The sequence below is a fragment of the Ictalurus furcatus genome, chromosome 4 (genome assembly GCF_023375685.1).
Source record: "Ictalurus furcatus strain D&B chromosome 4, Billie_1.0, whole genome shotgun sequence".
In the NCBI taxonomy this organism is placed as follows: domain Eukaryota; kingdom Metazoa; phylum Chordata; class Actinopteri; order Siluriformes; family Ictaluridae; genus Ictalurus; species Ictalurus furcatus.
Window position 1 is genome coordinate 17,506,024 of NC_071258.1, and position 72,089 is coordinate 17,578,112.

At 38.9% G+C, this 72,089-nt stretch overlaps 1 protein-coding gene across 3 annotated transcripts; it reads left to right on the forward strand.

The window, feature by feature from the left end:
* Window positions 1-2,696: 2,696 nt before the first annotated feature.
* On the forward strand, window positions 2,697-57,777 carry blm (BLM RecQ like helicase). Of its 3 annotated transcripts, XM_053623217.1 has the most exons (21): window positions 2,697-3,709; window positions 17,200-17,260; window positions 17,381-17,645; window positions 17,739-17,912; window positions 21,361-21,481; window positions 21,606-22,318; window positions 30,532-30,708; window positions 30,982-31,100; window positions 31,194-31,307; window positions 31,547-31,645; window positions 31,904-32,052; window positions 33,172-33,278; window positions 33,382-33,542; window positions 35,351-35,546; window positions 42,336-42,526; window positions 42,775-42,919; window positions 42,997-43,196; window positions 43,503-43,698; window positions 47,681-47,803; window positions 53,925-54,093; window positions 54,383-57,777. In XM_053623217.1, exons 1-21 carry the CDS (start codon window positions 3,615-3,617, stop codon window positions 54,543-54,545), a joined length of 3,738 nt encoding a protein of 1,245 aa, XP_053479192.1. In that variant the 5' UTR covers window positions 2,697-3,614; the 3' UTR covers window positions 54,546-57,777. The 3 variants fall into 3 exon arrangements, with proteins under 3 accessions (XP_053479192.1, XP_053479191.1, XP_053479193.1); XM_053623216.1 differs by having other exon boundaries at window positions 17,381-17,912; XM_053623218.1 differs by having other exon boundaries at window positions 17,381-17,912; window positions 21,606-22,123.
* Window positions 57,778-72,089: the final 14,312 nt, after the last annotated feature.

A 72,089-nucleotide genomic window follows, 5' to 3' on the forward strand; every position in this document is an offset into this window, starting at 1 on the left:
GACACCAAATTTAACACACCTGCTCCCCATTCACACCTGAGACCTTGTAACACTAACAAGTCACATGACACCGGTGAGGGAAAATGGCTAATTGGGCCCAATTTGGACATTTTCACTTAGGGGTGTACTCACTTTTGTTGCCAGCGGTTTAGACATTAATGACTGTGTGTTGAATTATTTTGAGGGGACAGCAAATTTACACTGTTATACAAGCCGTACACTCACTACTTTACATTGTAGCAAAGTGTCATTTCTTCAGTGTTGTGACATGAAAAGGTATAATCAAATATTTACAAAAATGTGAGGGGTGTACTCACTTTTGTGAGATACTGTAATTTCACTCAGCATTTGGAATGTCTGCCAATCAGCTTTATCTAACTTCCACCTTAGTGTTCTCACTTCGCTATCCTGGTGTATATCTACTCCAATCCTGGTTATTAGTGGATAATGATCACTACCTACTGTCGACTGGTCTAAAACCTCCCATGTGCTGATTCCTGCAATTTCAGTTGATATTACTGTCAGATCAATAGCACTTTCTGTGTTATGTGAACTACTATACCGTGTGCCCTTCCTGTCATTAACACATACCAAATTTTTATAGTCTATATAAATTCCTCTGTTACTGATCCATTTATATCTGTATTCTCACTCCCCCATATTGTGCTGTGTGCATTAAAATCCACACACCATACTATTTTCCCTTGTGTCAACCCACATACTGCATTCAGTGTATCAGTGCTCAGACTATTACAGGGATTATAAAAGTTGACTATCCTTATACTGTCTTTTCCTGTCCATATTTTGACTACCACAGATTCATGTTCTTTCCCTTTATTGATTAGCTTATACCTCATAATTTCTTACAAAAGTTGCTACCCCTCCGCCTTTACCCATTTCCCTATCATTTCTGATTGTAGTATATCCATAAATTACAAAGTCTAACTGTGGTTTCAACCATGTCTCTTGCACACATATTATATGCAGTTTATCTAATAAATCAGTCACAAACTTTTTGAATTCTTGTCCACTAGCTACAAGACTCCTGGCATTCCACTGCAATATAACTAGGATCATGAAAAACCGACAGCCCATGACTGAGAGTTAAGAGATTCCTGCAGTTAGCATTTCTTCCACTAAGTCACAGCTGAGTCCTTTAATACCAAAGTATTTTTTCAGTTGATTTAACTACTATTTTGATCTTTTCAGTCTTTCTCTCTGTCTGTGCTGAGTAATTTATAAACTCAACCATAAACAATACAAACTCATAATTAACATATCTTTCTTTACCACAATCTTTTCACAGCTCCCGCAAGGTCTTAACTTTATTTTCTGGTTTATAGCCCTTCCTTTCACTGGACATTTTCTTTACTGCTTCTGCATACATTATTCCTTGCAATGTCTTCACTTGTTGCACCTCCACTGCCTTCTTGCTGGCTTCACAGCCACGGTAAGCTGAGCTTTGCTCTCCTCCACAGGTGCAGCATTTGAGCTTTACTCTTTCTCCACACTTCCCGTACTCATGTTCGCCTGCACACCTACCACATCTCTGTTTGCCCTTACATATTGCTGCTACATGGCCATATTTCTGCCATTTAAAGCATCTCAGTGGTTCATCAATATACTTGACCTCATAGCTCGTTTATCCTATGTCCACCTTACTTGGCAGTCTTGATTCATCAAACATCACAGCCAGGCTGTCGCATTTCTCCCTATTTCTAGTTGTTTTAAGACGTTTTACTTCTAGTACTTTTGCCCCTGAAACATTGTCTTTTATTTGTTCCTCTGTAACACCTGTAGGTATTCCTGAAATGACTCCTCGAACCCATTTTTTATACCCAATCAACGAACAAATAACTCTCTTACCACCTATTTTATTCAGTTGCATTCCTTTCCCTTGCTGGACTTTATTTCTACAAATAATCAATAGTGATCCACTTCTCAATATTTTAGCACTTTTAAACACACCCAGCAGATTGTCTATCTATTTTGTTAGCTGAACCGGATTCCACTCACCAAACATTGTCCCTTCTTGAGATAATTTTATGATCACTTTGTGTTCCTCTTCCTGTTTTGTTGCTAAGCTAACACTTTGCTCGCTATCTGTTTCCTCTGTGTTAGACGTTCCCTTTTCCTTTTTTTCCGTTTTCTCGATCGTACTATGTTCCATACCACTGAAATAGAAATACACTGGGATGGCCAATCATAGCGCAACTGGTGATAAGGAGGCGAGATCTCGGGCCGCCATCTTGCTCAGTGCTACATGGATATATCCTTTATACTAAGATATCGAGATATTGAGAGATATCCTTAAGTACAAATTTAGCCAAGACCACATTGAATTATTTTTCAATGCGGTACGATGTTGTGGTAAGCAAATTATTATAATTTCATATATTCCAAGTTTATTTGTTTAACGTTGAATTTGGAACTTAGATTTATAATTTCAGTTGTTATTTTAACATTTGATCTTTGATTTAAGTTGCCATACTGATAAATGTTATATATACATGTACATACACAAAGGAAGATATCTGCAGTATAATAACGTAAGTATAGCCATAAGATACTGAAACTGTAATGATAAGTTTCATTGATAACAATAAACATTTACAAAGGAGTGACACTGTTATAAGAGGTGGTATAGTCTAATTTATTAACTGTACATGAAAATATCCTGAATTTAAGTTTTATAATTCATTGGTGATAATTGGTTATGTACATCATACATAATGATTTTCAAATTTAAAAGTGTAGAAAAATACAGATATATATTTAACATACATATGAACCTATAACCTGCATCATAATTTCTAGGAGGCTGGTGTAACAATCCCACTGCTGCACATTTCAAAGCCACATTTAAACGTCTGATCACAAGATGTGGGGCCCTAGCCGCAGGATCATCAGGGAATTGCACATCCTTTGGTTCTACACTATTTCAGTGTTCCATACACTCCTATCTCTCCCGCCATCCTCTTCGAACCTCATCTCACTTCCTGATTCGTCACTTCCTGATTCGTCACTTCCTGATTAGTCACTTCCTGATTCGTCACTTCCTGATTCGTCACTTCCTTCTGCCATCTCCTGCCCAGTCACAGTCCAGCTGTTGCCAAACGGCTTCGCGCCTTCCTCCAACCCGATTTCGAACGTAGCCAAGGGTTTGCATTTTTGTGGCGCTCAAGTGTGACGTCCTGCGACGTTTTCGCGCATGCGCAGCAGATTGAATTGCGCTGTAAACCTTAAAATCGGACAGGGATTGCGGATAACCACGCTCAAATGGGAATATATGTTTAACGAATGTTCGCAATGAATAATAATTCACGTATTAATTCTGTCAGTCTTTTCGGTATAGAATATTACATTAATGGTCGCGAGTGATTCTTATTTTTGCATCAGTGGAAAAAGTTTTAACGGTAGCCTGTTACGTAGCCAGTTAGCAAACACGAATGCAAAAATTGCATTTGGATTAGCTATTTAGCTAGCTTCTGCAAATGTCAAGTGTAGTATGATATGATTATCTGCATCTCTTCTTTATTTAATTCGTATTTTCTGTTATAGTTACCGTGTAACATCATTGTTTTTTACACGCAAGTTTCATCGCTGCCCGCGCTATGCCTACACTTCCTCAGAACAATTTAAAAGAACAGCTCGAGCGGCACAGCAGCGTAGCTGCACGAAGCAAGTCTCTGGCCAAAGCAAAGTCTGGGTAAGTTTACTGGGGATAAGCCGGGTGCACACTATGCGATTTTTAATAGTTCTTTGCGACTATTGCTTGTCAGACTGTACAAACTCGAGCCATGTCACACAGTAGAATCTCAGTTGTCATTCATGTCAACTTAATGACAGTCAAGACGCGAAAAACGGACGACTCCTACGGTGTAGGGAAGCCACACTACAGGACTGTGCCTAAAATCTTCGGAGACTGCCATAATTTAATCAGAGGAAAAGTTTGATCGCAACGGCCATTAATCGGCTGTCATAGAATATGTCAAACTAGCGATCAAAGACTACAGATTTTGGCCTAGGATTATAGGAATCTTTTAGGGTTCTCAAAATTTGTCTCAGACGACCAAATCGTGGCCAATATCGTACAGTATAAACTCGGCTATAGTTGCTGCCCTGTAAACTTGTCTTAACCTTATTTTGGTATGCTTTTCACTGTGTGGCCTGTGCGTAGATGCCAAGGTATTCACCCACTGCCCACTTTATTGGGAACGTTCATGCAGTTATCTAATCAGCCAATCATGTGACAGCTGCTCAATGCAAAAAATAAAATAAAGATACAGCTCAAGAGCTTCAGTTAATGTTCACATACAACAATCGAATGAACAAAAGTGTGATTGTGGCATGGGTGCTGTTACCAGAAGGGCTGGTTGGAGTATTTCAGAAACTGCTGATCTCCTAGGAATTTCACACACAACAGTCTCTAGACTTTTCACAGAATGATACAAAAACATTGAGTGAGTGATAGTTCTGTGGTTGGAAATGTTTTGTTGATAAGGGAGTTCAGAGGGAAATGGCCAGATTAGTTTGAGCTGCCAGGAAGGATATAGTAACTTGTATAATCACTCCGTGGTGTGCAGAATATGGGGTGCCGTTTGTAAAATAAATTGTGTAATAAAAACTGGTCCAATTTAGTCAGACTTAAATTTTGCAAGATTTACATAAGTATACATTGTACCATTTTTATTATAATTTTATCACTTCAACACAAAATCTAAATGTTTTATCTAAATCTTCTATTTAAATCTAAATGTTAAATCTAAATGTAAATCTTAAATGTTTTTTGTAACTCTCCAATATAAAAATAAATATAAATGTTGTATTTAAATGTTAAATCAAATGTTTAATATAACCCTAAATAAAAATGTAAAATGCAAATGTTAAATATATATATATATATATATATATATATATATGTGTGTGTGTGTGTGTGTGTATGTGTATATATATATATATATATATATATATATATATATATATATATATATATATATATATATATATAATATGTGTGTGTATATATGTATGTATGTATGTATGTATATGTAATAAAAAATAAATCTATATGTTAATATAAATGTTGAACCAAACATTTAGAGAGCATGCAAATTTATACCATCCCTGGGCTGTCTTGACTGATGATGCTAAACCATTGCAACAGGCTGTAGAGAACCTCATTCAGAAGTGATCATCCCTATCTCAATCCTAGCCCAATTCTTTTCAAAGACTTTGTCATCAACAATTTTTTATTAGAAATAGTTTGAAATAATCTTAAAGCATGAGTATCATGATTGTTCTCCCTTCAAAGCACCCTCCAAAATGATAATCCCGATTATTTTGATCAATATTGAGATCTTGATTATTTATCATGATTATTAATTGATTTTAGTGACAACATATTTTTATTGCACTTTCACATTCATTAAGTTTTCTCATGCCACGATATAACACACAAGTAGGCATGAGAAAACTTGAGCTGGTCAATTATGAAAGAATTTAGGAACATAGGTGAGCCATGACAAATTAATTTACCTTCTGATGAACTAAATGCAATATTTTCAGTTAATTTTACAGGCTGTATGCAAAAAAAACAACCGTTAACCTGTTCCACCTTGTAAACAAATACAATAAACATCAATGTTCAGTGTTTGAAGTCTGCTCCTCTTAAATATATTTAAACCTCCACTATTAGACATTTTCCACTGTCATGGTTTATATTGTGTGTGTATATATCTGAATAATCTCATATAGGATGTGATTGGGTGAGTTCATTTACCCATCAGATGGGAAGCGCTTTAGTTTAATGGTGTTCATTACTGAAGCTCTGATCAGGATTTTTACAGCCGATAACGATCCAGATACCAATCTTTTTTTTTTTTAAACTTTAACCCTTTTTTAACTAACTTCCTTCTACTTAATTCTGATAAAACAGAAATACTTTTATTAGGCCCACGTGTAGCTAGAAGTAATCTTTCTGATCACATGGTTACTCTGGATGGTCTTTCTGTTTCATCATGTGCAGCAGTTAAAGACCTTGGAGTGATTATTGACTCCAGCCTATCATTTGATGCTCATGTAGATAATATTACTAGGATAGCCTTCTTTCATCTCAGAAATATTTCTAAAATAAGAAACATATTGTCACTACATGATGCAGAAATACTAGTTCATGCATTCGTCACCTCTAGATTAGATTACTGTAATGCCTTACTGTCTGGATGTTCCAGTAGGAATATAAATAAGCTCCAGTTAGTCCAGAATGCAGCTGCTAGAGTCCTAACTAGAACTAGAAGGTACGACCATATCACACCGATATTATCAATACTGCATTGGCTCCCAGTAAAATCTCGCATTAACTATAAAATACTTTTATTAACCTATAAAGCACTAAATGGTCTCGCGCCACAATATCTAAGCGACCTTTTGGTTTTATATAATCCGCCACGCCTACTTAGATCAAAAGATGCAGGCTATTTGACGGTACCTCGAATAGTGAAGGCTACAGCAGGGGGAAGAGCTTTCTCTTATAGAGCCCCACAGTTATGGAACAGTCTTCCTATTAGTGTTCGGGACTCAGACACAGTCTCAGTGTTTAAGTCTAGGCTTAAAACGTATTTGTTTACTCAAGCCTACCCTGACTAGATTCTGTTCTACTACTTCGCAGTCATAATAATCTTTTTTCTCCCTCCCTCCTTTCGCCGAGCCCCACATGAATTTATGGAGATACTAGAGATCCAGATCCTTTCTGCCTCTGGATGGAGCTCAAATCTTCTCTAATTCCAGACTGCTGGGACTACGGCTGCTCCTAAGGCCATACAGACTTCATATAAATCCATAATGAACTTTTTCGCGCTGTCTGTTGTTACCCAGATGAGGATGGGTTCCCTTCTGGGTCGGGTTCCTCTCAAGGTTTCTTCCTCTTAAAACATCTTAGGGAGTTTTTCCTTGCCACCGTCGCCACTCAGTGGCTTGCTCAGTTGGGATAAATTTGCACCTTTAATATCTGTATACCATGTTGATATTTCTGTAAAGCTGCTTTGAGACAATGTCTATTGTAAAAAGCGCTATACAAATAAAATAAAATTGAAATTGAAACCCCTTTCGCCCCGACACTAGCGGGCATTCCGCCGGCGGAATGGAAAATGACTTATCGGACATTTTCAATTAGTATAAACAAATGAATTATTGTATCACCGCAGTTCTGGTACAAGATTAGTCAGGACACTTGTGGCTTTCTGTGTGTACAGTTTTATGTCTGTATGCTTAACTGCTGGTGAGCAGGGGGATGGGAAAGGGGCGGAGTTTGAGCTCCCTGCTGGGCAAAGAATTCACACCTCTCCACGAAAACATTGAGACAGAGATAAATCGGAGAGCACGATTAAAGCTTTTTTGATAGTAAAACACCGTATACAACTGCCACAATAAAATGATAACATTTAAACTGAAGATCGGACTTGTATAAATGTTTAATACCTTACATTACCTACATAGACGAAAATCCAGTTCGCTCGCGGTTTTATAAATCATGCACATTTCCATCAGTATAAAGTCCATCAGCTTTATTGAAGAAAACAAATGCAAAGTTCCATATTTAGTCACAAATGTCCTCTTCAAAATGCATTGTGTTTCGTTATCCCACCCCTCTGGATTTTAGTAATTAGTCATAAACTAAACTGAGACACCATCTAAAAAAAGCTAATCTGCTTTGGCTATGCTGAACAACCCGCCTCCTAAATTTTAATCGGGCAGTCTAACTTGATTGACACCTACTTGGACCAATTGTAGATACTTCTAGCTTTCAAACAAGCCCAAACCCGACATGATTGACCACTCAGAGGCTGAGAAAATCAAACGCGTAATCAGCACAACCAAACCTTTTACGCATGCGTCTTGAGTTGTGTGTCAGCGGTACAGGCCAATCAGCACAGTGCTACAGGGCCGTGCAGAGAAACTATCAGGAAATGGCAGCTCCGCTCTAGCGGTCTTCCTGCAAAACTTTATACAGCAGGTTTTTGCATGTTTGGCAGTTTTTTCTGATCGCTAGTTTTCTACTGGTTTTCGCTCAGCGTGCAATTTATCGGCGTCTTATAGCGGCGGCATGCTCCCGAAAAAGCCTGAATGCATCACAGCTTCTGGAGCAGTTATTTCCGAGTGGCTCTTTTTTTTTTTTTTTTTTTGGAGGAAGACTATGTGGATTGAGTTGAGGGGCTCTATCTACCCCCTAGAGAAGTCAGAGGAGAGGGGTCACTTGTGTGTCTATCATTTGAGCCATTCGGAGAGCAAGTGCTCCTTCACCTGGGGCTCTGGCACTATTTTTAATAAACATTATATTTTATAAGTATGTTTCAGACTTTTGTGTGTGTGTGAAATTACACATTGTGTAACAGAGTTCATGCTACTGCCATTTGTTTTCATTTTGTGCCATTTGGAGAGGTTTGGTGCCATTTGGAGACATTTGGTGCCATTTGGAGAGGTTATTTTGTGCCTTTAAATTTATTTATTTATTTATTTATTTATTGCTATTTCTAGAAGTCTGCAATATTTAAAGGCTTTGTGCCATTTTTATGAGCTTTGTGTCATTTAGAGAGGTTTTATGTCATTTGGAGACGTTTGGTGCCATTTGGAGAGGTTTTGTGCCATTTTGGAGAGGTTTTAACCTGTGTTTGGATAACCTTACACACAATTTTAGTGGTTAGAGATAACTTCCTCATATTTTGGGTGTTCATGGACAAGTACTTGGGGCATCTTTGAGACCAGGACTGGGGTTGATATCGACATTTGCTGTGAAGATATAACATTTGTGTTAAAAGTAAAAAAAAATTTAAAAATATATTTTTTAAAAAAAATTCTGAATGTATTGCCCCAGGTAGGCGAGGTAAAAGTAGAAATACTTGAAATAACTGCTAATTCTTAAAGTCTTAAGTGTCTACTTTCATATGAGCCATTAACCACTACTGTGGTGTGTGAGATCACAAAACAAATCAATGCTGAACACAGGTACCCCCAAAACAGACAAAAATGCCATTTTTTGGCTACCGGTAAAAGAGGTTAATCAGACGGTCTATCATAAACAGTTAAATGTAAGCTCTCTACTCATGGTCACTGTTAATTGAGTTAAAATAATAGCAGTGAGATACTGTTGGTTAGTTGATAAATAAACGAGCATAAAATATTTATTTTTAAATATCTTAAAAACAATAGAGAGTCCTAATTAAAAGTTGAGTAACACAAAATGATCCATATTAGGAAAAAGGCTAATAGCTTTCTAAGGTAATAGCTTACTAAGCTTAATGTCAAATTGATATTAAATGCAACCCATAGTAATTAAACATTATTTCATTTCTCAGTATATTTATATTTTATGAAGTTATTGTAATATATTTTATATTAAATGATTTATTTATAACTAAGCACATTTTCTGTCTTTACATTTTAGAAGTTCTATTTTTGTTTATCAGTTTTAGATTGGTTCCCCCAGTACAGTGTCCATGTCTGCTGATAATATTGTGTTTTGGGGGGTTTCAATCAAAACATGGAAACTAGAGTTTACTTTTCTAGTGATATCTGGCAACCGTGAGTTTAAATGAAGTGAATTAGAGTTGGTGAAGGAGAGCCGCAGTGTACTTTGTTTACAGACTGAACGGTTGCTACTCTTGACTATGATTGGTGAGGAATTTTTTAATAAAGAAGTTTGAATTAAAACCACCTTGTAGCATTAGCATTATTACTAATTTACCCCGTGCGAAGCCGCTGTGTCTACACGAGCAGGTCGCAGGTGCAGGTCATTTTGCGGGATCAATAAAAGATGGTGGTTGTGAGATCGGGAAGTTGAAGCAGATGATGTACAGAGTTATTGTCATCATTATGGCTTCTTTGCAGTATTTCCACACTTGTTTGGTTGACTGAGGAGATGAAAAGCAGTGTGAAAGTAACTGTTGCTCAGTGTAGATGCATTTTAGAGTTGTACTTTTATCGTATTATACAACTCCGAACAGGTCACTCGCACCGGTGCGAATAAATATTTATTCACATTCGCACAAAATACTTTTCGGTCACAAATGCGAGTGAAATGGTCGCACTGTAGAGCCCTGAGTTTATCTGCAAAGTTATTTCCCGTTCGGCGTGATGACGTTTAATGTCCCTGATAACCTCGGTAGTGCTATTTAGCATCATGTTAATGTTATGATTTCTTCTCCCGCAAAGCGCTGGAGCTTGAAGCGAAGCTGGCAGCTCAAGGGCTAAAATGCTAAATCCGTTTCGGGGTTTTGGCACTACAAAATGATGTCATCCCTGCGCCGCTCTATGGTGATTGGTTGTAAGTGTAGGAAGCGCTTGATTTGATCTGAGTTTTCAGCTGAGTTTTCGATTAGCGGAGGACGAACTTTAAACATCAGTATCGCAGTCGATCATGTTCATTTAATCGTGGGCAGTCAAAATCGTAATCGTGATCGATATTTGTTTAATTGTGCAGCCCTACTCCAAAGGCATCACTTGTGCCATTTGGAATGCAGGGTCACTCGTTAAATGGCTCGTCTCTATACCGCAGTGAGGTTTGTTTTATATTGGGATATTCGGTATACAAAATGTTTATTTTCTTACACTAGAGTGGGCAGACAGCCAAATACAACTGAGTATATATTTACATTTTCTCTTAAAGCTTTCTGAAACTAAACTTTAGTGATGATAGTCCTCTATCATCAAGATGAGTCATCTACTTTGGAGGATACTAGTACAATATTACACAAGTCGTGCAGTTGTGTGTGTGTGTATATTATAAATGCGTGTGTATATGTATTAGGGATGTCACGATACCAAAAATCTAGTAGTGGGTACCGATACCACCAAAAGTACTCAATACCAAAGTCGATACCACAGTGTGATATAAAAATGTATTTTTTTAAATGTAAAATTGAAAACTTTCCTGGAGGACATCCTCCTCTGGCTGATACTGGCAGTGAGAGGAGGATATTTTAGTTATCAATCACTGTCTGACTGTGACTAATAAAAGAGTAGAGGCTACAAGTGCTAAGGTGCACTCCTAAATGCGCGCACACACACACACCCCTTATACTCTGAATGCAAGCATTAGTTTAAATTCACTGATATGGTGGCAGGCCAAAAAGATTTATTAAAAGCATGAACATTTGAATAATTATTTGTGACATTAGGCTACATTTTTCTGACAGGACACGGGCTGAATGGCGATGCATGGTGGCCCAGTAGGAGGTAGTTTATAACAGTGCAATGCGTTATCATCGTTAACAAATAACTGGCTATCGTAAACATTACATGGAGCATAACGTTAGCTGGTTTCATGGCACAATGGAGCTGCCTCAAACATAATATAGGACCTGTCTTTCAGGTGCTTCGCCAAATTCGAGGTGTTTCCTCGCTTTGTTTGAAATGAACAATAGCATCGGTTATGTTTGTTGTCATCCGCCCTGAATGCGAAATATTTACATATTTAACCCTTCCCACCTTTCCTATCAACGAGTCGGGGCGGAGCTAAACTTCTCGCCATCTTCTGTAGTTTTTCCCATGTGCTTGTAGGCGTTGTTCTTCTTTACCACTTGTGGACCGACTAAAACACTTGAGCTTATTGGCTGCCCCCTTAAGTTCCGGAAGAATTACAACCTTGGGAACTTCATTACCAATGCAGAAAAACTATTTCAGAAAAATTATGAATGTTGGTACCAAATTGGTACCGAAGTATCGGTTCTCGTGATATCCCTAATGTGTGTGTGTGTGTGTGTGTGTATGTATATATATATATATATATATATATATATATATATATATATATATATATATATATATATATATATATTAGTGCTGTCAATCGATTAAAAATTTTTCTAAAAAATTTTAATCGAGTTAATCACAGTCATGGGCTATGATTAATCATGAGTAATCGCAAATTTAAAATACTAAGATTTACTTGTAAACGTGCAGTGTTGAAATAAATAAATGCATGAGAAACTGGTTTAAAGAAACAGATTCTTCAGTTTTATTATTGAAACCATTAACATGTTTAACAAGTGTTCAATAACAATCTCTTAAATTGTTGAGGCACCCATTTGAACTGCAGACATATTTAGCAGAAACCAACAACTGTTACAAAGTAATGTCTGCTACAAAGTCACAATTAGCTTACCTGTAATTTTTTTTGCATAGTAACATCAACTCAAATGAATGCAACAATAAGTAGGCCTGTTTTAGAAATGGAATGCCATAATGTCTGTGAAGAGACAGAGTGAACAATCTCTACATTCTTGGTTAAAGATAATTACTTCAGTCACTGTGCATCTGTGCAACATGCCTCCTGTCAACCAATCATACAGTCTATTCTTCTTCCAACCAGTTGCTCAGGCAGACTAGTTTGTTCACATTTTCAGATGATAGAGCTGGCCTGTTCTTCTGCAGAATGTGGCCTGCCAAAGAGAACAGTCTCTCATATGGCACTGTTGAGGCAGGTGTAGCCAAGTACCTTTTTGCAATATGGGCCAGCTTACCATATGTACCTGCTTGTGATGACCACCACTGTAGTGGACATGTTTCTGTGCTGACACAGGGCTCTGCCTTGTACCTCTCTAGAGATTTATCTGTGGATAGTACCTCTTCATCAGACTCCGACTTTGATCCCATGAGTAGGAGGGCCATCTTCTTCTTTGGTGGCTCTGGCTCCACTTTTTCTCCAGAGGTCTGCGGTGCAGGTTCTCTATCCTTCAGCATCTCACTCAGCTTTTGCCACACCTCTCCCCTCTCTGCCGTGGGCAAGCACCTAAGGTTTTTGAACCTAGGATCTAGAGCAGTTGCCTCCCTTTAACCACAGGTTTGAGTTCTCCTTTCGCCCGTTGAGGTCCTTTGCGAATGCAGCCTTGAAGCGCGCTATGTAGGCAGGGTCAACATCAGAGACCTCCATTGTAAGCAGGAGATGACACAGCGCTGTAGCACCATGGAGCAGGATACATACTTTTCATCACCTAGGAGCTCAGTGATGTACCTACAGTGCAAACAGAGCACCACACAATTGACTTAATGACTACAGTTTTCATTCAGATGGCATCTATTTAGGGTATAGGCCTTAAACTATGTCTAGATGACTTACGATTACTTATTTTTATCAGGAAAATTGGAGAAGACGGAGAAATCACATTACCTGCAGGGCTCCAGTACCGTTTCCAACTTTTAGCATGGTTAGCATGGCGAAGTTGAGCTTCTCCTATGCCAGTGTTGCTTTCAGTGGATCTTTGTTGTGTTGCATCCACCTTATCTTTTCAAGAGTTGAATTCCAGCGCGTCGGTACACCCTGGACGAGGGACTCCTCTATTAGTGCATGAGAGGCTTGCTGAGCTTTCAGCTCTGCTATGTTTGCGGAACTGTGTCTGAAGTGTCCTACTATTTTATGGCACTTGGCTTAAACGCTGTCAAATCCGCTGTCCCGTAAAGCCACGGTGATCACACTTTGTATCATATGCGCCACACACGGCACATGCTCGAATGGTAGATTCCTTGCAGCGGCAATCATATTGCGAGCGCTGTCTGTTTCTATAGTTGTGACCTTGCCCATTATCTCCCACTCATTTGCAGCTTTGAGAAACTGGCTAGCGCATGCAAAATGCCTTTCTTCTGTTTTTAACATGCCTAAAGTGAATGAGTGCAGCTGCCATTTGTCATCGATTATGTGTGCTGTTACACCGAGGTAGTAATGGTTATTTACTGATGTCCGGTGGTCTCCAGTAAGTGCAATAAAAGTACCTTCTTCCAATTGCCTCACTTTCATAACTTTTTCAGTGTTGTACAGTTCATGTATTCTCGTAACAATAGATCCATTTAGCGATTGTGCTAGTTAGCTTTGCTGTTGTTGTTTTGTTGACAAACTTGCTCCGGCTGCACTCCACTAGTGTCGTTTGATGAGCACGGCTTGTTGACCCTGTCTCAGCACTAGCATCATTGCTAACATCAGCAAAAATGTGTTTCGCACGAATATGGTACTTCAAACTTGTCGTGTTTCGGTGGACAGTTCTTCACTGCATTAAGTGCACACAACTTTGGTTTTGTCTGTGTGTATTGGGTTCTTTTCAGTCTTCTATAATTGGACAAACAGTTGTGTAGAGTTTCAGTCTTAAGTTTATATTTGTAACACTCAGTTTGTGGATTTTATTTTAAATAAACGAAAAAATGTTACTGAAAGTTTGTCCCCGCCCAGCCGATTAATCGGAAAATAAATAAATAAATAAAATAACCGGCCTACTATTCGATCATGAAAATAATCGTCAGTTGCAGCTCTACAAATGACACCTAAAATTGACATTTTGCAGTAATTTTCACAATTTAAATTAACAAAAAAACAGATGAGTCATATGGAAAAAGCAAGTACACCCCTACATTTACCACACCTTCAAATCCATTTAATTAGAATCAGGTGTTCAAGATTGGGTGCCAGTGATTAGAACCTGCTTAGGGAGTGCAGTTGGAGCCTGTTTTATTCATACCACTCATATCTAGTGTCCGGAGTTCCCTTTGTTATTGAGCAGGGCTCTACAGTGCGACCATTTCACTCGCTTTTGCGACTGAAAAGTACTTTGTGTGACTGTGAAAAAATATTTAGTTGCACCAGTGCAAGTGACCTGTTCGAAGTTATAATATAATAGTATAATACAATCGGAATGAAAACTACAACTCCAAAATCCATCTACACCTCACAAGTTACTTTCACACTGCCTTTCATAAAATTTTCATCACCTCAGTCAACCGAACAAGTGTGCAAATACTGAAAAGAAGCCATTATGATGACAAGTAACACTGTATATTATCTGCTTCTCTCAATTTGCCGATCTCACAAACTGCCATCTTTTATTGATCACGCAAAATGACCTGAACCTGTGACCTGCTCGTGTAGACACAGTGGCTTCGGGCGGAGTAAATAAATAATATTACTAACGCTGCAAGGTGGGTTTTAATTCAAACTCTCTCCTATGACCGAGGACGGAAATAGGTGCAGCCGAAGGTTAAATATGTATTTCAACTTTATGGCTTAAATATCTTACTCCGTATACGTTTAAATAATTATCTCCAATTAATTATAAGTGTTAACTTCATTTTACTATGTTAATGTAACCGATTCCAAAGAATAATCTTCTAGCTATACGTAGAACTGTAATCTCAGTGTTCAATTGTATTTCATCTAAAAACAACTTCATGCTAAGCTTTCATTATAAAATGACGTTTCTACATCAGAGGTTTTTATATAACTTGCTTATTAAACATTTATCTTGTTAGCTCAGAGGTTTCTATTGACATGCAAGCGTAGGCCTTTCTTATATACTTGTTAGAGGTTTCATTTAAACTTGCAAATATTAGCCTCTTAATCTTAGATTGTCAGGTTGCTTTCTAATGTGCTAAAACTTTAGCTAGGAAATTATTTCTAATAGCTATATAAATCATGTCATGCACCTTTAATGCAACATACTTTCTTACAGAAGAGCTACTGCAGTGTTTCCCATTAATTACCTAGACTGTGGTGATTGTCTAAAGACAACAAGCGGAGGCCATCCATGTCAGATCCCTTTTAAATAATCTCAATTAATCTTACTAAGATATGTTAAACACTCAATATGGCAAACATTCAGCTTGTGCAGGGTGCTGAGTGCAGGATGTTTAGTCATTCTTCCTCCGTCGTTAGTAATAGCTTTATTTGTGGCAAGTGTATATTAGTAAACTCTCTGACTGAGATAATTGTAGTATTAGAGGTGTGCATCCAGATGCTAGAGATGGTTAGTGAGAGTGAGAGCAGTGTAGTTTCTGTAGGGGAAAGCCTGGATGCCTTAGGCAGAGATAGCAATACCCCAACTCTGACATTAAAGCCCTCACAGCTGGATGAATGGGTGAAGACTTGGTGGCATAATTGCAAAGCCAAAGCTGACTCTAAGGCTTGCCCATGGGAACATCACTCGTCTCAACTTCACCTGTCTAACTGGTTTGCTCTCCTCAGTGAAGCACCAGTTGAGAAACCTGAAAGAGCTCTGGTTATAGGACTCTATCTTAAGGCACGTTAAATTAGCCTTTAGGGGCTCCGGCAGCTGTAGTTAGGTGTATACCGGGAGCCAGGGCACCAGACATAGCGGGTAATCTAAGGGTCTTGGGGCCTGTTCACACCAGGACATTTTTCACGGTGTGTTAAACCATCCATTTTTCGGGGCTTTTTTTTCCCGTTCACACCCACGCGTTAAATCCGGGCAACGTACTGAATGAAAGTGCAGATTCACTCCTTGACAGTAGATGGTGCTTATTGAAAAGCAGAAATACCCTGGTACACAAGGTGGCACTGCACAACTTTCCGTTTCTCACACCTGCTTATCACTGAGAAGAAGAAGAGAGCCAGTATTTACGCCTTTAAGCTGTTCACAAACTTTTTGCAAACTGGCTAAAGCACATATGCACTTTTGAGAAATGTAAGGTATTTGGTAATTTGGCCACTGCAGCAAATGTTTCTTTAAATTTAAATCCTTAAAGTTCTCATTTTAAACAATATACTCTATTTAAATAAGTAATGATTTGAATTATATCAAAATCACAGCAATAGTATTCACATACTTATGGGAAGACCCAGATTATTTTTATTTTTTAAATATTTGTATAAGAGGTCAAGAATACTTGTATGCATATATATGCCAGCAGGGTCACAGGGAATGACCCTGGCCCGATGCTCCTATCCCAGGGATCACATACACATTCACACACCCATTCATACACTACGGACACTTTAGACATGCCAATCAGTCTACCATGCATGTCTTTGGACTAGGGGAGGAAACCGGCATACCCGGAGGAAACAAAATGTTTGGAGAACATGCAAACCCCCCACACACAGGGCCACGGTGGGAAACGAACCCCGACCCTGGAGGTGTGAGGCAAACGTGCTAACCACTAAGCCACATGTCTTAATTCAATTTGTGTTTACTTCTCACCAATATGAAATATTGGATCATTTTCCTAAGTAACTTAATTAATGACCATGTATAATGTTTTTCTCATTTGATTAATTGGGTTCTCTACTATTAATTGGGTCTACTATTAGGACATCTGATATTGTTTGTCATATTTATGCAGATATATAGAAAATTCTGAAAAGTTCACAAACTTTCAAGCACCCACTGTGTTTTATATCCCATTTGCTTCCTTCATTCCTAGGGCATATTGCTTTAAAAAGAAGTCTACACCAGACAGTGCCAAAGCTGAAGTTCCTCAAAAGGTAATTAGTGTGAATGTGTCTATGTTCCTGACAGCTGTAAAGTAACAAAAAAAACCTTTTGAAATTTTCGAAATCCAGAGAGAACACATCCAAAATTTAGCTTCTTTACTTCTTCTTTAGCTTCTGTGCAAGGCCAAGACACAGACATTCAACCCAGTAGCCAACCCATTTGCAGTGAGCAAACCTAGCCTTGTTGAGCCATCCATCAGCAGATTGCAAAAACCACAAAATAATAGAATCACAGGCACCACTGCTGGCAAAGCTGTAGCATTAGCTGAGGATTACATCTTGTCTGCTATTCCCTTGGATGACTGGGACCACTATGATTTTGAAACTCCAGTCAAAGGAGAAGGAGCAGGGCCAGACAAAGACCCGTCACCTAAAGGTGCTGGAGCACAGACCTGCAACACTGAAAATGGAGACTTGCCATTAGTACATTCTTTTGGAACGTCAGACGAAGCTTGCTTTGTTTCAACAGAAATTCTTGCTGTTGATCCTGGTGCCCAGTCAGGACATACTGATGGTGAATCCCCCATCAATACAATTGGTCGCCTAATTTCAGTTAAACACAAGTTACTGCTAAGTGACAAAAGCATTGCCACTGGCATTAAGCCTACGGATACAATTGAGGGGAATTGCAACTGTACACCAGGTCAGTGACACGCTTTATTCATGTGTTGGGTTTGTTTTATTTGTATATCTATCACTTTGGGTAATAACAATGCTTGGGGGGGGGGGGGGGGGTAACTGAGGAAAATGCATGTTTGTTTGAATTTGCAGGCAGTGATCATAAATGGAATAATTTAGACATCACAAAAATCAAGGGTACTCAGACTTCAGATGTTGTTCTTAGGCAGTGTTCATCTGAAAACTGCATTTTTATTTTAAAACGCTCTTCGTCTAAACTGCCATTTTCAAACGTTATCCAAAAATTGCTCATCCACACTGAAATGTCTGAAAATGTTACATATACTATACTGTGCATGCGTAAAAATGTAAGACACTTTGGCCTGCGTCATTTCTGTCTGGCGTTTACCTACTTTCTGTCTCTTGGAATTGAGAGTGAACATTCTGTCCACTTTGAAAAAAGGCAATCTGAAGGTTGTACAAAGTATCATTAATCTTTATGAACACTATCAAACTGGATAGCAGGCATAACAACTACAGTACAACGTCTGCCATCTTATTTGTTTAAGGTTGAATGGGTCAAAACTAAACTAAAAATATGTTAATATTTTTGAATATCTGCGTTTTCTTAGTCCACACTACAACATGAAAACAGCGTTTGATAGTGCTTTTGAAAAGCTCAGTTTTCGCTGGACAAAAATGCCATCTCGGTGTGGCCACAACGTAAAGAAAAGGATGCACTTTCAAATTTATCTGGCTTAATGTGGACGTAGCCTTAATCTTCTTTCTATTGTTATTCTCTCTGCAAATTTGTTCTGTTTTCATGGGTCACAATTTTTTATGTATAACAAGTACATTTGTCAATCATAGATCCTATAGAGGGATAGCGTGCTTTTGATTTGGGAAGGATCAGAATTACAGTTGCTGCATGGCAGTGGTTCAAACAGCCTTTTTTCTCCCCATCGGAGTTCACTGATTGATTTATTTATTTATTTTAAATGCTCTAATTCATTCAAACTCGAGCTTAAAGCCGCTAACATTTACATCGTAAAACCTAGGTACACCAGAACCGATCATGCCAAACTACAGACAGATTTCACTCATCCTTTTCTTTCTATCCTTTTCCCCCCACCACTCTAGCATTGAGAGTAAATTGTCTAAATGTGTTGTTTCAACAAAACATTTTTGTCTAAAATCCTTATACTTTCACCTATAAACTCCAGTCATGCTTTAAATTGTTGAGCTGCTCCCCCTTAAAAAAAAAAAAAACCTCTTAATATCTAATAATTTTGAAATATAGTTTTCAAGTTCCAAGTGCTTGTTTGGCACTAGGGGCAAGTCAAGAGTCCCATTCAATCCAATTCAAAATCTGTCACCATCAACTTTGGCTTTAACTAAATGTTCATAAATCAAACAGTTCCCACTCAATTTACACAGTTTTGCACCAAATCAATCAGCAAAGTCTCCATGCCATTAGTTGAGTTGCCATTTGAATTTTGAGCATTTGTTTTAGGTGACAAAACTCAGTCTGCTTTTCAAATTTGATAGATTTTGATAGAATAATGTAGGCTTATCTTAAAAGTAGAAAACAGACTGTGATTTAAGAGTTCCAGAATGTCACAAAAGGTCAGTCTCATGCACATGCCTCACCCCCTGCTCAGTGCTCTCACAGGAGCAGGTCTACTTAAACTAAATGAACTAGGTGGCAATAATGGTCTTTTCTCTTGTTAAATCTAAATTATGGATGTTGTAGTAAAGTTAGTGGGGCTACAAATATAGCACGGTATGAATATATCACAGTAATATGATTGGTTTGTAGTTATTATTAATAACTACTATACAATCAGACAAAGTATTTTCTACAGGAAAACGGATGGAAAAAGTTTTGAATCCAGCACTGTAGGAGTGGATGTGTACTTAAAATCATACGCAGTGATAATAGTAATGATTACTAATAAGGTTTTGGTAAGAAATTGTGATTGAGAGTGTAGTGGAGCATTATGCAAATTTTTTTTTTTTTTCTCAACTCTATTTTTGTAGTATTAATATCGTTATGTAGTACATGGGGTATCTAGAAACACCTTAGCAACCAATTGGAATGTCATAGCAACCATCTAGCGACACTCTTCCAACCAACTAGGTTAGCCTAGCAACCAACTGGTTTTGCATGGCCACCTCAGAACACACTAGTGATCAACTGGGTTAGCCTAGCAACACTCTAACAACCGACTTGAATATGCTAGCAACATTTTAATGTTTTAATATAGCCTTTTAACCTTTACATGATTAAAGGGATAATTAACCCCAAAATGAAAATTCTGTCATCACTTACTCAACCTCATATCATTCCATACATGACTTTTGTTCATCCTCACAATAAAAATGAAAACATTTTCCATGAAATCTGTGAGATTTCCTCCATTTACAGTTCATGTAACCAGAACTTTCAAGCTCCAAAAATGGTCTGTTCATAAAAACACTGTAAAAGTAATCTATGTGACTCCAGTAGTTTAATCCCAATTTTATGAAGCAGTATGAATGCTTTGTGTGTGCAACAAAAACTAAATTTAAGTCTTTATTTACAAAATATCTTCACTTCCTCATAGATCTCTGATGTGCACTCACAAGAGAACCTCAACGCATGTGTGTTGTGTTGAAAGGAGCTGACAAAAAAAAAATGTCCTCGATCAAAGTAGAGATCTGCAGACATCTTTGCTTCATACATTGTTCTATGTAACTCACTTTGTGTACAACATCAGTGTAGTGCAGCACTTCTGGTCCAGTTGTATCATCAGAACGTTGTGTCAACACAACAGACATGCGTGTTTTTTATGATTGTTGTGGCCAAGAATGCTTGATTTTACTGCAGGCTTTTTTAAAATTTATTTAATTTTTTTTTTATTTTTAAATTTGCACTACAATTTGCAGCATTCTGGTGTTTTTTTTGTTTTTTGTTTTTTTTTAAGAAAACTACTTGAATTACTAAAATTGTTTTGCATGGTCCTTTGCAGTGATGTTTGTTGGTAAATGAGACCTTTTAGCTGTGCTCATGTTTGACCCACGTAAAATGAAGAGGGCTTTGGCTGAATGCATGTTGTGATGACGTCACATGATGTGTCGGCCCAAATCTGTGGAAAAATCTGTGATAATTTTGAAAAATTTCAAGCTCCTCCAAATATTAGAGTTTGCTTGATTTTGCTTTAATTTCTACAATTGCAAAATTACAAAATCCTTGAGGAACTGATTTACAACCTTTAAACATGTTACAGCATTTTTAACAGGTTACCCTTTACATATTAGAAACTTTTAGTCTTTTAAACTTTATCAACTTAACTGTTAAATATTTTAAAATCAGTGACAACAAAACATTTTCAGGTCAACATCAGTTTGTTCAAGGAACTTTAGCCTTCTAGTTTAATTTATACCCCTTATCCTTGTTTCATGTATGTGTCTAAATCTGTTGATCTGTTTAGGGTTTGATGATACCCTCTTCAGTGTTATGGAGTCTATTTGTTGTTTGATGGACACAATCCCTGAACATGAGCTTGCATCCCTTAGTTGTGGCACAGAATTGCTTCTACTGAGAGCTCACAGGTAAAAAGAATAAGTACTAGCTTTAGTGCTAGCTTTTATCACATTCTTAGCAGTCTTAAGCTACACAAATCAACACAGTTGAACACAGTTTGTAGTGGCATGAAATATGTTATGGTTTCCCTAGGAAGCGCATCATCACTGGTGCTGCATTGGTGGAAAAGCGGCAGTCAGAAGGAGGAACCAACCCTCAGCCCCGATCACTTCACAAAGCAAGTTCTGCTGTCACAAGCAAAGGCGACCATTCATCTATACACGGTGAACTCAGTAAATCCAATGCTTCTGTTATGTCCCAGGATTACAACAATTATATCTTTAAAGATTCAGACTGCATTATCAGTGATGTGATTACGGGAGATGCCTGTAGCCTGAATCCTTCCATTATACATGCTGTGAATCAACACAATGGAAAGATCTCAGGCTTGAACAATGGTACTGGAAACATTCAATCAGGAGAATGTTCCTTGAGTCTGTCCTTCAATAAGTCAAATGTTCAGACTGTGAATCAAGAGAAAACGTTACATTACATCTCTCCTAAGAATACAGTGGAGGCGGACAGAAAGAACGTGGACAGCAAAGCATTAGTTGGTGGGGCTGGTTTACAGGATCACAGGGAATCAGATGACATGGGTGACTTCTGCATAGGTGACTTTGACATTGATGACTTCAGTGAAAATGATATGCCAGATTATTGTGAGGAAGCTGCAGCTTTATCTGTGTCTGGGAGTTCCAGTGCACTACCACAGCAATTTTGTGAAGGAGGACACTCAAACTCCTGTGATAAAAAGAGTGTTGCCAACCCTACTGCTGTTGTAAAGTCTACTAAACCATGTTTCCCTGGTTAGTATTGATAAGCTACAGTCCCCTAAAAACTATTGGAACTGCAAGGCCAATTCATTTGTTTGTGCTATACACCAAAGACATTTGGGTTTGAGATCAAAAGATGGATATGAGACAAGAGTTTTGGATTTCAGCTTTTATTTTGTGGTATTTGCATCTAGATGTGTTAAACACCATACAACATAGAACCGTTTGTGTCAGACAACCCAATTTTCAGGCAAGAAAAAGTATAAGAACAGATACAGATGTGACCATTAAAAATGCGCATCAAAGGAAACTGGATTCTACGATTTCATGTGATGTGATATGCGCAGGACAGTCATGTTTCTTTTGAATAAACACTGCTTGCTAGTAGATATAGTAGTTCTGCCTGGACATACATTGCATACAAATATATTCTTTTACCAACCAAACGGTGCTCTTTCTTGTACTGAAGCCAATGCTCTGCTTGTGCTTGGCTCGCAGATCTGTAAACCGCTCTCAGAACCATTTTGCAACAAGCAGCAGAGCACATTAAACGTTGTCGAGCCTGAAAAATGGAATGTGTGGTCGGTTAGATTTAAGAAAAAATATTATTTATGGTTTGCATACGTTTCTCATCAACTCGTACGATAAACCTAATTTAAACAAGTTTCTAATTACAAGAGTGAGTGTGGCCGAGTCACGTAGTATAGGTACCTATGTTAATGTGTATTTAGCATGTGTATTTGAAAAGCGCAGTGGTAACATGCAGGTTTAGTATGCCAGTGGCTGGGATTCGAGTCTCAGCTTAGTTTAATGTTTTTAAACGAGCGTGTTTTTTTCTTTTTCTTTTTTCTTCCACTGTAGAAAGTTCCTCAATGTAACGCTGAATGAATTCCATCTTCTCCTTTATAGCCAATGGAAACTTTTTTTCTTTTCTTAGACACACTGAAAAAAAGCTCATTGAATTTACTAAATTTGTACATCGATTCCACGTAAGGATGTCACGATACCAAAAATTTAGTAGTCAATACCGATACCACCAAAAGTACACAATACTCGATACCAAAGTCGATACCACGGTGTGGTTTAAAATAAATAAAATAAAATATGTAAAACTCCTGGAGTACAGCCTACTCTGGCTAATACTGGCAAAAAGGGAGAGGGGGGTATTTTAGTTATCAAACACTGTCTGACAATGACTAATAAAACAGTGCTAAGCGCTAATAACAAGTGCTAAGGTGCACTCCTAAGCACACACACACACCCCTTATACTCTGAATGCAAGCATTAGTTTAAATTCACTGCTATGGTGGCAGGCCAAAAAGATTTATTAAAAGCATGAACATTTGAATAATTATTAGTGACATTAGGCTACATTTAGCTGACAGGACACAGGCTGAATGGTGATGCATGGTGGCCCATTAGGAGGTAGTTTATGACATTGCAATGCGTTAGCGTCGTTAACAAATAACTGGCTATCGTAAACATTACATGGAGCATAACGTTAGCTGGTTTCACGGCAACAATGCCAGCTGCCTCAAACAAACATAATATAGGCCCGTCTTTCAGGTGCTTTGCCAAATTCTAGGTGTTTCCTCGCTTTGTTTGAAATGAACGGCTGCACACCGGCAACCGATGCTAGCTTTCCTCTCTTTGCCTCTCAACGAGTCAGGGCGGAGCTAAACTTGTCGCTGTCTTCTGTAGTTAGGCGTTCTTCTTCTTTACCACTTGTGGACCGGCCAAAATCCTTGCGTGTATTTGCTGCCCCTTTCAGTTCCGGAAGAATTGCAAGCTCAGTACCTTCATTACCAACTGTACTTAAGCTACTGCAGGAAAACAAGTACCATCACGTTTTAAGAATGTTGGTACCGAAGTATCGGTTCTTGTGACATCCCTAGTTCCACGTGATTGAATTGTTATATTGTACTGTATTGTGTGAATTCATCAAAATTAAACCAAATATTCAAACATTTTATGTATTAATTTAAACATGTGAGCAACATTTATCAAATGTGTTACAGAAAGAGCATATTCACAAAGTGATTTACACATCCTGACTATCACGGATACTCCGAGGTGGGTAATAATTTACTCCATTACGTTTACATCAGTAACTTTTTAAAAAAAAAAATAGTTTTAATAGTTAACTGGCCATACTTATACTCTTACTCAAGTTAATTTTTAATCACAGAAATGTACTTTTACTTCGTTAAATTCGGTGCCATTACTCCGTTACTGTTTAATATTAATGACTATATGTAGTTTTAATAATTAGTTTAAATGACGTGCAGTGAGGTTGCAAGCCTTGCGATGTGCTACAGTGGTCTGACTCAACAACCGTTCACGTTTTTAGTGTCCTGGAGACGGGGAAGGAGCGAGCGTGTCAGGACGCGCACACACACACACTTCTCCATGTAGTCTGAAATCCAGGATTTTCCCTTGATTTTAATCAGATCCGAAGTAACTAGTAAGTTGAGTAGTCTTCTCATTGTATACTTTATTACTCTTACTCATGTAATTATTCGTATTATTACTTTTACTTTCCACCACATATTTATCCCCACTGAACAATTGCTCTATGAGGGTTCAGCGCTACCTGACCAGCCGACCTACATGTTGGAGGTGTGAAAAGGAAGGTGTGAAAACATCTTGGCCAAAACAACAGGAGTTATCCACACCCAACCCCAAGCACAAGTGCAAATGGCCCATAGCCCTAGGCCCACACCAACCCAAAGTGTGGAGGCCATTCCACTGAACTACCCAAAAGATATTTCAAAGAAACTGCATGAAAAGTTTACACAAACAAGAGATTGACAGAATATCCAGAGACTCTATTTGCAGACCTCCATGAGGATGGCAGCACCAGCAACCTGATTTTTTTTTTTTTTACATGAATAAACCCCGTGCATGGCACAGGGCCATAATTTCAAACTTTCCCTCTGCTGAAAGAAAAGGCATCTGTGAGGGTTTCCAGCTAAAAATAAAAAAATGAGGAAGACACAACAACTGTCAGCATCAACATATAAAAGATGTGTAAAATATAAACAAAAACAGAATGCAATAATTTTGCAAATCTCATAAACCCATGTTTTACTCGTAATAGAACATAGTTAAATGTAGAAATCAAATGTATAAGCTCAGGAAATGTAGCATTTTAAGGAATTTGACAGCAGCAACACGTCTTTTAAAAAAATAAATAAGCTGCAAGTAGCGATGAAAGGGCCCTCACACCCAGATGCATGTTGGGTCTGCTCTGCCAGGGGCACTCCGTTCCATTTTTTTTTTTTAGCACTTTTTCACATTTATATGTTGTTAGGAGTGTATCAGGATGTAAAACATGTAATTTCCTGTTGCCAGCAGGTGGTGCTATGACTATAACTGAATATTGGCATGTAGATGTCTTCAGGCCGGGACATTTATCAAACATGTTAAGTTTGAAGCAGATTGGGCATTCTATGTTTGAGTTATAACAACTTCCTTTTTCATGGGGAAACATCGGAACTTGAGAGCGCCACGCCCACACTGTGCAGCAAAAACTCAAAAGCTTCGCAATTTAGCATCATCTGTGCCTTTAGATGAGACTGACCAAATGTGATGCCGATCTGATGAAATCGCTAGGAGGAGTACGTTAAAGTACGAGGCCTGGAAAGGCAAAATCAGAGCAAAAATTTTTAGAGATAAATCAAAATGGCTGACTTCCTGTTGAATTTAGGACATGAGTTCAAGAGACTTTTTTTTACATATTGGCAGATTACATAGGTTTCCCGAATTTCGTACATGTAGGTGAAATGTAGAGCGAGGCGCACATCGGTGAAATTTTGTAGGTGGCGCTATCGAGCCATTTTGCCACACCTAAGTTAAATGACCAAATAAATGTATCATTTTGCCATACTTTAATAAGTGTGCCAAATATCCTGAGTTTTTGAGCATTCCAATGGTGTCAAATGTGCATTTAAAACCTAGCAGCGCTATGGAGCCTATGAGCACAACTATGATAAAATGCAACATCACATCAATTAATGTCGTAAGACAAATGCATATGCAAAGTTTCATGGATTTTCAGCCATGTTAAGTCTCTCAAAACACTGCGGGAAACTTTGAAAATCCATAATTTCATCCAACATGGCTGACTTCCTGTTGGGCGGAGTCAGATACAACCATGTGAACTTTGTCGCACTTGATGAGAGCAATGACTGTGGTAAATCTCATGCACATCGGAGCAACTTCATCCCGACCATTGCCTGCAATCGGGGGCGTTATGGAGCTCCTCGACTATGCCCATGCCCTACGGAACTATTAAATTTTCACCGGTTCTGATGCGTCTGCCAAGTTTAGAATTTATAAGACTCTCCAAGTTTTATGCTTCTGCTCCTCCCCTTTAATTTGATGAGGCAAAAGATAAGATTACTTAAAGATGATAATTGCTCATTAACTGCCCAGTTCAATGGCATGTGAATCCAAAGCTATTGAAGCTACAGCAAGTAGGCATATGCATTTTACTCCCTGGATTGCCCAATTAAACAAACAACATTCTTTTTTCTAAAAAAAAAAAAAGAAAAGGTTTTAAAAAGTTAGAGGTACTTTCACTAACTTAAAAAAAAATTCTTGGTCACAATTGTAACTGGTGGGACAGTGAAATAGGTAAGAAATTATCAGTTGCTCAGTAAGACCCATTATAAAATTGCAAACAATATAGTAACTAGGGATGTCACGAGAACCGATACTTCGGTACCAAGTTGGTACCAACATTCTTAAAACGTGACTGTACTTGTTTTTCTGCAGTAGCATATTGTTCGTAATGAAGGTACCGAGGTTGCAATTTTTCCAGAACTGAAGGGGCAGCAAATACGTATAAGTGTAGTAGTCGGTCCACAAGTGGTAAAGAAGAAGAAGAACGCCTACAAGCACACGGGAAAAACTACAGAAATTTAGTTCCGCCCTGACTCGTTGAGAGGAAAGGTGGTAAGAGTCAAATATGGAAATACTTCGCATTCGAGATGGATGACAGCAAACATATAATTGATGCTCTGAAGCCAGTGTGTAACCGATGCTATCGTTCGTTTCAAACAAAGCAAGGAAATGCCTCGAATTTGGTGAAGCACCTGAAAGTTGGGGCCTATATTATGTTTGTTTGAGGGAGCTGGCATTGTGGCCGTGAAATCAGCTAACGTTAATGTTTACAGCCATGTAATGTTTGTGATAGCCAGTTATTTGTTAACGACGCTAACACATTGCAATGTTATAAACTACCTCCTAATGGGCCACCATGCATCGCCATTCAGCCTGTGTCTTGTCAGCAAAATGAAGCCTAATGTCAAAATAGTTATTGGTTTTAATAAATATTTTTGGTCTGCCACCATATCAGTGAATTTAAACTAATGCTTGCATTCAGCGTATAAGAGGCGTGTGTGTGTTTTAGGAGTGCACCTTAGCCTCCACTGTTTAATTGGTCCGTGTCAGACAGTGTTTGATAACTAAAATATCTCTCTCTCTCTCTCTCTGCCAGTATCAGCCAGAGGAGGATGTCCTCCAGGAGAGTTTTTAATTTTACTTTTTATAATTTTATTTTTATACCACACCATGGTATCGACGTTGGTATCGAGTATCGTGTACTTTTGGTGGTATCGGTACCGACTACTAGGTTTTTGGTATTGTGACATCCCTAATAGTAACATATTTTTTCCCCTAGAATGAAAAATATTTGTTCCATGTTCTGAACATGGAAAAAGTGAAACTCCATTGGGAATAGGCAGTGATTTCTGTCATTGTGAAGTAATGTTACAAAGCATTCCTTTATTTTTTGATTTACAGTTAAATAAAAGTTAAACAAGAAAATTTAATGGTAGGCTATACAACTGCACCTTTTTTCTGGACATTGCTCGATCTAATATTCTACATAATGAATAAAAATCACAAACTTGTGACTTAAAAAATATATAATATAGTTGTCTTTAATATCTCTGCAGCTCATCAAAAATATAAATGGGGCATCCATCAACTGAAAGCAGAGTTAAAATTGAAAGTAGCATTTTTGTATTTAGTTACTTCTGTTTTTGAATAAATAAGCATTATGTCATCAAATCACAAGTCTGTTTTGATTTGATGGTCAGAAGCTGTACTAAATGACCAATAACCTAAAAATCACAAACGTCACACTTGTGTGTATATATATGCACGCAATTTATTAGATCCTTAAAATAAATAGACTGCTAAATAGTGGGAAAAAGTTATAATTGTTGGAATTATACTAATGAATGACAATAAGTTGCTAATAGTCCATCACCTGAATCTTTCTAATTGGCATGGGCCTCCAGTCACTGTTGTTCACACAGAATTCATTCAATGTTACCTGGATGACACTTTATTTAAAAAAAGTTAGTTGAACTGAGGCTTCAACCCAAGTCGTTGGCATAGTAAGCCTGCATGTTACCACTGCATTAATATAGCATACCTACAATACCACCTTAATTTATATACTATAGTTATTGTACGTGTACTACGAGACTCAATCACATTCGCTTTATATTTTACATAATCTTGTAATTAGAAACTTGTTTAAATTAGTTTTATCATAAGCTTTGATGAGAAATGTAATATTTTTATTCGACCACACATTCCATTTTATTGTATTGTGTTCAACTACAGTATCTTGTTCCATGCATCACCTTGTGGTTATTGTGTGAAGCAAAACAAATTAATTTAAATTCTTAGAACCGCGCCTGCAATATACCACATGATCACACATGACGAATCACGTGATACCACATGAATAAAAAACGCACATTCTTAAAGGCCACATATGTAAGTCTTGAAGTAAATAATACTTAATATTTGGTTGCATATCCCTTGCTTCCAATAACTGCATCAAGCTGGCAACTCATTGACGTCACCTAATTGTTGATTTCTTCTTTTGGGATTCTTTTCCAGGCTTGTACCACAGTCTCTTTCAATTGTTGTTTGTTTTGGGAGATTTCTCCCTTCAGTCTCCTCTTCAGGAGGTGAAAAGCATGCACAATTAGCTTAAGGTGTGGTAATTGACTTGATTTGTTGAGTTGGCAGTGTGTTTTCGATCATTATCTTGATGCATGATAAAGTTCCTCCTGATTAATTTGGATGCATTTCTCTGCAAGTTCACAGACAAAATGTTTCTGTGAACTTCTGAATTCATTCTGCTGCTATTTTCATGAGTTACGTCATCAATAAAGATTAGTGAGCCTGTTCCAGAAGCAGCCATGCAAGCCCAAGCCATGAGATTACTGCCACCACGTTTCACAGATGAGCTTGTATGTTTTGGATCATGAGCAGCTCCTTACTTTCTCTACACTTTGGCCTTTCCATCAGTTTGGTAGAGGTTAATATTGGTTCCAGAACTTTTGTCTCTGTATTTCTTTGAGATTTCTGTTAAAAAAAAAATGTATATATATTTTTTAAAATATTGTTATTCTTTTGCACTACCGGTTATATCGGACACTTCCATACTAGAACTGGGTACTGTTCAGTGCTACGCGGTCATTTACTGTGCCCATTGTCCTGTTTTAGTAATTATTGTACTGTCTATTGTGGTTTTGCACACGTTTTAACGTGCACTTTATGAATATGTAGGTCTTTTTAGTTCTGTGTCGTTTCGTGGTTAGTGTGTGTTTTTATGTAGCACCATGGTCCTGGAGGAACGTTTTTTCGTTTCACTGTATACTGTGCCAGCTGTATATGGTTGAAATGACAATAAAAGCCACTTGAATTCCAATTGACTTGAATTCCAATCTGATTTTCTGATTCTTACTGCATCTTGTGGTATGGCCTCCATATTTCTGCTCTCAAAGTCTTCTATGAATGGTGAATTGTGATACCTTCACCCCTGCCCATTGGTGCTTGTTGGTCTGATACAAAATGTGCTATGTTCTATATTGTTTAACACATCTGCATATAAATACCATGAAATAAATGCTGAAATTCTAAAATCTATTCTCATATTCATCTCAAACCCAAATATCTTTAGTCTATAGCAAAAACAATTGAATTGGCCTTGTTTTGGAGGGGACTGTGTGTGTATGTATGTATGTATGTGTGTGTGTGTGTGTGTGTGTGTGTGTGTGTGTATATATATATATATATATATATATATATATATATATATATATATATATATATATATATATATATATATATATATATATATATTTGTGTTGTCCTTTGTGCGTATTAAGTTCTAATAGTCTGCAGTACTAACAGAATTCAGTGTGTCTCTGTAGAGGTTACATCCAGAAATCCAGCACATGGCTGCTTCTGGGGCTTCAACTTTCCCCACTCTCCAGAGATGATGAAGATTTTCCACAAGAAGTTTGGTCTTCATCAGTTCAGATTCAATCAGCTAGAAGCCATTAATGCTACTCTATTGGGAGAGGACACGTTTGTGTTAATGCCTACAGGTTTGTTTTCCAGTGTGAGGTGCTAGTAACAAATATGAATACATCTGTTTTATATTAGCAGATTTTATTCAGTTTTATGTATTGAGAGTTGTAATCCTTAACAACCTCAGCTCAGACACAGCTGCCCCTGCTAAATTAAGAACTAGTTAGTGGCACAAATAAATTAACAAATAAGGAAACAACATTAATGATGTGGCTACATTTGGTGGAAATTATTTATTTTCATACAAATCCATTGACTAGATTATTTCACAATTTAACCTCCCTTTACAGGAGGGGGTAAAAGCCTTTGCTATCAGCTGCCTGCCTGTGTCTCTGCTGGAGTGACTGTGGTGATATCTCCACTTCGTTCCCTTATTGTGGATCAAGTTCAGAAGCTTACAACTTTAGATGTGAACTTCTCCTTTAAGATTAGTAAATACAATATTGGCCATATTGGAAATGTGTAATGACTGATGATTTTAATTTTATAAAAAAATTTTAAGGTCCCTGCCACTAGCTTGTCTGGGGAAAAAAGTGACTACGAGGCAGGACGAATCTACATGCAGCTTTCTAAGAACGATCCAGTCATCAAACTGCTTTATGCCACTCCTGAAAAGGTTCAATATTTTAAGAAGTGTACCAAAATTGCTAATTATACTACAGACAAAAGAAATGGTGCAAACAAATGTTAGTAGGGACCGGATAGTGTTTATGCTGTGTTTATTCTTAGTAAGAAGCAGTAACTTTCTAGTCTTTTACATGTTGCTCTAAACATATCGAAGCAGATTTTTAATAGGGTTTTTAAGTTTATTTTATGCTTCTACCTGTCTGCATATGTGTGCATGCATGCCCCAAGATCTGTGCAAGTGGGAGGATGATCAGTGCTCTGCAGAATCTGTACGAACGAGGTCTGCTTGCTCGTTTTGTCATCGATGAGGCACATTGTGTGAGCCAGGTATACAAGATGCATATTACACAGTTCAATACTCATTTGTTGATTTGGTTTGTTTTTTAGTTTTGTGCACCTTCAATGCTGTACACACTGTGTGTGTGTGTGTCTATGCATATTAAGAAAAAAAACGCTATGCAAGAAATTTTAAGTTCTATGTAAAAAATAAATAAATAAATAAATAAATTTACAGCTAAGTAAAGGTAGCACTTTAACCATGATGGGCAATGCTACAGTGTTTGTTTAATCCTATGCTGTTTGTAGTGGGGACATGACTTCAGGCCAGACTATAAGCGGATGCATGAACTGCGCCAGAAGTTTCCCAAAGTTCCTATCATGGCACTGACGGCCACAGCCACGCCTCGGGTCCAGAAGGACATCCTTAACCAATTGTCTATGACTCGACCACAAGTGTAAGTCTCCTTGTTGGACAGTGCTCAATATTCAGTAAAAACATTTTTACATAATGTTTTTAACAGTAGACGTTGCCATAAAGTGGCTTTACAGAAATCCAGATGTAATCCTTATTCGGATTGGATTAGTTTATCAGGGGGGCGTATATAATAAAAAATTTTTTACACGTCTACTCGGCGATATAACTTTTTTGTTGTTGTTTTTTTTTAAGCATTTAACATTAGAATTCAACTGGCAGTGATGCAACTAGTAATTATTTATAGAAAACTTAAGTTCTTGATGTGTGTGATATGCATGCTGCAAATATGGCAAGTAGCAGCAGTCAAGCCAATTTTTTTCCCCGCACAAAGACATCTGCATAAAAAATCACAGATATGTATCTGCACAAATCTAAAATGATTAAATGGAAAAAAGAAAAAACAGTAGGTAATATGGCCTGTAAATTTCTCAAAGGATGGAGTAAACACTAACATGGCCAATCTGTTTGGAAATAAAATGGCACCTCTAAAAAAGGAATTTACCCCAGGACTCCATAAAAATGTAATCCCATTCGAACAGGGCTCTAGATTTAGATCCCTAATGTGCAAGCCAATGGCAAGGAAAAACTCCCTGAGATTAATGACAAGGGGTCTTGAGAGGAACCAGACTCGAAAGGAAATCCATCCTCTTCTCCATGACACTGGAAATTGTTCATTATTCTTCCACAGTTCTGTACTATGGTCAACTTGTTCTTAGTGTCTTGAAAAAAACATCCAGGCAAAGATAGGGTCTTCATAATTACAGCATACATTTTTACTGTACATTTACAACCTTTAGCAGATGCTCTTATCCAGAGTGATTTACAGAAGTGCTTTGTAGCCTCTAGTTCACTAGGTCAGGGACTACGAGTACCATCAGTCTAACTACCCTGTTGGGGAGTAGAGTACTAAAAGAAAACACAAGACAGTGATTTTAAAAAATGAATAGTAGATCGAAATAAAGCGCTTGGTGAAGAGCTCGGTCCATAGTCTAAATTTGTTTGAAGACATCCAGGGGGAGGTCATTTTACCACCTCAGTGCCTGGAATGAGAAGAGTCTTGATGCATGTCTGTCAATCACAATGTTTGCTCACACCCTAGATTCTCAATGAGCTTCAACAGGCACAACCTTAAATATTCTGTAGTACCTAAAAAACCCAAGAAAGTTGACGAGGACTGTATTAACTGGATCAAGAAACACTATCCATGTGAGTATGATGCATTTAAAGCTTAGTAGTCAAGTAATATGAATGGTTTTTCCATTGTATTCATCTTGCAACACTAATTAATGTAACTTCTTCACATACACAGACGACTCAGGAATTGTGTACTGTCTGTCACGGAATGACTGTGACAGCATGGCAGATAGTTTTCAGAGGGCAGGCATCGCAGCACTAGCATACCACGCTGGGATAAGTGACAGTGACCGAGAGTATGTCCAAAACAAATGGATCAACCAGGATGGTTGCCAAGTAATAGGCTTTTGATTTATTGGTTATTTACACACAATTGTTATCTGGGGCCTCAATTTTAAAACTTTGTGTGGATTCCAGAGTGAAAGTGTGCACACAAAAACCTGGAAATGGAATGCACATACAAAAGAAAATCTGATTTATAAAATCTTGCGTACACACACACGTAGAAAATGCATGCATTTTCTGCTTTATAAATCCGTGTTCTTGAAAATGTGTGTAGTTGGAAAAACCCTACAAGGTTGCCTCCCACAAATACCCATAAATTGTAACTTTGTTAAAAATATACCTTTGGACTGGTCTTACCTATTCACGGTAAGCACGACATTTTCACGAAGTTTCACAACGAGAAAATTACGCTCATCTGGAGGGTGGAGATGTGTATTGGTTAATCTAGTTGAAGAGGGAGAGCCCTTTCTCCTGGGCCATGTTGTGTAGCACCTCATATTATCTCACAGTCTGGTAGACTTTTTCTGGTTGGTATAGCATTCTTCCACCTGTTGCATCTAGACAGCGGCATTGCACATTAAGCAGGTCAGTGATGCAGCCTGAGTGTATGAGAGGGTGCGCATCATTGTAGCTTGTGTCCTGTGCGCTATTTGGGTTACGGAATTAAAATGAGTTGCTCATTTATATAATTAAATTGCTTTGAATTGGTGAAATTCTGACTTGGTGCCCTTATAGCAAGAGGAGTGCAGTCATTTGCTCTGATTACATTTGGAAAACCAGACATTGCTGCATACTGTGCGTTGATGGTGGCCTCTTCCTTCACCATTTAAGGAGCTCTGATGTACCAATTTGCCAAATTAATTATGCCACCCAATATGACTGACATGATTGAGCTTATGGATGGGTGGGATATCTGTGACCCATCCAAGGGTTGTTAGGACCTGTAAGGAATTGCACATTGGGCTCATTAAACCTGGGACCAACTCAGCACATAGTTCCAAGCGACTGGATCTTGGCTCATTGAGTTGGCTCATCATTACAAGGAAACCTTTGTGGTGTCTAAACAAACAGTCTTATCTTATTGTTTGGTGTGGTCTTGTAACAATACTTGAAATGCCATTGTGCCATAGACCGTTTTAGATCTGTCTATGGCAAAGACAGAGCCTGTTTAGATCATTATATAGCCTATTATTAGATTGTGAATGTGTGAAATTAGTTCACAACTGTTTGCGGCCTGCAGTTACTCACAATACCAATATATATCGATTTACTATTTGTTCAGAGAGGGGATTAAAAAAAAAAACTATAGACTGCAAATAGTTAATTGGAGCAATTAATATCAATACATAGAAACAGGTTAATTGACCAGTCTACACAAATTGATAATAGAGAAACTCAAAAATGCTGTTGTGCTTTAAAGTTTCTCATGTCCAAGTAGCCTATATACAGTTATTATGGAGCTGCATAATTTTATATGAAGTGTAATGAGAGTGGTGATTTGTGCATTTAGCTGTAATTCTCTATATATCCCTGGAGAGTTGCTAATTCCTGTATTTTGTTTTTTATAAATAAATGTTACACATGGCTCTAGGCGTGGGTCTAAGGTTCCATAAATACATATGCCTAATCTTGTTCCAATTATGTCTTTATAATCCCAATTTCTGCTTGGGAGGTTGCGTATGTGCATTCCAGATCCATTTTTGTGTGTATACAATGTTTATGGACATGGAACTTTTGTCTTGCATTGCAAATGTGATTCAAGTTTACTATGTATCTAGCAAGTGACATGCTAATGTAGTTAATGTGGATCTAAATTACTAATATTTGCCATCTGTTTGGTTAATTTACATCCTATATAGGTCATATGTGCCACCATTGCATTTGGCATGGGCATTGACAAGCCTGATGTACGTTATGTGATCCATGCCAGCTTACCCAAATCAGTGGAGGGCTACTACCAAGAATCAGGCAGAGCTGGCCGGGATGGAGAAATCTCCCACTGCATTCTCTTCTATTCTTACACAGATGTCATTCGCATCAAACGACTAATAGCCAGTATGTACACCTACACTTTAGTAGGACAGTTGTACTGTTCTTGTCTTTATTTCATTAGGGTTTTTGTCCTGTATTTCAGGTGTTTCAAGCATTTGGGGCCTTCTGTATATATAACTTTGCATAGGTATATAGAAACATTATGTATGCACAAATCTTGGAAAGTGTACAGTACATGTAAGATGCCGCTCACCTTCAGAGATGACAATCAACAGTAAATTGAGCTCATAAACCTGAGAATGTCTTATCTCAATCCAGAGATATGCCTTTTTGTATTATGTGTTTTATAAGTTTTATATGTGTTAATACATAGTCAATTTTAGTGCTCATATAACATGTACTTACCGGCCACTTTATTGATTACACAGGTAGATGTTGACCTGCTATGGCATTACTGCCTGTGGCACCTCCACCGGTGTCCATAGGATTACAGCTCTTCCTTCAGCCTTGCCACCATGCCTAACGCAGCCAAAACTATACAGGCCTCCCCAGTGACTAAGGCTGTAGCAAGCCCCACTGACACCGTTAATGCATGCTCAGTGCCACTGGTTCCATATGTTTTCTGTTACACCTAATACCACTCTGGAATGCTGGCCTAAAACAACCAGAGCCACACAGACCTTCCCAATGACTAAGGCTATGACAGGCCCCACTGGCACCACATGCTCAGTGCCACTGGTTCCATATGGCATAGGTCAGTTGTAGGGTCATCAGCCGGGTACCACTGCTCAACATTTCACTTCTTTAACTCCAGAACATCTCCTGATGGCGGAGCAGTGGCAGGGACGTCTCCCTGCCACCCCCTGCAACTAGACCTTGGGTTAGATATTACTACCTATTATTATTACTTCTCCATTCTCCTCACCCAGAGCCAAAAGCTGCGTTCCTCTTCAACCAGGTCTTTTAGGGCCTTCTGCTGGTTTGCTCCAGTTACGGCCATATCCCTCAGGAGGCAAACAGTAGATGTTCCAAAAAAGCCATGGCATCCTACTTCTATTTGGTAGATGAAGGTTCACATCACTATATCAGGGTGGAGGGCAGGGCAGTTCTTATAGAGCTTGAAACGTATCCCATTGGGGCCTGGAGCTTCTTCTGATCTGGCCTTTTTTTTTTACACTGGACCACATCACTATATCAGGGTGGAGACTTGTATTGGTGCTCTCACTAGCAAACTGGAGCTTTGTCAAGATCAACTTGCATTCTCCAGTCCTGGGTTAAAGGAATTATCCTTGATGGAGCTCTTGGAATGGTGCTTGTGTTGCCCCCACCTTCTCTGACAAATTGGATGTCCTGACACACTGGTGGAGGATGACCTCTGCTTATGACCTGTCTCTTCCCCTCCAGCACCTGGGCCAATCTGCTCAGGACACATTCTCCCCTTGGGAGAGCGCAATCTTGCAGCCTGAGAAGATGTGCTAGAGATTTACATTTTTTTACTGCTACAGAGGGGACAGCATTCTTCCTGGTCTTACCACTGGTGCAGGTTCAGTGGGCAGGGCAGTGTGTTCTATGTTGCCCTCATCAGAAAACTAAGCCTGGCTTGTGGGATGGTCCCAGATTTGCCATGCTGATGTTTCTGCCAACAACGCCTTCATACCTTGTCCAGCCCCCCTGTTGTCGCTGTGCTACAGCCTTGATCTTATAGCGCTCATCCTCCATCCTTGCCCTTGGGGGGCAAGATGTTAAAACTGAGACATGGGTAGGGCTGGACGAGGTATGTACCCTGGTGAACATAATGGCTCATTCCTTGCTGGGTCACTACTGCCTTCTGATGTATTCTTCAAGCTTGTCCCTGGTTGTTTCTAGCTTCCCACCCGTTGCTTCCTCCAACAGCTGCCTGGCATGCGTGAAGGGATTCTTGTAGAAATTGGTGCATCCCTTCTCATTCCTCTTCCTGCACCTTTGGATGTGCTCAGCCCTCCACAGGCTGGCAAGCCTCTGCATGACATTCTTCCACAGCGCTTCGAGCTCTTCTTTCTCACCCGGTGTTGCCTACCTCCAGTTATTTCAGAGATGTCCCCCCCCTTGCAGTAATCTCTCCGGTATTCCACTGAGGTCCGCATTCAGTCTTTGCCATGCAATTGCCTCACTACCCTTTGGCCACTTGATTTTGTCCTTACTAGCTGATGCCTGCTCTTCTTGGCTCTGCTCTTTTGGTATATGTGGGTGTGTTTCCTTGGTGCTCACAAGATGGGTCGCTCTCCACTACAGAGTCTTCCTCCTCACCCACCTGCCTTCCCTCAGCAATGATGGGTCCATTGGCGCTGTGGTTTTCAACCTGGCTTTTGGTCCCTCTTTTCTGATTTTGACGATTTTCAGCCGCACCCACATATCCCCAGGCTCCTCTCATTATCCATATTCTTTCCTGTCATTTCCGTAGGATCCGTCTGATTAGGCCCATCTTTCACCTTGCCTCTTGGAGGGCATATGGATTGTCTTTTCTTTGTTAGTTCATGGTAAGTAATTGGGGTCTCTCTTAGAGACTAATAGGTTATTTGTTACACCTACAGGTTTATTCAATTATCTATTCAGCTAACTATGGGGCAGCAGTGTAATGCATTAAAAAAATCATGCAGAAACAGATTGGTGAGGGAAAAACAAAAAGCATCCACTGAGTGGCGGTTCTGCTGGTAGAAATGTCTTATTGTGAGCGAGGTCTGAGGAGAACGGACAAACTGGTTCGAGCTGACAGGAAGGCTCGGGTAACTCAAATAACAGGAATTTGAGGCTACAGTGGGCATAGGTTCCCCAAAACTGGACAGTTAAAATTGGGGGGAAAATCCCACCTGGTCTTTTTCCTATCTTTAACTGTACAGTTCTGGGGAGCCTGTGCCCACAGTGGGCATAGGTTCCCCAAAACTAGACAGTTAAAATTGGGGGAAAAATGCCACCTGGTCTTTTTCCTATCTTTAACTGTCCAGTTCTGGGGAGCCTGTGCCCACTGTAGCCTCAGATTCCTGTTCTAGGCTGAGTGGAACCTGATGTGATCTTCTGATGTTGTAGCCCATCCGCCTAAGGTTTGACGTGTTGTGTGTTCTGAGATACTTTTCTGTGCACCCCAGTTTTAAAGAGTGTTTATTTGAGTCAGCTTGAACCCATCAGAAAAAAGCAGTCTCCTGCAAATGGTGCTTCAATTCAATTATGCTGTGATGCCTTACCACCCGAAAGTATATTATTTTCATACAACAGCATGGTCTGAAGTGTGTTTTTCCTGTGTGTCATACCACAGGGTTTTGCTAATGATTACAGATTTTAATTAATTATTGTATGACATACTGTGTGGTCCTCACCACCTTTTGTAAACAAACAAATAAGCTCTGGTGACAAAAAAACCCCAACAGATTTCAATGTTATTTCCCTCAAAAAAGTAAACCAACATTCAGAAGCCAGGTGGGAGAAAAATAAGTACACCCTTCCTACTTCCATAATCATGAAGACCATAATTAGTCAAGTATTACTAATGAAGTGCACAAGATTAGTTATTAATCAAAAAGTGTCAATACCTCTATAAAAGCAGAACTTGTAGCAGTTTGGTGTTCTGGAACACTCAGGTGCCACTTCTGGCGACAACAGCCAATCACATTGCGTGAATGGAAACGCAACAGATTATAATCTCCTCCTTATCAGAAAGGGATAAAGGTAGGTCCCCGATCGGCACCTCCTCGTTCTTAATTTCGAACCTGCATTTATTTATCGTCATTTGCCAGAACCTTTAAGTGGTTTCCCTATAAGATGTTTGCTACCATATAATTCTCTTCCATTGCTACATTCAACTCAACAGCATTGCATTTATCCATTCTGTGTTCACCTCATGTATTGTTTTTCATGTTAATTTGGCATGTTTTGTTTAGTCATTAGCTTATTATTCATTAGCAGTGCATATTCATTTATTAGTATATTTTAGTAGTTGTGATATTTACTCTTGCATATCCAGTGTTAATACAATTAATTTTTATTACAACTGTGTTTTCCTTGTGTTGATGATTAGAGGCTCTATCAGTTATCCAGAATCTCACAAATCCTTCAGATAAGTCAGTTGGCAACCTCCCTCCAATTCACATTAATTCTAATTTATTGAACAGTCTTTTTGGATTGTTCTCACACTGCTAAGGTGAAATTCCTTAGCTGGTGCCCTGAGGTAAATGGAGGGAGGGGGTCATCTGTCACACTAATACACCCACCTTAAGTTACGTGTGACCGAAACGCACTACATCATAGGTAAAAATCACTACAGAAAGGTTATAAGGCCAGCTCCAAACAGTTTGAAATTCACCATTCGACAGTGAGGTTTGTTTACCAATGGAGAGCCTTCAAGACAGTTGCCAATCTTCCCAGGATTGAGCATCCCAGCAAATTAAGTCTAAGGTGAGACTGTTTAATGCTCAGAGATACAGTGGTCTCCACTAATATTGGCACCTTTTGGTAAATATGAGCAAAGAAGGCTGTGAAATATTTTATTTATTGTTTAACCTTTTGATCTTTGGTTCAAGAAATTCACTCATGTATATCAAACAATTGCGCAAACAGCACAGGTGTATCCAAAAAGAAATAATTAGTGTTCAACCAAGTATTTTGTCAAGTTTTTCGTAGGCTGGTACTCTGAGGGCTGAAGTGTTGTGGGTTCTGCACACAATAAGCCAACACCATTCATACAATTCAAACATTGATATGCACACAATTTTCAGGACAGTGTTTCCCGATTCGGAACATGTAAAGACATTCACCTGTGGCAGAGATTAAACGCATACATAGTCAGCTTTTGTATTGCGCCATTTATTAAAAGACAACTGACCACAAAAGTTAATGACTAATTGTTCGTCATTATCCATCCATCTTCTATACCGCTTAATCCTTTTAAGGGTCATGGGGAAACCTGGAGCCTATCCCAGGGAGCATCAGGCATGAGGCAGGGTACACCCTGGACAGGGTGCCAATCCATCGCAGGGCACAATCACATACACACTCACACACCCATTCATACACTACGGACACTTTGTACATGCCAGTCAGCCTACCATGCATGTCTTTGGACTGGGGGAGGAAACCGGAGTACCCGGAGGAAATCCCCGCACCACGGGGAGAACGTGCAAACTCCGCGCACACACAGGGCCATGGTGGGACTCAAACCCCCGACCCTGGAGGTGTGAGGCAAACGTGCTAACCACTAAGCCACCATGCGCCCTGTTCGTCATTATGTTAAACAAAAAATGAAGTCAGGCACTGGACCACAGATGAAACGGGAACGTACACTTGCTCCCGCTACTATGGTTCTCAGTCCCTGGACCATTCCACAGCTGAGGAGTTATTGGACAAATTCAAGGTAAGCCAGAAATACATATATTTTGCAAAACATGTTTGTCTCTAAAACTGCAAGAAAATTAAAGCCAAAATATAAACAAGTTGTGTTCCCAATTTTAGGTTTAATTTTAGAAAACATCTAGAACTCAGCAAAATAAGAAAATACAGGCAGAGGGCAGGGTTTCTTGAGGTACAGATACCACACACACCTCTAGTCGGTCATGGTTGAGAGATATTACTTTTGTATAAGTCTGTACGTTGCATTTTTGGAAATTCCTACTCATTCTGCCTTTTGAAATACTTTTCAATACAGTCTGGATACTGTTTCTAAAAGAATTTTGCTCTTAACAGTTTTAATGCGGTTAGTATTTTCCATTAGAATAGGTCCAATGTGTAAGCAACTGCCAATATTGACTTTCTTTCTTTTAAATACAGGTCATGTGATTGCACAGCAGTTTGAGACATTCCTCTTCAATGAGGCCAGAGCAGCAAGCTTCAAGGACTTCAATCTCACAGAACCAAACTGAGTTGACATGTTTTTGCATCAGCACATGAGCACCTCATCACCTGAAGATCAACAGAAGAAAAATGGCTGAAGAAAAACTTGAAGTTTTATGGAAGAAAAGAAAAACCATCCACAGTGTTTGAGAACCTAGATAACGACGTAGACAGCTTTTCAGAAAAAGCTGAGAGTACGACAGGGACAAAGATGGCAGAACTGATTACTAAGTCTAACACTGAGAAGACGCTGCAAGGAGAAGAGAGAGGAGCTAGATGACTTTGATAAGGAAATTGAGAGAAAGGCTTCTGAGCTACGAGAAAATATAATGCTGAGATGTATCTGTTTTGATGTTATGTAACGATTTTTATTAAATAAAATTAATATGTTAAACCTGTGTTATTGGCTGTTTGTTCTGCTGTGCAAAAATGGTATTGTTTTTTTCTTTGTTCGGGTCTTAAAAAGTCTTGAATTAGATTTTACTAAGTGTGCAGCAACCCAGTGTCAGTCTCTATTCTCTGTCTTGAAGTTAATAAGACCAAAAATACAAAAGCTGCTTTCACATGACTGGAAAATTTACAAAGTATATAATTACCATGACCATTACATAGTGCTGATACCTGAGGCTCCTTCTATAAATGTTACATAAACGGCTCTTTAAAAAACATCTCATAATGCTCATAAAAAAATTTTTGTTAAACCACACATTTTTTTATTTTTTATATATATAATTATTAGGCTTATATTATGTGGACTGTCTACCATATGAGTGCCTGTGTATGAGCTGTTACTATAGAAACAATAACTTATTATTTATAAACCTATTGTTTGTGACAGCTAGGACTGTTGTATAAAATTAATCCACACCTGACTAAACTGATTCAAGAATTCAATTGTGCTGTGGTCTAATTAATAGTAAACACATACTGTCAGATAATTTATTACAATCATTACCATGGTATTGTAATAATAATGGTTTCATAATGTCACTTCAGTGGACAAAGAAGGCAACCACCAATCCAAAGCCACTCACGTAAACAACCTGCACAGCATGGTACATTTCTGTGAAAATGTGACGGAGTGTAGGAGGATCCAGCTTCTTGCGTACTTCGGAGAGCACAAATTTAATACGGATTTCTGCAAGCAGCATCCAGAGGTCATCTGTGACAACTGTGCCCGACCACAGGTAAGCCCCTTAAGTCATCTAGAAAGGAGACTGTTGTTTTATTTAATTAAGCACCCACTATTTCCCTCTGATTTTAAATATAACTGGATGGGAGTCGGAGAACCAAAGGGAAAGGGTGGGATGTGTAGGAAAGTTTTCTCTATGCTTATTTTGATCATATTTCTTTCATATATCTTACTAAATATGTAGTTGGTATAAAAATGATAGTTGATGTATAGGTAAAAATGGTATAAATTCTGTTCTTTTAGCAATACAGTGCAAGAAATGTGACTGAGGATGTGAAGAAGATTGTGCGGTTCATACAGGAAAATTGTGAGAAGGTCGGTGGCAAACGTGCCAGATCTTTCCAGCAAAGCAGACTCACTTTAAACATGCTGGTTGACATTTTTCTAGGTAAGAGTATCAGCAGTTAGTGTTCTTAAGTTCAATGAAATTACATATAATAAATCTTGACAGTAAACTCTCCACAGGCTTGAAAAGCGCCCGAATCAAGTCAGGCATGTATGGGATTGGAGCAGCGTACTCCAAACACAATGCAGAAAGGCTCTTTAAGAAATTAGTGCTGGACCACATTCTCATGGAGGACCTGTACATTACTAATAATGGACAAGCTGTGGCCTACATATCAGCTGGCCTTAAAGCCATGGACGTCCTCAGTGGCATCATGCAGGTTAGGACTTCTTTATCTTTAGGAAGTGCTCTGGAAGTAGTTGCATTATTACTATAGATTTTTTTTTTTTTTTTTTTTTGAGGCACAGGCTTTAATAAACCACATTGTTATTTTATCAACTTTTTTCTATGTTAGTGCATTGCAAGTGTTTCCAGTTGTTTTTTTAATGAAAGAAAACTTTAATCCAAGCAACACCGAGGTTTTTTTTTTTGTTTCCATGGTCTCAATTACATTATACTAATTGGTTCCTTGGTTATTTATTTAAATCGGTTTTAATGTTTTTTTTTAAACATGTTCTTATTGCAGGTGAATTTCCACGAGACTGAGAGTGCCTCTAGTATTAGAAAGCAGAAAGCCACTGTGACCAAGAGTGTCTCTAAGAGGGAGGAAATGGTGAAGAAGTGTCTGGAAGAGCTTAATGAGCTGTGCAAAAAGCTTGGCAAAGTGTTTGGTCTTCATTACTACAACATCTTCTCCACAGCCACTCTAAAAAAGATTGCTGGTAAGTTTATCTCTATATATAAAACAATAATATAATGTGTAAACTACAAATAAACTTTTGAGCTCAGTTATTTTTTGTGCTCTGCATTAACACTTTACACTGCCTCAGCACAAATTCCTCACTTTTCCATCTCTTAAACTAAAGGCTGCTTAAGACCCCTGAAGCAAATAAAATTTGTATTTTTTTTTCTCTTTCAACTTTTCCATCTGTTAGCATTTTGAGAGCTAAACATTGTTATAATAACAGCAATAAAATTAACGTATAGCTTTATTGAGTCAGTGGAGAAACCATACCCTAAAACATGGTGTTCTACAAGCCACCCTGGAAAGCCTAAAATATGAATTAAAATAGATATTTGGTGCCAGTTTTCTCTGTTGATAACCAGAAATTACTAAATTACTTAAACATGGAGGATGGCCTTCAGTCATCTACTTTTCAGTGCTACCATTGTTTCTCCACTTTTATCTCCCGTAGTTACATTGCCTTATGTAGTTGATTAAGAGATCAAAGCTTAAACTGTTAAACAAACTGTGATGGTCACATTGATGTTTACGATAAATGTATTATACATTTTTGTAAGATTGGGGAGGTTACAATAATGAAACAAATAATTGCATCCTTGTCAACATTTTATAGGCTTGTGGTATACTACACTTGTAAAAGAAATACAGTATTTGTCAGAGAAATGTGCGACCATGTTTAACTCCATCTCTTTATTATCCACTTCTCCTCCTCTCCGCTTGGTGCAGTCACAATACAATCCAACAGCGCCCTCAGGCTGTCTCTCATTGCAACAACACAACAGAACAAGGCTGTATTGAGTTGTTTCACTGACGGAAGTGCTAAAATAAAGACTCATTTATTTTTTTTTAATATTTATTCATATATATGTTTTGTTTGTACTTGCACCAAATTTTAAATGCAACTGACTGGGAGCAACCAACATCTTTTGCCACACTCTGGGTTGGATTTCATTCTTGAACAAGTTTTATAATTCTCTGTTGTTTCAATAGTCAACTCTCTTGTTGGGGCCATGTTTCCTTTCAAAAAGTCAAAGGTTTAGGTCTGTAAGCACTCTCTTAACTGCAGACTAATTTGCATTTTAGATTTGTGCTAGTATTTGTTTTAGAAATTCCAAATTAGAAGGTAATTCCATAATATTTTCCTCAACATTGAGTGAAAAATTTTTCCCCCCCTCTATTTGATTTGGGGAAAAAAATATGCAGAGTTCAAGTTTCCCCTAAATTATTGCAAGTTGCCCAGGCCCTATAGCAAAGCAAAGCACCCCCACACCATCACAGTTCCACCACCATGCTTGACCGTAGGGATGTTTATTTTGTGGAATTCTGTGTTTGGTTTATGCCAGATGTAATGGGACCCCTGTCATCCAAACAGTTCCACTTTTGCCTCATCAGTCCACAGATCATTCTCCCAAACGGTTTGATTTGGGTTTTGTCAAAATTCAAATGAGCACTAATGTTCTTCTCAGTTAGCTGTGGTTTTCACCTTGCCACCCTTCCATGGATGCCATTTTGGGCCAGTGTCTTTCTGATAGTGGAGTCATTAACAGTGACCTTTATTTATGCAAGAGAGGCCTGTAGATCCTTTGATGTTGTCCTTAGCTCTTTTGTGACTTGCTGGATGAGTAGTTGTTGTGCTCTTGGAGTAATTTGGGAAGGTCGGCCACTTCTAGGAAGGTTCACTATTGTGCTTTTTTCCATTTGGAGATAATAGCTCTCACTGTGGTCCTTTGGCGTCCCAGAGCCTTTGAAAAGGCTTTGTAACCCTTCCCAGACTGGTGTATTTCAATCACCTTCTTCCTCATCATTTCTGGAATATCTTTAAATTTTGGCATAGTGTGTTACTGGGTAAGACCTTTTAACCAACTTCATGCTGTTGAAAAAGTTCTATTTAAGTGTTGATTTGATTGAACAGGGTTTGCAGTAATCAGGCCCGGTTGCATCTAGTCCAGCCGAACCCCATTATGAATGCAGTTTCATAGATTTTGGGAATTAGTAACTACAGGGGCAAATACATTTTCACACAGGCCCAGCTGATATTGGATGACCATTTTTGTTTCAATTAATAACTATCATTTAAAAACTGTATTTTGTGTTTACTCAGGTTGTCTTTGTTTTATCTTAGATTCTGTTTTAAATTCTGAAACAATTTACAATGAGGTATACACATCAACAGAAGAAATCAGGATGTGACAAATATTTTTTCACAGCACTGTATTTTGTCATCAGAAATATTTGTGTAATTTCTGTTGTTGGCCACCCACCACGATGTGTGTGGAGTCTTCGAACTCCCAACTAAGATTAAGATTTCAGAAGGAGATAATTGAGACATTGAATGTGGCGTCATGGACATGAGGAGAGGGTGAACCCTCTTTGGCAGCTCACTTAGCCATCTCGTCCACCAAACAATTATGAACCTAGACAAATGCTGCCAGAATGATTGACTGAGCATGAGTGTCAAAGTTACAAGAGTTAGAGGGCGTGACTGTAATGGAGTCAGCTGTACTTCCTGAAAAATTGTCAGTTTGAGTGCAATCACTGATTTAGATTGACCACTTCCACCCATGTCTAATGATTTACATACAGAACACACAACAAAGACAACAGGGAGGTGCAGCACGGCGGTAAAGTATGTTCAAACAGCAAGAGGATCAGAGACAAAGAAAGTAATAGTGCGTGACTGAGACGGACTCAGTTTATCCTCCTTTTTCAACATTCTTTGAAAATAAGGTTATATTAACAAACACTTACAATACAGCCAGGGAAAACCCCACCACGGTGGCCGGAGCCTTTTTCATTTTAAAGCCAGGGGGAATCCACCATGGCAGTCGGAGCCTTTTTCACGATAAAGCTGGGGGACCAACCACCAAGGCGGCCAGAGCCTTTTCACGTTCAAATTCAACTAACTGTTACTCCCAATTGCTTCCATAGAACACCAGTGAATATTTATGCAACGCATAATATATATAATATAATTATATTTATATAGTACAATTGGGATAAATGAGATATCTATTTAAAAGCAGAACAAACTAATTCAAAATTATTCTTACCTCTCAGTATATATCCTGGATGAGCCCCCAGAAAACTGTTAGGAATGTGATCTTCAGGTTGAGATTTTTAAGAAAAGAGAAAGCTTTAGTACACAATAAAAGAATGCACCCTCGCCCCACTACAAACTTCCTGTATCAAGCGCTTGGGAGAGTTGCCAAATGACACACAGAAACACACAAAATTCAAATGGCAAGATCTCTCTTTATTCAAAGAAAAACGGAGTATATGTATCGTGCTTGACACACAACAGAGACACTGGGTTAACTATTGATTGGCTAAGCAGAAGGGCATATTTGCATAAAACAGGAAGCATATCAGTGTAAGAGAGGAACAGCTCCATGTGGTATTCGGAAGACATAGGAATGCGCACAAATGGTATTCGGGAAGATACGTAAATGCATGCAAATGGTATTTGAGAAGACAAATGAATGCTTGCAAATGGTGAGGGGCTTTATCTGTCCGTACCTGGTTGAAACTGGTTTTGTGCAGTAGTGGAAGAGTTAAGAAAGGAACAATGAGGAAAAAGTGTTAACAAGGGAACAGAGAGAGAAGAGTGTTAACCTACAGTAAACTTATCATTAAGCCTTCAGAAACCATGTCTTTGATTATTATTTCTCTCAGCTACAATTGAGGTTTATTTTAATTTCTAATTAAAATTGTAAATAAAAAATGGGATATTCTATGAAATAGATCATTTAATAAGACTGATTTTATTAGAGTGATTAATTCAATTTATAATGAAGCAGCAATATTTCTGGTATGTACCTTGCATTTCTAGTGCTTCCTGTTTCAACAGACAAATTTCCCCAACATCTTGATTAGTTGTCTGCATTAAGAGTAATGGTTGTATTTTTATTTTTTATTTATTTATTAATTTATTTTATTTTAATTTTTTTTTGGCTGCGCAGAAACTCTGTCTGCTGACCCTGAGGTGCTATTGCAGATCGATGGCGTGACTGAGGACAAATTGGAGAAGTATGGATCTGAGCTCATTGAGCTACTACAGAAATATTCAAAATGGCAACTGACAGGTGGGGACTTGAAAAGCTGAACAGATTGGTTATTTTATGCACAATATGCACAATGTCACTATCTGTAGCTGTTTAGTACAGATTAGTTTAGTTTTAGTTTAGATCTGTGTAGTTTTGTTTTATTGTGAGGCCAAGAATGTAATGCTTAGAACCCTATTGTTTTAATTAGGATTATTCTTCTTCCCCGATAAAATTGACCTTGCAGACCTTGCAAACTGTAAGTCCTACAGACATGAAACTTGGTCAGTACATAGTACTCCTTCCTGTTACACAGGCAAGAGAGATGAGCCCATTGGGCCTTATAGTGGCACTGTAGTGAACTGTTAAGTTTTGGCTCATATTTCGAAAATCGTAAATGCTACAGTGAAAATTGTTTTCCCTCACTTATTCCTTGCATTCTCCCTAACTGGGAAAAAGCAACAAGTACCCTTTAGCTCCACCTACTTAGATTTCGTTTCTAATTTGCATAATATGCAAAACCTACTTTTGAGATCTTATCCTAGGATTTTTGCCCTTTCATCACAGAATTGGTGTCAAACTATTCAGGGGAGTTTTTCCTTCAATAACTGATTCGATACACCACAGTTTTTATGGTAAAGGGGTCAGTAAATATTGCTGCATATATGCATTTAGGATTGCGTTACAACTAACATAACGATACAGTGTATATCAAAATTCTATACACCCCTGTTAAGTTTTTTTTTTTTTTTGTGATTATATAAATTAAAGATAAATCATGTCAGAACTTTTCCCACCCTCAATATGAAATTACAACGTGTAAAAATTAAGTGAAAAACAATCATTCAACAATCACATTATTAAATAAAAGTTACAATAACCTTGTTGCATAAGTGTGCACACCCTTTTATCATTGGGGGTGTGGCTGTGTTCAGAATGAACCAATCACATTCAATCTCATGTTCAAAAATAATTATCATACAGTTGTCATCAATTTCAATTATTCTGATTAATCCCAAATAAAGACCATCAGATTGCTGAAGTCATGGTCTGCAAAGAGCTGACAAAGCCTGTACAGGGTCTTACTGTTGAAAGAAATCAATCAGGAGAGGGGTACACAAAAATTTCTAAAACATTATGTGTACCATGGAACACCGTGAAGGCCATCATCAACAAGTGGAGAAAATGGAGCACCACAGTGACGTTACCAAGAACAGGACGTTGGCTTCCAAGAGACCAACAGCAACATTAAAGGAGCTGCAGAAATGACAAGTACTGAAGCTGAGTTCTCCTGTTATACAGCTGGGATTCTTGCTCCTGTAGCAAATTCTCCTGTGTTAATTGCCCCATTGTGTTGAGTTTTGCTCTCAGGTCAACAATGTACCGGATTTAATTTTTGCTTTTAGAAGGTCAGAGAGAGAGGTATTTTGTATATTTTGTAATCTACTAAAAATCACTAATTGGATGTGACAGATCTAGGTCAAAGGTCATCATCATTAAATATAATGATGATGACAGGTCAAAGGGTCATCATCATCAATCATAATCAATTATAATTATTTTGGTATGTCATCATCAAATATAATTATGTTAAATCCGGTTCCAATGCATTCCAGACACACACAAGTTCTTTCCTTTCACATAGATTGTGAAACACTCATGAGTTAGGCCTAGGTCAAAAGGTTAATGTTAATTATTGTTGCATGTTCATTCCTATAGCTTTCCCACGAATATCCCCTGTTTAGGCTAACACTCATGAGTCAGGCCTAGGTCAAAAGGTTCATGATAATTATCGTTACATGTTCATACCGATAGCTTTTCTGGGCATATCCCTTGTTTAAGTTGTTATTTGCTTTCCTGAGTTAGGCCTAGGTCAAAAGGTTAATGTTAATTATTGTTGCATGTTCATTCCTATAGCTTTTACAGTGCATTCAACACACACACACATACATAAGGCTGATGAAAAATAAGTAAATGATTACAAATGATTTTCCATTCACATCCAACTAAAAATATGACTCACATGCACACACACAAATACATACATAAGGCTGATGAAAAATAAGTAAATGATTACTAATGAATTTCCATACACATCCAACCAAAAATATGACACAGACACACACACACACAGAAAAACACACACTTTTTCACATTATTTAAAAGGAATTTAAGTATTATGTACTTAATTAGCAGTTCATAATATAAAAGAGTACATGATATAAGAGAATTTGCTTTCAGTAGTTAATTACTATTATTATGAACACAAGTTTTTAAGTTGACAATCATTTTAAAAATTACGTTGCTCCAATTAGATTTTCTCCAGTAGAATACATCTTGTTAAACCAGGAAAAAATTACAAACTTTAAGTTGTTTAACAATAGTAACTAAAATCTGGTGTGATTTACAATACAAATGTCATACCCAACATCTCTGTAGGTTTTGTAGATGTAAAAACTCATAGTCAGAAATAATCACAACGCTTTTGTCTAAAAAGTAATTCAGGGACCTATTACCACAACTTAATTAAATTTGTGGTTGCAAGATAAAAATGATAATTTATTGATTTATTTAAATATTTGAAGTTGTAAACATTATTTTGATGAATTGTGTTGAGATAATAATGTTGATAATTACATCAACTTAATATTGTGTAATTTAAAACAGAAATTTCTGCATTAATTGATTTAAAACTAAATTTAAGTTGTAGTACATTTACATTTATTCATTTAACAGAAGCTTTTATCCAAAGCAACTTACAAATGAAAGAATACAAGCAAAGCGATCTATCAAGCAGAGAATAATACAAGTAGTGCTAAAATACAAGATCTATTAATTGAGTTCTAGAAGAAAGTAGTAACTTAACTAAATTGGCTTGATAACTTCAAGTCACAAATGTCAAGTCTGTACCCGTTTAACATGCCTGAACAAATTCAGACAGCTAAGATTTTGTTAGAGGACCTGTAGACTGAACAAATACTATACAAAGGACGCTTCAATGTGAGTATCATTTCACTTACAAATAAATTCTTCTAAAGCAATGAATTTGGGACATATTCTCAATTGTGATATGACCAATAGTGGACTCGTGTATAGGCTACGCCTGCTAATACAGTTGATGGACTATTTTGCACTACTACACGTAGCTAATGCTAGTCATATTTAGCAGGGTAATTTGAAAATCTACTCTTTAGCTTACCGTAGCAGTGGAAAAGAATGAAAAAGTTTCATTTGACAAATCTGCTCATCTAGAGAGGGCTTTTCATTTGTGCTATAGGAAAGAAAAGCATGATTACATTTCTGCTTATTCGCGTAAACGTCAGCTACATTGTGTAATCTAATTTCATGTATTGCTAATTTTTTTTTTTTTTTTTTTACATTTTTTAAAATCTTTTGTCATTCACACATATAGACGTCTAGTTCCATTGTAGTCAGTTTGCTCTTTGACCAGAATTAGCAGCCTATGGATTGTGGATAGTTCTATGAGAGGGACAAAAGTAGTAGATGCAGAGTGTTTATTTTTTGTCTATATTGTTCATTTTATTCAGTGCTTCTATGTCTATAAAACCTACAGAGATGTTGGGTATGATATTTGTATTGTAAATTACACCGGATTTTAGTTACTATTGTTATACAACTTAAAGTTAGTCATTTTTCCTGGTTTAACAGGATGTATTCTACTGGAGAAAATCTAATTGGAGCAACGTAATTTTTAAAATGATTGTCAACTTAAAAACTTGTGTTCATAATTATGGCAATTAAGTACATAACACTTAAATTCCTTTTAAATAATGTGAAAAGGTGTGTGTTTTTCTGTGTGTGTGTCATATTTTTGGTTGGATGTGTATGGAAATTCATTAGTAATCATTTACTTATTTTTCATCAGCCTTGTGTGTGTGTGTTTGTGTGTGTGTGCGTGTCATATTTTTGGTTGGATGTGTATGGAAAATCATTTGTAATCATTTACATATTTATCATCAGCCTTATGTATGTGTGTGTGTGTGGTGTGTGTGTGCGTGTCTGGAATTCACCGGAAAAGCTATAGGAATGAACATGCAACAATAAGTAACATTAACCTTTTGACCTAGGCCTAACTCAGGAAAGCAAATAACAACCTAAACAGGGGATATGCCCGGGAAAGCTATCGGTACGAACATGTAACGATAATTATCATGAACCTTTTGACCTAGGCCTGACTCATGAGTGTTAACCTAAACAGGGGATATTCGTGGGAAAGCTATAGGAATGAACATGCAACAATAATTAACATTAACCTTTTGACCTAGGCCTAACTCATGAGTGTTTCACAATCTATGTGAAAGGAAAGAACTCGTGTGTGTGTGTGTGTGTGTGTGTGTGTGTGTCTGGAAAGCATCGGAACCGGATTTAACATAATGATATTTGATGATGACATACCAACATAATTATAATTGATTATGATTGATGATGATGACCCTTTGACCTGTCATCATCATTATATTTAATGATGATGAGGAGGATGATGATGACCTTTGACCTAGACCTGTCACATCCAATTAGTGATTTTTAGTAGCTTACAAAATATACAAAGTAACTCTCTCTCTAAGGTCCCTCCTCCCATTCTTCCCTAATAACAACTAAGTCACTGCACCCGTACAATAATTCAAACCCTATGGAGGCTTGTAGGACCTCTTGTACTACAAATCACAAGGGCTGGAGCCACTTGTGCCAATTTCATGCATCATCATGAACGAACTTCCAAATCATATTTTTAAGCATTTGATTAAACTGTTCGACCATCCCATCTGTCTTCAGATGGTAAACGCTGGTGTGAATCGATTTAATCGTAAATTTTACGTAAAGTTAATAATTCGTAAAGTTTTCGAAGTATCCGTTACATGAACGTAGTGCCCTAATCGGTCAGGATCTCTTTCCGGATCCCGACTTAGGAGATAACACGGAAGCGTTCCTCCACAACGCTATGTGCTGATATGTTGCAAAAAAGCACTGATTCCGGATATCGCGGTGCATAATCCACTATGACTAACACGTGACTATCCTCACATGTACCTTTCTAATGGCCCGACGAGGTCCGTGCCAATTCTTTTGAAGGGGACCTCAATTAATGATAATGCGTAATGGAGCTTTTGGGGTGGCTGCCGGATTCACCAGCTGACATTCGCGACATGTCACATACCACCTGCGAACATCACTGTGAATGTGGTGGCCAATATAAATGATACATTAGAGGGTTTAGTGTCTTATCCTGGCCCAAATAACCAGCCATGGCATTATGATAAGCTGCATGGAACAAAATTCCCCTACGGCTCTCTGGGTCCAACACCTGGGTTGTCTCTTCCTTAGTTTGAGTGAGTTGGGTCACTTGATAGGTTATATCTTTAATGATAGCGAAGTAGGGGAAGGAGAATTTAGGTTAAATGAAGTGTCACTAACCTTTGTGTTTTCTGCAAAAGCAGTGAGATGTGTCGTTTTAGTGAAAATAGTATTAACTGCCGCACAGACAATATTACTTATGGTACTACCGTATTTACAGTACTATTGGTGGTATTTTGAAGCTTTAGTATTGCAATACTATTGTAGTACCGGTATACTGTGCAACCCTAGTCACTGATTGTCTGGTTGTTGGTAAACCAATTGTTTGTTTCTTTTTCAGGACATTCCAGATTGTTGTATTGGCTATGCCCAGTGCTTGTACAATTTCAAACATCTCTGATTGGTTTTTCCTCTTTCCTAAGCTTCAAAATGACTTGTTTTTCTCCCATAGACAGCTGTCTGATCTTTATGTTGGTTTATCTTTTTTAACTACAAATGCAGTCTTCACAGTTGAAATCCAGAGCTCAAACCAAGAGTAGAAATTCAGAGCTCTTAATTGTTTAAACATTTAGTCTAACAGGGCACATCTGAGCAGCAAGAAACGTGTCAGTCACGTGTTCCAATATTTTTGATCACTCGAAAAATGGGTGGGTTCAAACAAAACTTGTTTAAGGCATCTAGATGTAAATATCAGGAAATAAAAAGTGAAATTCTTATATTTATTTATTTATTTATTCATTTTAGGTGGGGTTCTGTTGCCTCAAATTTCTAAATATTAATACACAACAGTTTCGGACACAAATCTCTAATAATTCATATACGTAAACAATTATTTTCTTTCCCCCTGCAGTTGAGGAGCAGGCTGAGGGCTCTCATTCAATTGATTATTATGACGAAGATGGAAGCATGTCTGCCTACTTCAGGAGCAGCAAACGTCAAGGAGAAAAGAGAAAAAAAACACATCTATCAAAGAACCCCAAAAGGCGCAGGGGTTACAACAACCAGAACTCTTCTAAACGGTCAGTATTTGATTTAGAGCACTTCATATACAACACTCAATCAGCTTGACAACTGTTATCACAATGCCACTGCATAATTGATCCCAGTTTTTATGCTCTTATGAAATGTCTCCAAGTTTGGGACTTTGTGACTGGAAAGCATCTCTTTACATAGAATTAGATATATTTAAAGGTTGATGAATCCAAACAACAAGTAGCTTAATTTTTCTAATGATTAATTGTTTGAAATATTGCAAGACTTAAATTTTCAGAATAATATGGAACATTTCAATTTGGATTAATTTTGCAGTGGAAACTGGTCTTCATCTAAAGGAAGAGACCTAGGTGCAGGTCGAGTCTCTAAACATGCTCCTTCAGCTCCAGCAAAGAGGAAACCTGGCTTCATGGCCCTGCCCCTCCCTCAGAGTGTTGAGCGTCCATTCCTCAGACCTGCCTTCTCTCAAGTTGGCTGAGTCCAAAAGCACAGCATTTTCTCTTTGAGCTAAACTGTGTGTATTTTTGTAAAGTGTATATATATTCTGCTTTTTCTGCCTGTATTTCTTATTGTATATATTAAGCCCTTATTTTGTATTTAGTTTGTGTTGAACTGTATAGTTTATGGAAACAACAGATTTTTTTATTTGCTTTTATATTACTTTTAGAATTAAAGAAATTTAAAATATTCCCTGATACAAATGATTAACAAATTTAGAAATAGCTTTAATTTCACATCAAAACTTTGATGCAATGATCAGTTCCATTTATTACCCATTACTATTTTACACATTTTAGTGGTACAACTTCAAACTGAAATAAACTTGATTGGGATTTTATGCCATGAATCTACACAAAGTAACCAATGAACCATTGAAGTCTGTGGGGGGATCAGTATAGTTTGCAAAGGATTTTTACAAATAAAAAATATATATATTCAATTCAGGTTTATTTGTATAGCACTTTTAACTGTGGACATTGTCCCAAAGCAGCTTTACAGAATATATAAATTCAGAATATAGAATATATTTAAATATAGAATATATTTTAAATGTATAAATTTGTCCCTAATGAGTAAGCCACAGGCGAAGGTGACAAGGAAAAACTCCCTGAGACGATATGAGGAAGAAACCTTGAGAGGAACCAGACTCAAAAGGGAACCCATCCTCATCTGGGTGACATTCCTTGTATAAATGTGATAATACTACATGATCAAATAGTGCTGTTGTGTAACCAGTTTTTACATGAAGTCTGTTTTGTTGAACTTATCCACTGTTCACTGAGGGAGACTTGAATGCAAAACTGTTCATTAGAATTGAGGTCCAAAGCCATCTTTATGGTTTATAAGTGGTACCATCTTCAATAATCTCAATGATCTTTAGGCTGTACGATGTTGGGCCATCCTCAGCAGCAGCATGTGACTTCCAATTGATGGTAACTACAACCAGAAGCAGGGCATCAGGATGGATCAGGCAGGTCCAGAGAGCAGAAGGGATCGCATGTAGCTTGACAGAGAGAGAGAGAGGTATGCTTATTGTCCCATAATGCTTAAGGACAATGTACTTTGCACGAGTGCAAGCAGGGACTCCGGCAAGGTAACACAGATATAAGGGCACCCTGGGACATAGGGCGGCCAGCCACTCCACCATCAACAAACCTGGATGAACATGAGAAAGTGGGGGGTGACAGCATCCAAACATCCCAGTTCACCAGAACACTCTATGCCCATGAGTCCTCTTGATCTGCTCCTTTACCTAAGAAAAAACTATTCACAAAATGCTTGACTAAACAAATATGTTTTCAGCCTAGACTTAAAGACTGATACTGGGTCTGAGTCCCGAACACTAATTGGAAGGCTGTTCCATAACTGTGGAACTTTGTAAGAGAAAGCTCTTCCCCCTGCTGTAGCCATCTTTATTCGAGGTACCAACAAATAGCCTGCACATTTTGATTGAAGTTGACATGGTGGATCATAAAAGACCAAAAGTTTGCTCAGGTACCGTGGTACGAGACCATTTAGTGCTTTATAGTCAAGTCCAGTCAAATGTTATTTATAAACCACGTTTAAACACAACAGTAGTTGATCAAAAGTGTTGTACAAAACATCATATAATAGCACATTAAATAACATCATTAGACACAGAATAAAAATAAGTTTTAAGAGAAGATTTAAAAATAGCTAAAGATGGAGCTGTAATAAAAAATGAAGAGGATGTTGAAGATCTCAATGAAGAATAACTTTATTACAGCAAGGCAGTGACAAAGTACATGAAGCACTTCGGGTTCGTCGGAGTCAAAGTGAACCCCGGACTATATCAGCACAGATATTTTATACTTTGTTTCGAACCAGGTTTTCTGTATGTAATGTAAATTAAGGAGAATCACTTTCCGTTCTCACAGTACGGATGTTGTTACAGGTGTGACCCTAAATGGTGAGGTGGGAAGGTTTATCGAGACAGATGTCTTTCTGAATGCTAATTACAGTCATGTAGCCCTTTGTTCAGGGTTCGTTCTTGATGTCCCACCGCCGCTCCCATACTATAATTGTGTGAATGTCACTTTAGGTGGTATTATGCACATATTGCTGAGACTGAGATGAACTGTCCCTTTGAAAATTCTGCCTTTTTGGGGAACAAGCTTATCCTAACATAGATTTGGGGGGGGAATCTGCTGAGAGGCAGTCTGTAATTTCTTACAGAGCAGACCTCACGTGAAAGGGGAGACTTTTCCAGAGTTGTCACCACCCATAGGAAATGTGCGATCACCCTTTACCTTAGTAAGACAATACGACTTATACGTCAATAATAGTATTTTATAATCAATGCAAAATTTTACTGGGAGCCCATGCAGTGTGGATAAGATAGGGGTAATGTGGTTCTAGTAAGGACTCTTGCAGCTGCATTCTGGACTAACTGGAGCTTGTTTATGCACCTACTGGAACAGCCAGACAGTAAGTCATTATAATAATCCAATAATCCTAGTAATATCTACATGAGCTTCAAATGAAAGATTGGGGTCAGTAATCACACCAAGAGTCTTTTACTGCTGCACATGATGATGAAACAGAAAGGCCATCCAGAGTTACTATGTAATCAGAAAGCTTACTTCTAGCTGGATGTGGTCCTAGTACAAGTATTTCTGTCTTGTCGGACTTAAGTAAAAGGACGTTATTAAGCATCCAGTGTCTAATGTCCTTTACACATTCCTTTACACAACATATATGAAGAAAACAGAATTGGGCATATTAAAATATATACTGCATAAGTATTCACCCCATTTGTATAAACACACAAATTCATTTTGGTGCAGCCAGTTACAATCAAAAATCACATAATTGGTTGAATGCAGTCCACCTGTGTGCAATTAAAGTGTCACTGTGTGTGTGTGTGTGTGTGTGTGTGTGTGTGTGTGTGTGTGTGTGTGTGTGTGTTCTGCCTCCCTTGACACGCTCGCTTCTTCCCCCTCTTCAGGACGGCGTTGCTAAAAAAGTGAGCGGCTGTTGCGTCCACATTCAGACCACTGCAGCGTATTGCATAACTCGCGACCTCATTATAAGTAACATAAACATATTATTAAAGCTGCATATATTAATTAACATTTTACAGTAACAGGAGGAACGTCACAGAATGTAGCAAAGTAAAAGTACATTTCTTTGATTAAAAATTTACTTGTGTAAGCTAAGAGTATAAGTATGGCCAGTTAATCCCACTCTTAAAAGTACTTTTTTTAGTCCTTCACCTTCACCCTCAGCTTCTTTAGCAAGGCAGTGATCCTCTTGGTGGTGTGTTTGGTGTCGTTATCATGCTGGAATACTGCCCTGCGGCCCAGTCTCCAAAGGGAGGGGATCATGCTCTGCTTCAGTATGTCACAGTACATGTTGGCATTCATGGTTCCCTCAATGAACTGTAGCTCCGTAGTGCCGGCAGCACTCATGCAGCCCCAGACCATGACACTCCCACCACCATGCTTGACTCTAGGCAAAACACACTTGTCTTTGTACTCCTCACCTGGTTGCCACCACACACGCTTGACACCATCTGAACCAAATAAGTTTATCTTGGTCTCATCAGACCACAGGACATGGTTCCAGTAATCCATGTCCTTAGTCTGCTTGTCTTCAGCAAACTGTTTGCGGCCTTTCTTGTGCAACATCTTGAGAAGAGGCTTCCTTCTGGGACGACAGCCATGCAGACCAGTTTGATGCAGTGTGTGGATGGTCTGAGCACCGACAGGCTGACCCCCCACCCCTTCAACCTCTGCAGCAATGCTGGCAGCACTCACACGTCTATTTCCCAAAGACAACCTCTGGATGAGCATGTGCACTCAACTTCTTTGGTTGACCATGGTTCTGAGTGGAACCTGCCCTGCTAAACCGCTGTATGGTCTTGGCCACCGTGCTGCAGCTCAGTGTCCGGGTCTTGGCAATCTTCTTATAGCCTAGGCCATCTTTATGTAGAGCAACAATTATTTTTTTCAGATCCTCAGAGAGTTCTTTGCCATGAGGTGCCATGTTGAACTTCCAGTGATCAGTATGAGGGAGTGTGAGAGCGATGACACCAAATTTAACCCACCTGCTCCCCATTCACACCTGAGACCTTGTAACACTAACAAGTCACATGACACCGGGAGGGAAAATGGCTAATTGGGCCCAATTTGAACATTTTCACTTAGGGGTGTACTCACTTTTGTTGCCAGTGGTTTAGACATTAATGGCTGTGTGTTGAGTTATTTTGAGGGTACAGCAAATTTACACTGTACAGTCACTACTTTACATTGTAGCAAAGTGTCATTTCTTCAGTGTTGTCACATTAAAAGATATCAAATATTTACAAAAATGTGAGGGGTGTACTCACTTTTGTGAGATACCATGTAATATATATATATATATATATATATATATATATATATATATATGCGCATACAGTTGAGGTTAAAAGTTTGTGAACCCTTTAGAATTTTCTTTATTTCTGCATAAAAATGACCTAAAACAGCCAATTAAACCCAATTAAATATATTAGATCAAATTATTATACTTGGTCATTCATTTACTTATCGAGGAAAGTGATCCAATATTACATCTGTGAGTGACAAAAGTATGTGAACCTCTAGGATTAGCAGTTTTAATTTGAAGGTGAAAATAGAGTCAGGCGATTTCAAGCAATGGAATGACAATCAGGTGTGAGTGAGAGCCCTATTTTATTTAAAGAACAGGGATCTATCATAAGTTTGATCTTCACAACACATATTTGTGGAAGTGTATCATGGCATGAACAAATGACATTTCTGAGGACCTCATAAAAAAACAATCAGGCTAATTGAAAAATGTTTTGTGGATAGATGAAACCAAAATCAAATTTTTGGTTTAAATGAGAAACGTTATGTTTGGAGAAAGGAAAACACTGCATTCCAGCAAAAGAACCTTATCTCATCTGTGAAATATGATGGTGGTAGTATCATGGTTTGGGCCTGTTTTGCTGCATCTGGGCCTGGGCGACTTGCCATAATTGATGGAAGAATGAATTCTGAATTATACCAGCGTATTCTAAACGAAAGTGTCGGAACATCTATCCGTGAACTGAATCTCAAGACAAAGTGGGTCATGCAGCAAGACAACGACCCTAAGCATACAAGTCATTCTACCAAAGAATGGTTAAAGAAGAATAAAGTTAATGTTTTGGAATGGCCAAGTCAAAGTCCTGACCTTATTTCAATAGAAATACTGTGGAAGGACCTGAAGCAAGCAGTTCATTGAGGAAACCCACCGACATCCCAGAGTTGAAGCTACTTTGTTCTAAGGAATGGGCTACAATTCCTCCAAGCTGATGTGCAAGACTGTTCAACAGTTACCAGAAACATTTAGTTTCAGTTATTATTGCACAAGGGGGTCACAACAGATACTGAAAGCAAAGGTTACACATCCTTTTGCCACTCACCAATATGTAATCTCATTTGTTTAATTGGGAACTCTTTATCTACTTTTAGGACTTGTGTGAAAATCTGATGTTTTAGGTCATTTTTATGCAGACAAATAGAACATTCTAAAGGGTTCACAATCTTTCAAGCACCACTGTATTGTTTAGGTACACTCACCATCTAATTTATTGGGAACACATGCACATTCATGCAGTTATCTAATAAGCCAATCATGTGGCAGCAGTGCAATGCAAAAAAATCAAGCAGATGCAGGTCAATAGCTTCAGTTAATTTTCAAATCAGAATGAAGAAAAGTGTGGATGGGCTACAACAGCAGAAGGCTGCATTTGGTTCCATTGCTGTCAGCCAAGATCAAGAATCTGAGGTGTATTTATATTGAAATAACATTGCATAAAGGTTGACTCCATTCAACTCATTATTTGACTTCTGATGGCAACTGTTCACACTAGAACAAATTTAGTGGTTTCATAGCAATGGGAGTGAAAAAATATTTGGCAAATTATTGAATTCAGTGTTATGGACTATTTTGTGTAGAGTCATTGATATATACTCCCTCACAATTAAATCCAGTTTGTTGTTTTTTTGTCTACTTTATTGGTTTTGTTACAGATTTCTAACATCAAAAAAGCACCATACACTGATTAACAATGAAAGTCCAATGAAAAAAAAAATGAAACCTGATTAAAATGACAAGTTGCAAGTCTAGGAATCCAATTTTAAATTTTGTTTCATACTAATAGCACATGCATCTGTGGCATAAAACATGCTACTGTATGAAATTGATTTAAGCTGTTGTTTGAACAAATCCTAAGAAATAAACCACACTGTACACAAGTTTTTTGTTTGTTTATTTGAAGTTTGAATATTTCCATGGCACCATTTACAAGGTAATATTAAAGAAACAGTAGCTAATAATATTTCATATCGAAAGTTTACTACAGTACAAAGATGGTTTTGGAATGGAAACAAATTCCACACTGGTTACAGTGATCACACAAATCTATGCTTGAATACACATGCATAGCTGTCATATATTATGACAACCATGGTACAATTACAGCTGTTTCGTCTGAGTTCTTTCTGTGGAAAACCAAGGGCTGAAATTAATTACTAAATTAGTAACTAATGATAACAATGCTACGCTATACAGTCCAAGCATTTTGGATTTGCTTTAGCTTGTGCTTTGGTTCATAAAGTATATATGGCCTCAGAGTTTATATTAATTCAGATGCATGAAAATGCAGTATGAATATTTAATGCAGTATGCACTCTTTCATGTTAGCCTCAAACAATTCACAGGCATAATTTGTTTAGTAATAAGGAGGCAATATATCCCTTCTACAAATTATAGTTTTACATTAATTGTCTTTTCCAAGTCACCTCTATGACAAAAATATTGTCAATTCTGAATCAGCAATGACAGGGTATTACAATGATCAGGTAATTTGGCATAATCTTAAACAAAATATTTGACTAAGTATTTGTAAATTGTTCATACAAGCATTTACAAATGAAATTCTGTTTTCGAAGATCCTGTAATTTTGTAAAAACTTTTGTATCCTACTGAGTGTGTGTAAATTTATAAACAAGAAGACTTACTCATGTAAACCTTGATTGAATGGCTTCCAGTCATATAATTTGAATGGATTATACTGTCAACTTTAAATTTCTTAATTGTTGTTTGCTTGTTTAAACGATTTATTAGTTTGTTGTACATTTGCAGCATTTAGGAGAGGTCCTTATCCCCAACAACTTAGAGAAGTGTTTTGTAGTCTCTATCAAAGACACATCCTCATGCTCATTCACTTTAGGGTTGTACCACAAAGCAGGATTTCAAAATTAGAGATCTAACTTTGGGTTAATCTCTGGATTATCCATACCATAAAGGTGGCTTCCTTTTTAGCTGGGTAGATCACCGTGGCAACTTTATTCTTACAGCTTACCTGCTCTGGGGCAGGTTACGTTAAAGCTAACCACACTGAGCATGTATGAAGCCCATCTCCTGTCCACATTAGAGCCCTAGGAGTTACAATTGTGTAATCATAATCTCCTCTAGGATCCCCTGTGGTGCTTGGCTCTCATTGTTACGACACGGCGAAATCGGCGCGGCAGCTCACAAAGTGTAGTGCCGCCCAGGGACGTGGCGGAGGAGGACTACACTTCCCAGTCATACCCGCGCTCGAGTTCGCCGGAGATCTAATTACGAACACCTGTACACACCTAAGGTTATATAAGGGCCTCCCTGGCACGAGCCGCTAAGTAACCGCTCAGCAGCCTCGTCTCTGTTTGATTACCAAGCCGGTTTCATTATAAGTGTTTTCCCTGGTGCTCGACTTCACGTTCGTCTCTCACTACGCTCTTGCCTACGTCCCTGATATACAGCTTACCTGCTCTGTCCCGAGTCGATTCTCGTCCTGTGTTCAGTCGCACGCCATCTCTCCGCTCGCCCGCGCTTGCCTCCGTCTGCGCTTCGTAACAGATTACTTCGCCGTACTATGGAGGCAGCGGGCGCCTCGGATTGGGAACGTCTCGTCCTGGAACAAAACCGCGCGCTAGCGGTGTACCGGGATGAGATATCCGCGTTGCGTGCCGAAGCCTCGCGACTGAGCGTTTCCGCATGCACCAACGCCACGCCCCCGGCCCTCGCGTCACCACCGCCGACCGCCCCAGCGCATGTTCAGCCGACACCAGCTGCGCACGTTCCAGCGCCGGCTGTTCACACTCCTGCCCCGGCTGTTCATGCTCCTGCGCCGCCGGCGCACAACTCGCCTCTGCCCACACCAGAGAGATACGCTGGGGAGCCGGAGCGATGCAAGGGCTTCATGTTACAATGTGCGCTGTTCTTCGAGAGTCACCCAGAGATGCCTGAGGTCCGTAAGTTGACCCATTTTATGGAATTACTCTCCGGAACAGCCTTGGCGTGGGCCACAGCTGAGTGGGAGCAAGGAGGGGGTGTCAGATCCTCGTTAGATGACTTCCTGGCCCGGTTCCAGCGCACCTTTGATCATTCTCCTGATGGCTGGGAGACTGTTGATGAGCAACTCAAACAGGGCTCTCGTACTGCAAGAGAGTATGTGCTAGAGTTTCGCACTATCGCTGCCCGAAGTGGCTGGAACGAACCAGCCCTTAAGACCACGTTCCGCCGTGGCCTCGATCCGGAGTTACTGCATGAGTTGGCCTGTCGGGGTGAACAGCTAACTTTTGATGACCTCGTGGATCTGACCATAAGGCTGGACCGTCTGCGCCGTACCAACCGTTCCATATCACACGGTTTACTGCCAGCTGAGCCAGGCGCAGCAAGCGAACCCATGCAGCTCGGAGGGGCACGGTCCCGCGAGGAGGAGAGGGAGAGAAGACGCAATGAGTTCCGGTGCTTCTACTGCAGTGAGGACACCCACGCCGTCCGCCAATGCCCGCACAGGAGGCGCCGAGGGAACGGGGGCCGCACTGACAACCCACCTTGTCATGCCCGGGTGAGTCCTAACCAGTCTTGTAGGTCTCACGTGTTTTCTGTACCTGTCGTGATAGAACATTCAGGCCGTTCTTTTGTTCTTTCAGCACTCATCGACTCCGGATCAGCGGAGAACTTCATAGATGAGAAGACGGCGCAGGAGCTCGGCCTTCCCATACGTCCCCTCCTCCGTCCTCGTGAGCTCCAATCCATTGATGGCTAGGTTGATAGCTTGCACTAGGTGTTGATGTGTACTTTCCCAAACCTGCTCACTCCTGCTGAACTATAGGTCGACCGACAGAGTCTGTGGGGTTGACGTTCCACGGAAATAATGGTGGATTTCCATTAAGACACACTGCCCAAGACACACTGGAAGGAGGTGAGTTGTGTCGCTGAATGCTGTAGGGAGTTCTGAGCATACTCCACCCAAGGGAGGAATCGACACCAATCCTCTGGATTCGTGACACAAAAGGTCCAGAGAAACCTTCTGATTTCCTGATTGGCTCACTCCACTTGACCATTAGCCTGTGGGTGGTAACCTGAGGGGAGATTGATGGTGATGCACATCTTTTCCATGAAACTGGCCGAGACTCTGGATATGGATTGTGGGCCAGATCACTGACAATCTCCTCCAGGATCCTGAAGAACCTGAACACATGCTGGAACAACAGTTTGGCTATGGTAAAGGCTGATGGGATGGTGGGTAGTGGGATGAGATGCAGGGATTTTGAAAATCGATCGGCAATCTCTAGGATGGCAGTGTTTCCCTGCGACTCCGGTAGGTCAGTGATGAAATCTATGGACAGGTGGAACCATAGGCGTGCTGGTATAGGTAGGGGCTTAAGCTTGCCGGCAGGCAGTGTTCGCGGTACCTTGGCCTGGGCACACGTAGAGAATGAGGATACTACACGCTGCACCTCCCTTGACATGTCAGGCCACCAGTATTTCTCGGTTAACAGGCGGTTGGTACAGTGTACTCCCGGGTGACCTGTGGCCACCTCTGTATGGGGCCAGGAAATGAGCTCCAGCCGGTGTTGCTCTGGAACAAACTGCTTACCGGGTGGACATGCTGCAGGGATTTGCGACCTTGGAATGCGTGCCAGGGCCTGATCCAATGCCCATTCAATGGCGCTGAATACAAAGGAAGGGGGCAGAATATGTTCCACGTGGTTGACTCCGCTCTCCCTACTGTGAAGCCAGGACAGGGCTTCGGCCTTGGTGTTCTTGGATCCTGGTCTATAGGACAAGGTGAACTGGAATTGGGTGAAGAAAAGGGACCAGCGGGCTTGGTGAGGCGTTAGACGTTTGGCTGTACATAAATACTCCAGGTTCTTATGATCGGTGAAAATGATAAACGGGTGCGTGGCTCCCTCCAGCCAATGTCTCCATTCCTCCAGGGCGAGTTTGACCGCCAAGAGTTCTCTGTTCCCCACATCGTAGTTATGTTCTGCTGGGGATAATTTCCAGGAAAAGAAAGCCACGGGGTGAAGCTTTGGTTTGTCTCCGAGCCTCTGTGATAGGACAGCTCCCACTCCTGTTTCTGAGGCATCGACCTCCATGACGAAGGGCTTGGAGGGATCAGGGTGTTTGAGGATGGGAGCAGTAGTGAATGCTTCCTTGAGTCCATTCAATGCTTCCTGGGTGGCTGAGGTCCAGGCTAGCCGCTTAGGCTTGCCACGTATTAGGGGCATTAAGGGCTGTGCTATGGAGCTAAATCCTCTGATGAACAGTCTGTAAAAATTGGCAAAGCCTATGAATCGTTGCAATTCCTTGACAGTTCGTGGTGTGGGCCACTCCACCACTGCCTGTACCTTACGTTGGTCCATGTTAATTCCCTCCGGGCTGATGATATAGCCCCAGAATGAGATTGTGTGCCAATGGAACTCACACTTCTCTGCCTTATCGTAAAGCTGCTGCTGCAGTAGTCGGTGTAAAACCTGCTGTACATGGACGACATGCTCTTCAAGAGATATAGAGTAGATTAGAATGTCGCCAATGTATGTAATGACACTCCTCCCCAGCATGTCTCTTAGAACGTCATTGATGAGACATTGGAACACTGAGGGGGCGTTAGAGAGTCCATATGGCATGACCAGGTATTCATAGTGGCCTGAGGTGGTACTGAAGGCCGTTTTCCACTTGTCCCCCTCCCGGATGCAAACCAGGTTGCACTACGCAGGTCCAGCTTAGTGAAGATGGTCGCTGACCTTAGTTGTTCGAGGGCTGCGGGTACAAGTGGCAAGGGATAACGGTACTTAACAGAAACTTGGTTTAGGCCCTGGTAATTGATGCATACTTCCATGATGTCATGATACTCAGGTGGAACTCAGACTGGAGCGGGTGGAGTGGGACTTTCCACTGTCGTTGCTGCCACCGGGATAACTAGAGATTGCGGACAGTGAGCATGGCAGTACGGAGACCAGTGTGTGACCTGTTTGTCAGTCCAAGAAACCTGGGGATTGTGTAGCTCCAACCATGGGAGGCCTAAAATGACGGGGTGCCTGGCAGAGACAGTGACGTAGAGGACAATGGTTTCGCTATGGAGGGCACTGACCTGGAGAACAAGGGGTGCTGTACAGTGTGAGATGATCCCTCCTCCTATGGGGGATCCATCTATGGATTGAATGCGACGTGGCTGGAGTAGAGGACGAACGGGGATGTTGAGGTCGTGCACTGTTCTCCGATCAATGAAGTTACCGGCTGCTCCTGAGTCAATCAGTGCTGTGAGAACAGTAGACACCCCTGAGTGCTCAATCATAACAGGTACAACAAAGACATGGTTCGTGAGTAACCGAGATTTGAGAGGGCAATGACAGATGAGGTGGTTGTCCTCCCCGCAGTAAAATCAGCAAAACTCTCGGCAACGCCTCTCCCTCTCCTCCTCTTGAAGCCGTGCCCGCCCCAGCTGCATGGGCTCCGCAGCGGCTCTTTGCACGGGGAAATTGGACTCGCGCAGTGCTGGACGGTTGGTCTGCTGCATTCGATCCAGATCGAGGGAGAGCTGTTCATTCTGACAGGCCAGCTCCTTCACTATTTCCGGGTTCAGTCCCTGGCGAAACACTGTTTTGAGGGCCGGTTTGTTCCATCTACTCCTTGCCATGATGGTATGGAACTTGAGAGCATATTCCACAGTATCAAAGGTACCCTGCGTTACAGTCATGAGCTCCTGTCCCATCTCCCATCTGTCGGGAGAATGATCAAAGGCACGCCGGAAACACGTAGTAAATTCCTCCAGAGAAGAGATGGAATTGCCGTCCCGCTCCCACACGGCCATAGCCCATAACAGAGCTTGCCCAGTTAAGAGCTCCAAAAGTATGTGATATTACGAGTCTCCAGCATGTCTGGGTAGCTGGCGAAGAACAGAGAGCATTGTAGCAGGAACCCTTTACATCGCGCCGGCTCTCCAGCATACCTTTCCGACATCGGCAGCGGAGGAAACTAAGCAGGGGTCGGGGTGGCATGTGGCACAGATTGGGAAAGACGAGCCACCTGCTCTGCTAGGTAAGCTAGCTGTTGGTGATGGTCACTCATCAATCTTCCATGGGCGTCGATGGCTTGACGACATTCCAGCTTACCTGCTGCTTCCATGAAGAGGCGAAGTAATCTGTCACATTATGGTACCTGGGGTGGAAGCAAGTGCAGGTAGGAATAACACAAAATACAAGGAGCAGGCAGAAATCGTAGTCACGGGGCAAGCAGAGGTCAGTTGATCAGGCAAACAGGCGATACTAGGCAGGGCAGAGAATCGTAGTCAAAGAACAAAGTAGGGATCAAAACAGAATAGCGATCACGAAATATAAGGCTTGGCTAACGACAGAGATTAGGCTGCTGAGTGTTTACTTCGCAAACTTGTAATGTTCCAACCGTTACTTAAATACTGTGTGTGTGCGTGTGTGATTGAGTGCAGGTGTCCGTGATCAGAACTCAGGAGATGGTGCGCCTGTGCGTGTGCATGTATGGGAAGTGTAGTCCTCGTCTGCCATGTTTGTAGTTTGTGTTGTATTCTGGGAACTGTAGTTGCTGGTTTGCTGCGATATGACATTTGTATAATAAACACAAGTTTTTAAGTTGATTACTCATAAAAATTAAGTTGTTCCAACTAGTTTTTTTTTACATTGTTTCAAAAAGGAATTTAAGAGTTATGTACTTAATTACCATAATTATGAACACAAGTTTTTAAGTTGACAATCATTATTAAAATTATGTTGCTCCAATTAGATTTTCTCCAGTAGAATGCAACCTTTTAAACCATGAAAAATGACTAAGTTGTATAACAATAGTAACTAAAATCCAGTGTAATTTACAATACAAATATCATACTTAACATCTCTGCATGTTTTATAGACATAAAAGCACTGAATGAAATGAGCAATATAGACAAAAAGAAACACGCTACATCTACTACTTTTATCCCTCTCATAGAACTATCCGCAGTCCAAAGGCTGCTAATTCCGGTCAAAGGGCAAACTGACTACAATGGAGCTAGAAGGCTATATGTGTGAATGACAAAAGATTTTTTTTTATTTTTTTTTTTTATAAATGTGTACATACATGAAATTTGATTACACAATGTAGTTGACGTTTACATGAATAAACAGAAATGTAAGTATGCTGTTCTTTCCTATAACGCAAATGAAAAGCTCTCTCTAGATGAGCACATTTGTCAAATGAAACTTTATCATTCTTTTCCACTGCTATAGCAAACTAAAGAGTAGATATTCAAATTACCCTGCTAAATATGACTAGCATTAGCTACGTGTAGTAGTGTAAAATGGTCCATCAACTGTATTAGCAGGTGTAGCCTATACACGAGTCCACTATTGGTCGTATCACAATTGAGAATATGTCCCAAATTCATTGCTTTAGTAGAATTTATTTGTAAGTGAAATGATACTCACATTGAAATGTCCTTTGTATAGTACTTGTTCAGTCTACAGGTCCTCTAACAAAGTCTTAACTGTCTGAATTTGTCCAGGCATGTTAAATGGGTACGGGACTTGAAATTAGTGATGAAGTTATCAAGCCAATTACATTAAGTTACTACTTTCTTCTAGAACTCAATTAATAGATATTGTATGGTAGCACTGCTGTATTGTTCTCTGCTTGATAGATTGCTTTGCTTGTATTCTCTCATTTGTAAGTCATGTTGGATAAAAGCATCTGCTAAATGAATAAATGTAAATGTACTACAACTTAAATTTTGTTTTAAATCAATTAATGCAGAAATTTCTGTTTTAAATTACACACAATATTAAGTTGATGTAATTATCAACATTATAATGTCAACACAACTCGTCAAAATAATGTTTACAACTTTAAACATTTAATTAAGTTGTGGTAATGGGTGCCCTGAATTACTTTTTAGACAAAAGTGTTGTGATTATTTCTGATGACGAGTTTCCTGAGACAACCGCTCTGTGTTCTTTCACACACAGTGTAATTTAAACTGAAATTTCTGCATTAATTGATTTTAAACATTACATTTATTCATTTAGCAGACACTTTTATCCAAAGTGACTTCCAAATGAGAGAATACAAGCAAAGCAATCTATCAAGCAGAGAACAATACAAGTAGTGCTACCATACAAGATCTATTAATTGAGTTCTAGAAGAAAGTAGTAACTTAATGATGCCTGGACAAATTCAGACAGTTAAGACTGTGTTAGAGGACCTGTAGACCGAACAAATACTATACAAAGGACATGTCAATGTGAGTATCATTTCACTTACAAATAAATTCTACTAAAGCAATGAATTTGGGACATATTCTCAATTGTGATATGACAATAGTGGACTCGTGTATAGACTACACTACACCTGCTAATACAGTTGATGGACTATTTTACACTACTACACGTAGCTTATGCTAGTCATATTTTCATCTTCTATACCACTTAATCCTTTTCAGGGTCACGGGGAAACCTGGAGCCTATCCCAGGGAGCATCGGGCACAAGGCAGGGTACACCCTGAACAGGGTGCCAATCCATCACAGGGCACACAAACACATACACACATCCATTCATACACTATGGACACTTTAGACATGCCAATCAGCCTACCATGCATGTCTTTGGACTGGGGGAGGAAACCGGAGTACCCGGAGGAAACCCCCGCAGCACGGGGAGAACATGCTGCTAGTCATATTTAGCAGTGTAATTTGAATATCTACTCTTTAGTTTACCATAGCAGTGGAAAAGAATGAAAAAGTTTCATTTGACAAATGTGCTCATCTAGAGAGGGCTTTTCATTTGTGCTATAGGAAAGAAAAGCGTGATTAAATTTCTGCTTATTCATGTAAACGTCAACTACATTGTGTAATCTAATTTCATGTATGTACACATATATTTTTTTTAAAAAAAAAACCTTTTGTCATTCACACATATAGCCTTCTAGCTCCATTGTAGTCAGTTTGCTCTTTGACCAGAATTAGCAGCCTTTGGACTGTGGATAGTTCTATGAGAGGGATAAAATTAGTAGACGCAGAGTGTTTCTTTTTGGTCTATATTGCTTATCTTATTCAGTGCTTTTATGTCTATAAAACCTGCAGAGATTTTAGGTATGATATTTGTATTGTAAATTACACTGGATTTTAGTTACTATTGTTATACAACTTAAAGTTAGTCATTTTTCCTGGTTTAAAAGGCTGCATTCTACTGGAGAAAATCTAATTGGAGCAACGTAATTTTAATAATGATTGTCAACTTAAAACTTGTGTTCATAATTATGGTAATTAAGTACTGAAAGCAAATTCTCTTGTATCATGAACTCTTATATTATGAACTGCTATCAAATACCTATGATGAATGTAATCATTTAATTACCTTGTATTAATTTAATTACCTCTTTAAATAAGCTGATCAACTGCTATCCTTGATTATAGCTATATACTTGAAATACACATGTATTTCTGTGTCAACATGACACAGGACTTATTTTGTATTATGACTATATGCTGTGTGTTTTGTTTCAATCTGTCTGACACCTGGACCAGTAGAAACCGTCCACGCACTGCTGTTATCAGTGTATAAATACTCTTGGTTTGCATGAATAAAGTGGGATGTCTTTATGAGCATGCAAGAAGTCAGTGTGTGTTCATTTTAGACCCCCCAGGCCTGAACGCTCCACGGTAAATTACACTTTCTAAAAGTTAATAGAAGTTAATGGTAAAACAGGCTGGAAGGCATGACGGACGATCTGACGGGCATAAGGCATAATCTGTGATCCCTGTAAGGTGGAAATCTAACAAGTACATACACTTAAATTTCTTTTAAATAATGTTTAAAAAAAAAAAAAACTAGTTGGAACGACTTAATTTTTTATGAGTAATCAACTAAAAAACTTGTGTTTATTATACAAATTATTAATTAATTGTTAATTGAAAATACATTTGATTGTAGAGGAAAAGGTCATTTCTCTAACTCAATGTAGTTCGTTGGTTGAAATGAATTAAATTAAAAGTTGTCATAGCTTCATTAGAAGTTGTCATGTTTTTTGTTGAGCCTAAACATTTGTTATTTGTGTGTGTGTGTGTGTCATATTTTTGGTTGGGGGTGTGTGTGTGGAATGCACATGACCATTCACATTCTATGTGAAAAAACGTGTGTCTGTGTGTCACTCTGTGCATGTGTGTGTGTCATATTTTTGGTTGGATGTGTGTATGGATATTCATTATTAATCATTTACTTATTTTTTCATCAGCCTTGTGTGTGTGATATTTTTGGTTGGATGTGTGTATGTGTGTCATATTTTTGGTTGGATGTGTAAGGAAATTCATTATTTATTTTTTCATCAGCCTTATGTATTTATTTGTGTGTGTTGGAACGCAACAGATTACAACAAACCTAACACATGTAACATCTTTAAGGACAACTGTTGAGAAAATGACGGTTGTTGATGACCTACATCTGTTAAGATAATGACAGTTGGTGATGACCGTTAACAACAACTGTTAGGATAATGACAGTTGGTAATGACCTATAACTGTTAAGATAATGACAATTGGTGATGACCGGTAATGACAACTGTTAAGATAGTGACAGTTGGAGATGACCTATAACTGTTAAGATAATGAAGGTTGGTGATGACCTACATCTGTTAAGATAATGACAGTTGGAGATGACCGGTAATGACAACTGTCAAGATAATGACAGTTGGAGATGACTGTTAACGACAACTGTTAAGATAATGACAGGTGGTAATGACCTACACCTGTTACGATAATGACAGTTGGTGATGACCTTTGACCTACACCTGTCAATACCTGTCAACATAAATATGATTGATGATGACCTGTGACCTAGACCTGTCAAAAATAAGGTTACAATACATACAAACCATCTCTCTCTAATTCCCATTCTGAAACAAGAAATGTTAAGACATATTTCCTTCTTTTAAGAACGTTTCCTATTTTAAGAAAATACTTTTTTATATTCTGACACTTAAGCTTTTGTTTTACAAGAAATAATTTTACTTTAAATTATTTAACTTTCTTTGAACCAAATGAGAAACAAGAAGTGGCAAATCATTTTATTCACTGTTACAAATGTCAATTTTATTTCAGAAAACATCTTGTACACTAAACACTATCCAGTCATATTTACTATAGCCCCACGTTATAGTTATTTATTTATTTTTTTA

Coding starts and splice junctions, on each gene's coding strand:
- blm (XM_053623216.1), top strand. CDS start 3,615: ATGCCTACACTTCCTCAGAACAATTTAAAAGAACAGCTCGAGCGGCAC. Junction 17,913..21,360: donor GAATTGCAACTGTACACCAG/GTCAGTGACACG, acceptor TGATCTGTTTAG/GGTTTGATGATACCCTCTTC. Junction 21,482..21,605: donor CTTCTACTGAGAGCTCACAG/GTAAAAAGAATA, acceptor TGGTTTCCCTAG/GAAGCGCATCATCACTGGTG.